This window comes from Channa argus, chromosome 17, assembly GCF_033026475.1.
Source record: "Channa argus isolate prfri chromosome 17, Channa argus male v1.0, whole genome shotgun sequence".
NCBI lineage: Eukaryota > Metazoa > Chordata > Actinopteri > Anabantiformes > Channidae > Channa > Channa argus.
Genome location: NC_090213.1, coordinates 16898440 through 16970528, shown reverse-complemented (window position 1 = coordinate 16970528; position 72089 = coordinate 16898440). Strand labels below are relative to the sequence as shown.

Genomic DNA, 72089 nt, shown 5'->3' with positions numbered 1-72089 from the left:
GGGTTGGTGTGATGAATATGAAATGAAATCCATATGGTTATGTCAATAACATATCTGCCAACACAGCTCCACCGACCATTATAAGTGGCTACACCTCAGGCGACGGACAAGCTAATGAATAGTGCAGGCAAGCAAAATGAAACATTACTTCACAGCTTCACCGTAAATGAATAAACATGAGTGAGAGAGTGTACAGGAATGAAATGTTTACTCATAAAAATCCTGTTTCACTTAAACACATTTTGGATGTTCACCCTGACACTTCAATTTAACTGGGTGGCTTTTATTTAAATCAAATCAGAGGGGAGGAGGAAAAATGGAAGGAAGAGAAGCTGTAGGAGAGAGTAAACACGCACACACACAAATCTATTTCTATACACTCTCACATGACCACACACACATTCAAGGACAGAAGGGAATTAACAGCAGGCAGAGGCAGGTCTCTTTCCCTGGATGCTTCAGGCTATTTCAGGAGGCTATTTCAGGTCTTCTGTCTTCCTCCTGCATCATCTCACTCCATGTATCTGTCTGACTGCAACTGAGGGACAGCATAGAAGTATTTTTAATGCTTAGCCTCCACAATACTTTTTTTCTCCCCCAGATGTACCTCTGTTTACAGTTTACCGCTTGTGTGAGGGCGAAAGAGGCTGTTAAACTTTTAACGTTTAGCTTTAAGAATAAAGCCAACAGTTGTCTGGCAACGACACGTACAGGCTTGGTTTTGTTATCTGTAAGGAAAATACACTAATGCAAAGGAGAAGTGTTTCAGAGACTCAAGATTTAATCTCTGTCCAAAAAACTAAAAAAAACTCTTTAAGCATCACAATATAATAAAACTATTTACAATCTGTCTTGACTAATCAAATGATGAGCTGTCAGCTTCAAATATACATGAAATTACACCCAAACGTAGTTATGATGAATCTTTTGAGCCGTATTTAATTTCTCCCCCACAAAATATTAAAGCTTTCTCAGTATGTATTAGGAACATTCAGATCACTGAACATTAAAAAATAAAGTTAACCCCCCCCCCCCCTATTTTAAACATTATAAAACCGCTCTTTGTGTCTTCCGAGTTGGTAATGTCGGTTCATTAATTCACTACTTTAAATCAGAAGATTTACAGGCGGGAAACTATTTATCTTTTGATAAATACCCTTGTACTTCATATTTGAATTATCCACCTGATTATGGAATGAGTGAATGTGGCTAACAATCTCAGTGAACTTTGTTTTTTGTTTCGCTTGAGCAGCAGGCAAGAAAGACACGTAAGGTTCTGTAGACAGGCCGCAGCCTTTATTCCAAAAATCTGACACTTATGACTTTTTCAGATGTTTCAACAATAATATTAACAGATTCTTTCCCTTCCTTATTTTTCCATTTGAATCTTAACTTGCCAGCTTCGGATTGCTCATGAAAAGAATGTACACACTGGTCTGAAGTGTGTGTGTGAGTTGTAAATACACTTAAACGTGTGGCCTTTGTAGCAATTTATTATTAAAACCAAGAGTATTTACTTCTTCTTTAAATCTATCTTTCCCAAAGGCCCAGATTCACAAGCTATTTGCTTATAATTCCTAATATTTGTGACCACCTACCTCCAACCAGCTCTGGGAGTCCCACACCTCCGGGCAGTGGGTAGAACAAACTCACTACATTGCTTCTGCTCCATGGAGCAGCAACCTTCACAACTTGCTCGTCTTTAGTCTTTTTGTAATTATTCTTTAAGGTATAAAAGGTATTTGGGACCAGTGTATGTCACATAATGAAAGGCAGTGTTGTAGTAAGACAGATTGGTCCTTACATCCAGCTCTGTTCCTGGGGCTTGGTTAAGACAGTATATAGTGATGTGATGCGAAAGAAGCTGCTTGTTGTTTTTCCAAACAGAGCTGGAGGCAGCTAGTTTTGCTTTAGCACAAATAGATTATTTTAATTAGGTAGGAGAACGATACCTGAATGATGTGGAGTCTTAGACTTTTGAATGTACATTATTGTTTGTTTGGGGGGGGCCTGGTGGCTCAATGGGTAGAGCATTGGGCTGGGATGCAGAAGACCGCAGGACCAAATTCCACCCCACCAGGTGGGGCCACCTTGGTGCCAGTCCCAAGCCTGGATAAAATGAGAAAGCAGCAGGAAGGGCGTCCAGCATAAAAAAAAACTCATGCTAAATTAAAAGCTCCTCATCAGTGTGTGAGTGAGTGTGTGATTGTCAATGAGAATGGGTGAATGAGAAGCAGTGTAAAGTGCTTTGAGTGCCAATAGGTAGAAAAGTGCTAAATAAGTGCAGACCATTTAGTGGGGGTGATGCAGGTGGAGACTGAATTTGTCTCTCTCTTGAATTTGTCTCTTGTCTCTGAGAAAACTCAGTGGTTTTCTTGACCTGCAGGCCACAATATGTTGCCTGAAGAACTGTGCCTCCGGCAATCTCCTGAGCAGCACAGGGGTCCCACAAGGTACCGTGTTGTCCCCTTTTCTCTTCACAATCTACACATCAGACTTCCAGTACAACGCAGACGCTTGCATTTTTCAGCAATTTTCTGATGATTCAGCAGTTGTCAGTTGTATCAGAGGAGGACGGGAGGACGACTTTGTGGACTGTTGCAACCATAATCACCTCCAGGTTAACATCTCCAAAACTAAGGAAATTGTGATCGATTTCCAGAGACGGAGGCCTATCCGACTCCAGTCACCATTCCAGGCACGAAGATGGAGGTTGTCTCCAGCTACAGGTACCTGGGAGAGCAGCTGGATGACAAGCTGGACTGGTCCAGCCACTTAGAGGCAATTTACAGGGAGGGTCAAAACAGTCTGTACTTTCTGAGAAGGCCAAAATCATTCAATATTTGCAGAACTCTGCTGTGCACCTTTCATCAGACTGTGGTGCCCAGTGCGCCGTTCTTTGGTGTGGTGTGCTGGGGGGGGGAAGGGTGCTCGCTCTATGGACAGACTGAACAAGCTGATAAAAAGAACGGGCTCCACTGCTGGGGCTGAGTTGGACTGAGTTCCTGAGTAATGAGTCTCACCCACTGCACGACTTGGAGGTGTTTCGCCAGAGCAATTTCCGGTACTTTTACCACCACAATGCAGGACTGAACGCAGCAGGAAGTGGCTGCTAGGCCACTCTACCAACTGAGCCACTGCCGCCCTCCCCCCCAACGTCTTAGGCTAAAAACAAATTATGCAGCAATCAGGCATGTACTGTATAGTGCTGAAGTGTGTCTCACAATGACATTTGACAAAAACAGTGTCATATTACATCATGTACTGAAACAAATGAAATCTCACACCTCTGGTACATTTTGTTTCTGTCGCTCGCTGTCAGATAATTAGATCAAATGACTCGGGTGGAAACATTTGAAGAATATTGTGTGCAGTACGATGATGAACAGCAGATTTGTGAATCCATAGTAAAGTACAAAAAACTTCAAACAGGTTTTTATCCCTACAGTCCTGCTCAGACACGTCTATCTGCAATATGACTGTGATTAGTTTACATCATTTTCATCTAACACCTAACATCCGGATACTTTTCAGGAGGTGTGACTGCATTTTTTTTTCCCCTTGATAAAAATGCAAACACTGCATAACTAAAAAGAATGCAAGCTTGACCGTACGGCAGGCAGTCACTGTGTAGTACCTTGCCTCGGGTACAGATTTCACAACCTTGTCCCAGTTGTTCGGCAGAGACAAATGAACTATATCCAAATGTGCATAACTTACGAGAAGCTAGTCCTTCAGTGTGGGATGGGACACTTTTATTTAGACTTTATCCTCACTTGTGTTTCTTGCCTAAAGAGCTGTTCACTGGATTTACAGTAAAATGGTCCTTCAACCATAGTCTGTGAAGATTCTCAGTCGCCCAGGTCACAGGTTTTCCCAACGGTGCTGTTCAGTGACAACTCTTAACTTCATCAGATGAAAGGTGAAGAATCTTCAAGTCCAGCTGACACTGAACAGCACCGTTTACATCCGACCATGCGTAATGTTGGACAAAAAGATCAGTAATGGGCACTTCTGAAAATCCTATGATGACAATCAGACACTATTTTTTACATGTTTTTTTGCCAACAACAGGATGGCTAAGATTGTGGAAAACATAAGGCTATGGCAAACAAGGTACAGTATGATTAACAAGAGACTAAAATTAGCCTATAAAAGATACGCTAAACGCCAGTCAACTAAGGGGTTTGTTCAGCGTGAAAAGAAATAAAGAAAGATCATACTCTACATAAGGTGAATATATTTTTGCAGATCACAGGGCTTACTCCTGCACTGACAATGGTCATAAATTGTGCATAAAGAATTCCCAGGGAGCTGTAGAAAAGCCTGAGGAACAAAATGACAAGAATGCAGGCATGAAAGACAAGAGTCTGTCTGAGTCTGTGATCAAGACTGTGTGTTCAGTCAGCTGAAAGAGGCTTGACTTTCGATTAAGTTAATGAAAAAATGCATTTACTAGTTGAAAATATTTTAACTTGACAGGAAAATAGATCTGGTGTCTAAGACATGTAACTTCATCTGTTGGTGCTACATGACCAGTGATGGGATCAATCATCCTCTGGTCACCTTGAATTTCATGACAATTCACCTGATAGTTGGTAGGACAGTTCAAGGAAAGTCAAAAATGTCCACCTGTGTTTAGAGTCATCAGAGTCAGTAGGATTTGTCCTCCGGGTACAAAAATCCTCTGATTTAAAGTAGTAAATTAATGAACTGACATTAGCAACTCTGGAGACACAAAGAGCGGTATAATAATGTTTAAAAGGGGGGGGGGGGCAGGGGGGTTCTCCTGTAAGTGGTGTTTTAACTTTATGTTTTAATGTTCAGTGATCTAAATGTTCTTAATACATACTGAGAGAGCTCTAGTAGTTTGTGTGGGAGAAATTAAATAAATACAGCTCAAAAGATTCCTCATAACTGTTTGGGTGTGATTTCATCATTTGATTAGTCAAGACAGATTCTGGTGCTTATGACAGTATGTTTTTCACCCCACGGTAGTCGCAGCAGTTTGCTTCTCCATAGCGTCCCTCAATGCTTTCGGCATCCTAAGTAACTGAGATCAGCTCACACCGAAGCAGATGTTGGATAGCAGCACCTGGCAGCTGATAGCAGGCCGCAGATACCTTGTGGAGCCCTGCCATTTATTCACATTTCCCCACAGGCTCCGTGACAAGCTGACCACAAAAGAGGAGAACAGAAAGTATTGATCAGTAGCTAAGAGTAGAACAGAGCCACTCAGAGTATCAAACCCAGAGGGGGAGGACAGAAGAATTGGCACTTCTCCCTTGTGAGTGTGAAGGACTCCAGTGGGGTCTTTTGTCTCCGGTCTGACAGGGCCCCTCGATGCCTCATTACAGTCTGTCCCTCAATTGATGTTTTTAGCTCAAGTTGTTCACCAGACTCTTATATACTGCTGGCTGTTTGAGAGAGCGATTTGGAGTGACTAAACGTTAACCAGTGAGCCACAACTCTCTGTCTCTCTCTCTCTCTCTCTCTCTGTCGCTTGCACATACACGTATGGACGGTTATCAGCAATTCTTCACTGATTGTAACTGCATTTCACTTTCAAAGCGGCGGCTCTACAGCACCTTGCTTCATAATTGTTACCCTCGGAGAGCTGCCAAGAGGTTTGATGGTGCGCCAGATTAGCCGTGTGTGGTTTGTCTCTCACTCGAGCCCACCTTGTACCCAGCCTCTCGCGCAGGCCCACGCTGGCACTGGCCCCTGCCATCTGTCCGAAACTTGGGCTTCGAACCACTCCCCACCCCCCATTCCCATATATAAAGACAAGTCATTCCAGCCCAGAGAAGAGGGAAAGTAACAAGTGGAGAGACCAGTAGGGTCTAACTTGGAACACTTTCTCCTTTTAGTAACTTTGAAAATCCCAAAGCTAAAGAGTCACTTTTTCGAAACAATTCCTCTTCCTCCACAGAACACGCTGTGAACAATTTTCACGGGAAGTGTTTCTTAAGCACTAACAAGTGCCGACTGGGAGGTTTCCTGGTGAGCCGCTACTCACCCCGAGCCAACTACCCAGTCAGTTGCGGCAGGGCATCTGGCTGGGTCCCATAGCTCTGCCTGCCCCCTTTTCCATATCTGTGGGAGTATCTTTAAAGATCACGTAAACAGCGCTCCACTGAGCGGTTGACTGTGGCTGACCCGTTTTACATGGATGAAAAGCTCAGGGACACGAAAGCCCCAGAAATAGCATCTAAATGCTTCCAAATGACTAGTTAATGCATTCAGCGCTGCAGGTGGCAACGGCGGGAGTAGGAGAGCAGACAGTCAGCGAGGGAGGACAAAAACAGCACAATCGATGCAGGACCACATGAATGTGAAAACACTAGTCATTGTTTCACATTTTAGCTCATTTGCTCTGTTCTGCTTGGCCAGAAAAAAAAAAGCTCAAAATACTTGTTTGTCAAGTTTAATGTCCCATCTTATATTAATACTGAAAGTATTTATTAGAAAGTAAGTGCAACATGAATGTACAATGCAGTGTATAAAAAACTTTAACTACAATAAATATGTGTCTCTCTATTTATAGACTATAATTCAGTTTCTGTTAATACTGCATCCTTGTATTGAGAATGTTTGTTATAGTGGAACATGTCAAATGAAACAATTTACAGCTATAAAATGATCACTATAAATAACAATATAGCATTCCACTAATATAGGAATTTTTTAATTATCATAACATATCATTTCACACAGGAGGGTGTTTATTGTGTTACACTTTATCATAGTTCATTTAAGTAATCAATCTGTTTACTACTTTATGTGTGTGAAGTCTGATATGGCCAGTATGTGTGCTAATAGGTTTTATAAGTAGATTTTTATTCTGAGGTAGTTTTGGTCTAATGAACCTGGACATTGTTTTGAAATCTCATCTTTCATTGCTTCCAGTACCACAAACAAAATTTAATTTGCTTTCATTAGACTGAAGAAATCTCAGAGATGGATATTTTAAAACTTGGACAAATGCAACCATAATAATTGTCAGAAATAAGCTATAAAAAATATACCAACCACCGCAACGTTAATATTACCTGGTCGTCTGTAATGTTGTGGTGGAAGGGGGTCAGGTCTGGATGCCCCCATGTGGATCTCTGTCCACCAAAATAATAAAACCTTATTAGTATTAGGTGATTGGTGTCCTATCGCTTTGTAATTGGATGAATGAGTCTTGGATGGATGTAAATTATGTTAAATTATGTTTTCAAATTGTGCTGAATGCCGAGCTGCAAAATGCCAGACAATTTCATGATTGTTCCACTAATGTTAGACAAAAGTAATAATGAAAGACTTGCTTTTGAAAAGAGTGATAGAAAGTCAATAGCTTGAAGCCTGTCATTTCTAATCACTCTCTGCGTGAGGGTCAAAACATGTGAACTCCACATATTACAGTTGGCGGACCGCAAACACGCTCGAGAAACAAGAGAGAGTCAGGAGCAAAAGCACTCAAGGGAAGGGCAAATGTTACAACAATATTCCATCACACACACACATCCATAGAAAGTCACTCCTCTGTACTCAACACTAAGATCCCATCTCCCATGTTACACAAAAAGCACCTTTCAGAGGAGCCACACCTGCTTGTCAAAGCCATGATTTGAAACCACCTGATCACTGGTGCAGATGGATGGCCCCGGACAACCGGCAAGCCTGGGCAGAGAGGGGGTGTGAAGGGACAGAGATGAGCAAAGGAGGGTGTCACGCTGATATACACGTTGCTGCTCTGCCCCTCAGAGGAACACGCAACACCCCACATTTCCCAGACGGGGACATCAAACGAGGTCTGGCCGATGCGTATGGGCTCCATTTCCTCGTTTCCACACACTCTTTCAGCCTCTGCAGCCCCTAATTATGCATATTCAAGAGCAGAGTATCATTCATAATTCATGCTCTTTTATTGTAGGATCTCAGAAGTATACAGCTTCTTCTGGTTCCTCTGTATGAGAGACAAGCATGGCCTCCTCCCTTCATACCCCTTAAAAAATAAGTTATTGTCTTCCTTGATAAGGTTGTCACAATACCAAAACTTTGATAGTCAATACCAATAGTAATCTCAGTAGCCTAGTAACACAGATCTAGATCTAGTTTGTCCTTGAGATGCTTTGTTAAGCCTGAATTATTTCCTAATATAGCGTCTAAAGTGAGTTGATAACTTGTCCCTGAGGATTCGACTCAAAGTCAAAATATCTCCGTTACTTGTCTTCTGCATTTTTTCCCGTCATTTTTTCCCGACACCAGCATTCCAAATTGTTACGCCGTTGCCTTGTCTTCTTCTCACTGTTTTTTTTTTTTGTTTTGTTTGTCACACTAGACTTTCAACTTTATTACGCTGACGGAATCATGTTCAGTGCCTCTTACAGCTACCATAGTACTTCCATCCAGCACCATCGGTACAGCCTGCTCTCATTCCAAACGCCACTTTGTCCAGTCCTTTGGTACTAAAGGTATCCATTTGCATTAGTATGAGACACACGGGACTGTCAGCCAAGTACAATGGAAAAAGAGGGGCATCAATATTTGATGCCTGAAGCAATTAAGTCCTCATAGAGAAGCCCGAGTGGTTGGATGGGACAGCAAGACACAGGACTTTCAAACAGGGGACCGCGGTTTGCCTCCAGTGTGGAACATTGCATGCTTTCATGATCCACAACTGCAACAGAGCAATGCCAGCGCAAGGGGTCTTATAAGCAGGCACCATCGGTGCCATGGCATCAAATAGTGACCCATCTGGGGCATCCAGTAGTGACACCAATTGGGAACCTGAAGCATCCATATGAAACACCACTGGACCAAATGAATGTCAATATTTGAAGACTTGTGGAGCATCATTATCTGACACTGTCGGATGAGAACGTATTGATCCAGTACCATTGCATTTTCAGACTTTTACTGTCAATAGCTACTATGAAGTATTGGTTCTACTGACATGTCTATTGTTTAATTGATTGCAGAAATATCAGCCCATAAATGTCCCTTTTTCTTGTTTATCTTTTTGCTTTGCTTTGTTCTTTTTAATAAGTAAAAGACTATTCAGCTCTGGGATAACACTGGTAGATAAAACAGAAGTGCAGACAGAAGGCAGCCAGTTGAACAAATAGAAAGTCAACTTCATAAGCAGAATAAAACAAAGTACACAGCTCACACCTCAACAAACACATCATCTATAGTGACAGAATATTCCAGCCAGAAGCTCTGCTCATCCAAGCTTCAAATGAACTCCTTGCTGGTCGTGGAATTTATGTAAGGGGGCGCGTAAAGGCTAGAGGCTGGGATCCTTCTGTTGGCTGAGAGCCTGCTAACGTTCATGGCTTTGTCTTTTTTTTTTTTTTTTTGTCCTAAAAGGTTTGATGATAAAACACATTTCTTCATGCTGCAAGAGTACTACAGCAAATGGAACCAAAGTCTGCATAAAAGGTAGCCTGAAATTTTACGAGCATATCTTCTAAGTAAACATCTAGTATATCTATCTGTCTAACAACCGTCCACTGTTTTGCAAAGACAAGAATTTATTCCTCCAGCTCCTATGCTTTTCTAGACTTGTTCAAAAGTTCTTCGAGATGTCTAATCTGTAAGATGGCACAAACTCTACATGGACATCTCCTACATTAGAATAACATTTATCAAAACACCAGTCATCGCCATATTTTTAGCAGCGAAATTAGCAGGAATTTCCATTCTCACAGAATTTGCTTAACTGCAGCCGTACTCAGTACTCAGTTAAGAAAAAAGTGGTAACTAGACTTTCATAAAATTTATAAAAAAAATGAACTTTAATTAGTTTCTGATGAAGGAACATTGTACTAGCTATGAATGCATTTTATGTTGATGTAAAAAAAAAATCAGTTTTACTCTTTTTGCCATTTCTAAATAAGGGGATAATAAGTGTTTTCACCAAATTGTATGTATCCGTTACTGTGGCTTGTGGGTGGGTTCCTCAGACATTTGAATATTTTATGGATATACTTTTAGGATATTATTTATGTTGTCTTTCTTGGTGTTTTGTAAAATATATACATATAAGCTAAAATGTTAATCTTTTTCTAGTGCTCACTAATAAACTGAGATGCAAGTTTGTGGAATACTAATCATATCACGGATAATGGATTGGTACCAGGCCGCAGACCCAGCATGTGCGTGTATATTTAAGGCTGTTTGACACTGGTATTGAAGTTGCCTATATAATGCCCTGGTCTGGTCGAAACAATACCTATAAATAATTTATGAAGGCTTAAGAGTGTCCATCTTCATTATTTTTTAATTGACCTCTTCCTGGGAGATATGGACGGTGGAAACAAACAAAGCAACAATTTGAACCGTTATTTTAAACAAAAAGGATTATTTGAATAGATTTATATGGTGAAGGGTGAACAATTAACCACATAACAGGAGGAAAAGGCTAAGTGAAAAGGATTTTACACTGAATGTGATAGATTTCTCGTGGAGGCACTGTAATTCTTGGTGGGTGTAAACCAACATCAACACACTTTGTATTTTACTGTGCATGGACAGTCTATTGACTCTTGCTTGTGTTCTTTGGCATTTGAAGGATATTGACGTTCTCTGTTTGTTCAAGGGGCTGAAAGCAAATACAGATCTGAGCCTTTCCTTCATTTTCTTCCATCGTATTGTGTACGTGTGTGTCTGTGCACTGACAGTGAGAAAGAGACAAAAGAGACACACTCTGCATACACACATGCAGTGTGGTATTTGTTTCTTCTCTTTTCACACTAACCTATAAAAGTTTACTGGGAGCCCTCCCTTCTGCTTTCATCAGCAGATCACTTTGGGCTCCTATTATGCAAATGAAATCACAGCTCTATAAACCATATGTAAATGGAAAACACAAGCATGTCCAGACTAAATTACGCTCGTAAATTTGATCAACAGTGCTCTAATAATCAGAACAGTAAGTGAAGCTTTTCCCGTTCTGTACTGTTTCATGAAATCCCTTCCATTCATCAGTGTGATGTGCCAGCCGAGACCTGTCAAATTGCCAGAGTTTGAGGGTTGATTGTCGGTAAATTTGCTTGCAGCTTCAATAATTACGTGCTGAATTTCCAAACATCTTTTTAGACCACTCAGAGTTCTCTTAAAAAAATACTCATGGTAGATAAAAAGGCACACAGCTCATCTCTCAAGTCAGTCAACCATGCATGATTGAATTCTTTAGCTATTCCATTTAATCTAATACATCCATGCAAACTCGTCCCAGATGTAACTATGATGTATTGATCAGCCGGATGCAAAATTTACCTTAAATCGCATATAAAATATTTATACTGTGAGAGTAAAAAGCCAACACATCACGAGTGAGATGCAGAGCCAGATTTAAAGGCTGTGTGGACCAAATGGATCTCATAAGCTTCTGATGCCCAACAACATTAATAATAAATATAACCACCAACAGCCATTAGTGTGGTCCAAGCCAGTGAAGTGAATGCTGTGAGAGTGAGAATATAAAACTGATTCATCATTCTGGATAAGTGCTGCATCTCTAAGATAGAAATCCAGCAAATGCAGCTGAAATGTGTCTTAACAAATTTCCAATAAGAAAAATTGCCAATTTTGGCAAAGCCACCGAATGCAACCACATGTGGTCGTAGAGGCTCTTGAGGCCTCTCACAACAATGAAGTTCGATTAGGCATCGGTGAATTTTTTTTCCTTTTTCAGCATTACAGGGATGTAATGCGGAGATGACACAATAAAGATGCAGCGGTTTCGTGAAATAAAATGCATTGCTGCTCAAATTTGTACTAATCGGTTACGCATTCCTCTGAGTTAGTGTGCAAACATTTGGAATTCTTAAGAATATCAGTATGTGGACTAAAAAAAATGTATTTATCTAATTCCATTACCGTGCAACAAGCCAAAACAATAATTTTACGTCATCTGAGAAATTTTTAATTGTTAGCAAACAGCAGCCTCCACCAAACACTTAGCATTTCCGTATCCATCTGGAGTCTAAGTCAAGTGTCCAGTCTCTTTTGCCTCTGGTTTTGTCTTCACCAACTCATATCTAGCTCGATAGCTGGTAAATGCTTAGCCAGGTGTGAACCGTGTCTTCTCATAATTTATCAAGAACTTAGTGTTTCCTGTAGAGTCACGGGCAGTAAAACAAAAACGTATTTCCATCTTACGACCACATTGAGAAGGTTCTAATTAAAAGGATCTGATTTAAGAAAACATTAACATCGTTATATCATTGAAGCCCTGATGATAAAGCACAGCTCTTGTCTGTCGTTGTCTTTGTGGCAGAAAATGATCAACTGGTGTCCAAGCACTCTGTTTGCCTCCTACTGTGTTAATGGACTCTGGTCTACGAATTTGAGTTTGACCTGCTCAGCATGATCCTGGTTACTTTAGCTTTCACACAGGCTGCGACCTTGTCCCCTTTACAGCAGCTTCACAACTGACTACTGTGTTTGTGTGACGCAAACAAGAGAGCTTTGTCTTTCTGTCTGTCCTCCGTAGTGACAGCTACAGAAGACTAATGTGTGCATCGAATAAACGACTCCTTTAAGGTTTCATTTAGTCAGTGTTATGTTAATGTGAATGAGTAACTAATCTTGATTTCTGAACTACCTACCCACTGGCAACTACCACAATAAAAGCACTTTAATATCACCATATATCATTAAGGCATTTTAAAAACTCTAATAATAAATTAATGGTTTTAAGATTTAATGGTATCCTTAATGAATTATCTGAATTCTCAACTGATTAACATTAAACCCTAATTTGCACCTTCAAAAGGTTTTTTTTTAGTGCTTTAAAGCTTCTGTTCTGTTTTCATGTTAAAAAAAACTTAACAATATTACATGGATTTGTTTGACCTAAGATTTGAAGTTAAATTGTAAATTTGAACGTTTGAAGTACAAACTGCAAATAATGTATACTTTTCCTTTCAATATATAAGTTACAAATGGTTTACAGGGTTCAGTTTTTACCTTTCTAAAACGATGGACAAATTAAAGTATGACTTCACCACTTTTCAACCTGCTTTCTTTGGCATTCGTTTAGGGTGTAAATGTACATAAATGCTTTTAAACTTCCTTCTGACTTCCTTTTCCTATTAAAACATTTCTCCGCTTCTTGCTGAAAAACTCCTCGAGTATGACATCATCCTGAGAAGTTTTTCATCATTTGGAGTTGAGATGACATCACCAGGGGGGCTCTGGAAAAGCAGGTTGACCATGATTACAACCTTCATAGTAAGAGCAACAAGATGACATAATCTGAACTGAAGGTTCCTTTTGAGTGACGTCCTCTGAAGGCATTTTTCTGATATTTGTACAGAGATTATCAGAAGTAGACAGAGAATTTCTTTACATGCACTACTCAAACTAAATCAAAACACAAAAATGACGGGTCTAGGAGAGTCTTTGGAGTCATTTAGGGGAATTTTGAGAACGTAAACCACAGTACATGTAGACAACCATTCAGCTATTGAATTGCTCCTGTCACCATGGTAGCACAGAGCTAAGAACAAAACATTAGTAGGGCTGAACTGATGGACCTAATGTTACCCTTAGTCCAATGGCCTGTTGCTTGTATAATGTGCAATGAGGTTCAGAATGCGATATGTTCATATAAAACTAATAATGGATCTATCAAAATCCTTTTTCTCTGAAGTGACAATCCCTCCTGTCTGTCTTGTGCTTTGTGAATTGGAGTGTTGGCTCGAGCACCAGTGGGCAGGTCTGAACCTTTGAACCTGACGTGTTTAATGGACTTGTGCCGGTAACACAGTCTCTGCCTCTTTTAGTGACTCACGGACTGTCACCTCCAAGTGCGTGGTCACACACTGAGGATGTCCACGCCCATTCGCTTTCAGGAATCACTCGGAACCTACATGAAGCACCTGCTGCAACCTGCTCCATCCAAAGAAAAAAAAAAAAAATGGACACATGTGGCTTCAACATACACAGATGACATTTTAAAGATGCACAACTGCCAACCAGCTGCCCCCCCACGCCCCCACCACAACCACACACACAATCTCTCTCTCTCCCTCCCTCCCTCCCTCTGTCTCTCACACACACGCACACACATCTCAGACCCTGTCTAGCCTGAGGGCTGATCGAAAGCACAGTATAAAAGCTGTCTTGGTTCCCAGAACATAGACATGCTTTCTCTCTCTTTCTCTCTCTCCCCTGAGGCTTCTGAACCATCTTGCCCCACCATCCTCCACATCTGAGGCAGCCCAGAGATGAAACCATAATTACTCACATATTGGGGTTACATGTCACATATCAAACAATATGGATTTGTCCAGTGTGGTGTGATCAGATATTGGCATTGTGATAAAGCCCTCCTGTCTGCATTGAATAAAGAAAGGGTCTCAGATACAATTCCCTTGTCACAGTGAAAAAGTTTTGGGAATCACATTTTATCAAACCATATTTTCTTTACATTTGATGCTTTGTATATTTTCCATAATCCTACAACACAGTACAGACTCCGTGCCCATTTTTTTTTTTTTTTTTTTTTTCATCACAGGGATTGTTGAGTTTCATCTCATCTTTTGCAAATGCACTCACTATTTGAAGAAACTACATTTTATCATACATCCAGTAATGGAACTAAAAGCACATCGGCCCCTGTCAAGGTTATTTGGCTGTCATCTCCATGCAATTTTGGTTACATCAAAGTCTGTATAGAGAGGACAATTTTGTCCTCTTCTGGAAGAAGGCATTGCAAAATTTCAACTCCTGCACATATCACACATAAAGTGAATGTAACTATATTGCTTTTGAGTTTAGCATAAAAAATGTCATTAGACATTAAATCTACTAAAGTACTATTACTATTTGCATTTTTTTCTAATCAATCAGAATATTTACATCTAATAAATGTCAATAACAGCTTTGCACAAAGTGCCTATAAATGGGAGTTTTCCCATTGTTTTCTTTTCAGAAAACAACTGAAGGCATTAAATCGCATTCAACGTAATTTGGGATTTTTTTGACAAGCATTTTATTTATTTTTTGTAATTTTTAAAGTACCTTTTATTTAACTGTCCCCAGCTAGGTTCAAATCCAGCTGGGGTGCTTTGCTCCATGTTGTATCGATACTGTCTCCTCTCCACTTTTACCACATAAAGGCAAAAAATGCACAAAACATATTTTTTGCACATATAATGTAACCACAAAATTAAAATAAACAAACTAAGTGAGTGAATTCAAACAGGCATCATGCTGCCGTCACTAAGCTTCACAGTGGGGACAGTGTGTTTTTGATGTGTTTTTGTTAAATATAGTATCTGGTTTGAAGTCCAAAAATATCAGTTTTGGTCTCATCAGACCATAAAACCCTACTTCCAGTTAACTTCAAAGTCTCCCATGCCTTCTGACAAACTCAAGATGAGAGTTAATGAGCCGTTTTGTCTTTGCAGACTTTCCCATAAAACTGTGACTGGTGAAGAACCCCAGCGATGCTTGTTGTCTGTACAGTCTCGCCTCTCTCAGCTGCTGAAGCGTGTAACTACTTCAGAGGACTCATAGGTGTTTTAGTGGCCTCCCTCATTAGTGTCCTTGTATTGTTCACTCCGTTTTTAAGGACAGCCTACTCTAGGCAGATTCAGACATGTGTCATATTCCTTCCACTGCTTACAGATGAATTTAAAAGCTATTATGCGAATATCTAACATTCTTGTATCCGTCCCCTGATTTCGGCTTTTCAATAATATTGTTGCAGAATTGTTTCAAGTTTTCTTTTGTCTTCGTAAGACTTTAACCAGGACACCGATTCACCAGTTACTTTACTTTCCAGACACCGGTGTAGTGTATTTATACTTATACTTTACATACATTCACTGCAGTCACCTTACCTTTCATGTCAAATTTGAAACCAACTGGCAGCAATATTGATGATTTAGGGGAGTTATATTAGTCACTCGACATGAATCTGTAAAAAATATTTTCACTTTTCCGTTAAATGTTTTTATTTCTTCAGTGTTGAAAAAAACAGAAGGGCAGGGGTCTCAGATACAATTCCCTTCCAACAGGGATCATTTATTTTTATAAGGTATTGTATATCTTTACTACATGACATCTGACTATTTCTACAGAAAGTTTTTTTATTCCAGTTTTTTCTACATTTCTAACACCTTTGATACCCTCTCATGTACAGTAATAACCAGGTAGGATGAAATGCTCTCATGTATATTCAATTGGAAGTCTGTAAGATTTATGCAGAGTTGGCAAATGTCTGTGCTTTTTACTGCTACTTAACACATTCATGACTTTGCTGATATTTAGAAACATATTGGTTTTATATTTAAATGTAACTCTAGAAAGCTTAACACAGGATTGTCAATAATTATAATCTTTGACATCAGACTTTTGACATGAAATATTGAGGCTAACTTCCACACCAATGGTCACCTGATTTGTTACTGCAATGCAGAATCATAGCAGCAGCTTGATGGGAGACACAGGTGTAGCTGCAGGGTCATGTGAGTTCTGATGTCATGGTGAAATGGCTGGTTTTTACTTCATCAGTTGATTTTAAAAAAGTGGATGCGTTTGAGATGACCTATAGTTTAATGTTTGAGTATTGCTACGGTTCTGTCATGAAGAAATGTTGTATTAGATTCAGGAAACACTTAAGTTCAGCAGCCAAATCAATTTCAATCAGCAGAGGCTTTGGAAAGTGATTCAATTTAAATGTATCTCAAGTGTGTGCGTTAGTGTGCACAACCGCAATGAAGATGAAGAAACATGAGAGTAGTCATTGGCAATTATGTGCCATCATTTTATGGTGAGGTCAGGAATATCCCTGGAGGGAGTCTAGACAATGGTGGTGGTGAAGAGATGAGTGATGGCCGAAAATCTGGGTGGATGTGATGTGGAGTAGGATTTTGATGAGATCAATTAAGGACTCAGGGATGCTGGATCTGATGAAAACTGCTGTGAATGGGTTGGAGGAGAGTGTCATCGATCTGACATCGAAGTGACAGCTGACAGCAGCAAAGACATCATGACATTTATTTGATTTAACTGAAAGGCTGAATGGCCTCAGCTGATTGAGCTGGAAGCAGTAATGCAGAGTCAGTGTGTATTTGTGTAAATAGCATATAGAGTATACATGAAGATTGTCTTGCTTTCAAAAAGCGCAAAATCGTACTATATGTAAATATTAACATAATTTAGGTCTAACATTTCCATAAACCAAAAGAAATGAAAAATATTTTGTTCACACAATGCACACAATACATACATGTGCATTATACAGTATATAGCTAGAAAGAAAATACTAGAATTACTGATTTGCTGCAGCCTTAGCCAACAAGTCAAGTTCCAGTTTACACCTCTGTCTGTACACAATCATATTCTAATCAGTTCACCCATGAATCCAAAGCTGTTTTCAAACTTGCATTTGAAATGAATGAACCCAGAGGAGCAACACATGAGAATGCAAGTGTCCAAATCTGCTAACCCAGACATTTGTTACCCTGTTAGCTCCGTGGTACAAACTCTCCGATTGAGCAATGTGATAATAGAGCTCATCATTGTCTGAGTAGACATGTTGACAGCTGTCAGTCAATCCACTCAGCACAACACCAGAGTGTATGGAGAACTTTGTCCTATACCTCAGTCACTGCAGGGAATAAGTTATATATACATAACTTATCATATCTAATAATGTGATTAGTGCTGCTTTGATGTGGTGTAAACAAACCACAGTGATTTCCAAAGTGTACTTTGAGTGTCATGTTGAGCCCTTTGAATGCTCTACCCAGGCACCACCCCTCACCTAAATCGTTCCTGGCATGAACAATTCCTGTTGTGTACCCCGTTTAGGGAAATAGCAAATGATTCTCCAGACCCCGTCTGGATTTCTTGTCACAAAATGTCTCAGTTGGACAGTGTAAGAAGTAAGTGGCAGTAGTGAAATTTCCATAAGGCCTTACTGATATATTGCATTCACAAGAATGGGAGAAATTGTGGTCAATTACTTTTAACTACCAAACCTGTGCTTTTGTATTTCACACAAGCATATTCATCATCCGTTAACACACACATCCCAAGGTGTACACAAACATGCCAGAGGTATGTTTAAAAAGGGTTCGATTTATGTCAGCAGGTAATTCTTGTGGACAGCGCACGGCCATGCCAATAAAATTCTCAAATCCTTGTACGCCTTGTATAATGTCCAGTAAAAATAACCTCAGGGAAAAGTAGCCTAATCAGAACCGACATCCTTGAAATTATTGGCCAAGTCCTATATGTTTGGCTTCTAACACTGAACCTTCTGTTCAACCTTCTGTTCAAATTGAACTTGAAAGCCACATTCAACCCCAGCCCGAATCAGACCAAACTTAATCCTACATATGGTTTCTTTTCACCTCCGCCACCTTCTGCTAATGTTGGAGCATGTTACTCCCAGGTTGTGGAATTTGTCTGTCATGCATTTAAACCCTTTTGTTTTGACGGTCGTATGCAAATGAAGATTTCTTATTATGCCGTTTTTCATGAACGCTGCTGTGTTAACATATACAGAATTAACATAATCAGAATCAAATTTGTAAATAATTTAAAACATTTACTGTGTGATGTACAGTAAGTTTTGAGAAATCTTTTGGTAGTTTTGAATTTACACCTCAAACCCACCTCAGACTCTCATCAACTGTATTTATTTATAACTGTATTTACTATAAGAATACAACAGCAGACCCATTTGCAAAAAGGAAACATAATCACTAATGTTAATGTATGTGCAACTTGCCAAATATATAAATTATATATTTATATATATGTACATACAATCTGGGCACATTCTTACCAATTTATTCATGAAGCCAACATCTCTCTTTACTTCCAGTCATGCTGTAATGTTTGAGTATATTAACACCAGCTGCAAAATTGTGAATCACGTGCTGGACATTTTTGGTGTGAATAAGATGAAGCAGACGCAGCTGTTATTTGGGGGAGTGACTGCAGAGTTCTTTCATCTTGTGCACTTTTGGTATTCACATTACAGCTGTCCTGTGTTAACAGACACTGCTTATGTACTGCAGCTATTCATAAATCATCAATTCATGACCAGATTTGCTCGTATATCTTTTATGGTCGCACACTGTACAGGATCGCGAGGATCCAGACATGTTTCTGTAGTTCTGAATTCGAATTTCATCCATATAGTTGATCATGTGAAGGTTAACACACTGCTTATTTAAAGGCTTAAAATACCAAGTGTAATATAGCAAGTAATTTGTCTTCAGGGAAAAGCGATAAGCTTTTGTTACATTGAGCATGTTGATATGTGTTTCACAAAAGGCTGTGATGTCACTGAGACAATCTAGAACAAAGCCAGAGTCCAGACACAATCTCACTAAGGCCGCAGTGTAATCATGAGATTGGAAGAGTAAAACAACAGCTCCTCTTTTGTCTCCTCCTGTGCCCTTGATTTTAGGTGCTTTGGCAAACAATGCACCTTAATGTCCCGTATTCACCTGCTGCATCTCATTACAGAAGCCACTTCTAGTAGTTTCTTTCAACAGTGTTAAGCATTATCTCGGTTAATGCTGATAACAATTTAATTTCACTTGTATTTAGAATCTTTGATGGGCCCTAGGACATGAATTGTTGCTAATTGTTTCCATGGAAATTCCCACCATTTCATTTGGATTCATCAAGAATCTCGGGTTTATGTGAACAAAAGCCGACTATTCTGAAGATTTAGCACCTTTTTTTGGTTTATTGTTATTTTTGAATAGGCTTGAATTGTATTTGTACAAGTGCCCCATTATTCTGAACAATAAGGCAGTAGTCTGAAGAATTCGGGAATAACACTTATTCGACCTTGATTTTGATGACAAAGTTGATGCTACTCCTCTCTCTGTCTTTGAAAACAAAGCTGGAGCCGAGACACCATTAACTTACTTTGTCTGTGAATTTGCAATGTTGCAGTTGTAACAATTAATGCAAATGTAACTAATCCTTTTGAATTCTGCACAACCTAATTTGTCCATTCAACTTTCCTGCAACTGTGGCCTACGCTCTGTACTGTCCCTGAACCCCTGAATGTAAAGCATCCCAGAGCTGCTCATGAAAGCCTGCTAACAATGCCTGAAGTTAATTTCCAAAAGCATAGCCCTCACACAAAGGCAAATGATAGGACCACTTACCTAAAAATATCCATTTTCAGGATTTTTATATATAATTTGCAGACATTAGGGAACTACTATTACTATACAGCACACTCCTTAAACATCTGGGACAGGTGGAATCTCTGCAAAAGAATGTGAAAGGCAATTCCCTGATGTTCAGCGCAAAAGCTGTTTTGCACTGCATCATAGTAACATTGTAATAGAATACAAACAAGTGTCACTGATTGACAGTGTTTAGCCACATTTTTCAGTTGTGAGATGCCATCCAACAGACATGGCCTTATATTATTTAGTCCAGCTGTCTGCCCATCCCACGTGTCAGTTTGCATGTCACTCATGCTAGACACACATAACCACAACCATTTACACGCATAACCACAGTGATCATTCATCAGGCTCTGAGCACTTCGAAAATGTAGGTCACCTACACGTTGACCAAAGTACGTCCTGTGCAGAAACACACACTGAGCCGTCGCTGTTTTACCGAAGCCAATAGAACACCGAAAAGAATTTCAATAAAATGTTACAAAAAGTTACGCAGAACTAACAGATTATAATCGCTTTTGAGACTGAGGAAATGTGAGCTGTTTAATTACATTTTTACATTTGACTTTTTTTCTCCATTGTAGCTGGACTTGACAGTAAGTGTGTTGTAAAAATAACACTTTCAGTTAAAATCTTAATGCAAACCTGACATCCACGTGTGTCCATTTTGCTGCTGTTTATATCAGCAGCAACAAACAGTCAACATCAGTGTATTACCAGACCAGCAAATTAAAACTTTGAACCACTTTGAAATTATGCATATAATTTTTTTGTCCTAGTGGTTTTCAGGCTACACTATATTATGTATCCTTATCACAAGTTCTTGGGATTTCTAAACTATAATATTCATGAACCAGCATTTCTCCTTTCAATACCACTGCCATTTGTTCTATAATGATTAAAAGAGGAAAAATTAAACCTCAGGATAGATTGATTGGTTTCTCTACATGAGCCTCCATCATTCCTCCTCCACTTCTTCAATTTGCTTTGTTCGACCAAAGTGCACCTTCATGCTTGACTTTGCAAATTGCAGTTTTTACTTAACACAATGCCTAATTGCAGGCACATGCTTGACTGGTCACAGTGCCCATCAGAGGCAAAATGAGTCACAACAGCGCAGCATAGATTATTCTGGAATCAGCAGCCGTGATGCCAGGCTCCCACTCTAAGCCCCCTGGTTGCAAACCAGAGCCGAGTCCATCTCTTGGGCACCAGCACCAGATGGCAGAGCCAGTAACAGAGCTGGGGAAAAAAAAATATGAGGAGGAATGAGGAACAGAGAGAACGTAGAAAAATAGAGAGAATAGAGAAAAGTCAGAGATTGGAAAAAAAAAAAAAAAGACAGGATGGAAAGCAGTTGGGTTTGGTCTGATCATTATAATTCTAAACTCAAACGGCTGTGGATGGATTTGCATAGCCTAAGGTTGGCAGTGGCCCACTTTCCCCTCACTGTCTTTCTGAACGACTGCCAGTGCATTCCATTATTTGTGTCATCGCAGGTTCTGTGATGAAGAAAATAACGGTGCTGGCACATAGTCAGAGTTTACGGTCTCTCCTCTCCTCTCCCATCCCGTCCCGTCCCGTCCCATCCCCTCCCGGTGTTCACTGGAACTGGCTGATTCCTGAATGAAACCCAGATATCGGGCGAGCAGGGAGAGCCGACACCAAACAGAGTCAGGAGGAAAATAAGAAATACAGACGGCGAAATAAAGTGTCAGGGAGATTAATAGAGAGAATGTATTAAAGAATGAAGGAGGAATGCAGCGGGACACACTTTCTGCAGGCAGAACTCAAGGCCTGCTGAAGCCAGACAGAGACCTGCTTCAATGGTTCAATGGTTCAAATGTTCAAATGGCGTGAAACATTTGTTTCCCTTCTAGCTCTAGTGCCAGCAGAAGAACAAGGACGCAAAGATGTGCTGGCAAGGCAAAAACGTTTATATAATTCCATACAATTAATGACTTAAACATCATGTCACTAAACACATCAACAGAGAATTTAAATATCTCCATGACATAAGCATTGACATACTGTATGTTTTAGTGAAATATGTGAGCATAAAGCATAGAGTCTGGTCATTGTTGATTGTAATACATGTGATTTATAGCCATCCTGTATCTAGAAGTCTACTTAGCAACCCATCACTGTATGTTGCATGTTCCTTGTATGGTCTATGCATAATGTTGTAATCAGTGAGTAAAATACTTGCATTGTAAAGTCACATTGAATATATTAAAAATGTTTATGACAGTAAACTATTACTGTTATGTGCTGTTGAGTATGATGAAGGAGTAGTGGGTAAAGAAAATGAAATAAATTAAATAACAGTTATAGCTTTTCTTTCAACTGCCTAAGCCTCTACACATAAATAGCCGCCTATATAGCACTTTTATTTAAAGCGCTTTACAATGTTGCTTCTCATTCACCCATTCAAATACTTATAGCAGTGTCTGGCAAGCAAGGTGCTCAGTGTCTTGCCCAAGGACACTTGGTTCATGGACGACATCCTTACCAACTGAGCCACAGACGACCATAGAAGTAAGCTTGTGCGTGTGCAACATCTATAGTTGCATTACTATAGTATTGTTAATTACATGTACAATAGGCATGTAAACTATATTTCTAGAAAAGTTGGAATCCCGTGCAAAATGTAAATCAATGTAAAATATATTCTTGTTTATTTAGGGTTGTTTCTTTGCACGGTAGAGTTTCAACTTGCATTTGTGGATACAGCAAATAACTGCGATCACTGACATTTTACTGCATTTTGCACTGAGAAACATTTTTCACTGAGTGCTTAACACTGATGTGATGACCCTCACCCTCAGCTCCTCTAAGATGCTGTTTTTATAGCCAATCATGATACGGACCCTCATTAGTTGTAAGAGGATCCACCAGATGTTCTTTGTTTAACAAAACGTTTCCAGGCTGTTGTTGTTCCTGCCCCGACATTTTAAACAGAAATTCAAAATGAGCAAATATCTTTGAAAAAACAATCCCATTTTTTAGTTTCAACATGTGATACTGGTCTTTTCTTTGTATTACTTACAGTTAAAAATAAGGTTTCAACTTACTTGCAAATCATTTCATTTATGTTTAATATTAGTGTAGTTTATACATAATTTTCAAGAGTGTCTTGAAGTCCTCCATAGTTTAATATTGTAAATAAAAACTTTCAAAAGGGGTTAATGTAGTTTAAATGCTCTGGGCCTCAGGTTTGCAATAAAACATAGAAATCTGACTGGTCTTGGTGCAATAAGTATTGTATGACTATTTATGTGTTTGGATCTTAATAGTGTGTCAAGAGCTCAGTTTTTCAGACAAAAAGACTTGTAATATTTTATGAACTTAGGATCAATGTGGGACAACATGTCTACATTTCAGAAGTTTGAGAAATTGTCAGAACCTCATCAGACACAATCTAGAAAATGATAGAAAATACAATTTTCCGTCCCTCTGGTTACACTTATTGTTCTACTTTAGTACTCAAGGGTTTAATTTCTTTGTACACATGTGTATGTATTTTCACCACTGGAATGTCAAGCGTTTGTTGTCATGCACATTTCAATATGTAGCTCTTCTTATTGACTGAAAATCAAAGCCCCGTCTCAGCAGCATCTCTGATAACACTGTGTATAACAGTGGTTGCGTTTCACACAGGAAGCTCCTGCAACGTGAGCCCATTGTTATTCATGGGCAAGGTGTTTTCACTGTCTCTGCATATTTTTAGGGATTTGAATAACTATCCCCTTGTGGCTAAGAATCTGCTGACCTAATGAGCCAACTCCACTGATTGACACAGGAGACCGTCAGAGCAGCCATTCATCATCTCCTGCAGTGAATAAACATTGGATATTTCATCTTCCCAATGTATTTCTGATAATAGATCATTTCAATCCCATTGGAGAAAAAAAAAACAAAAAGCACAAGAAAATCCTATACAAAGTTCAAACACGTGCCCAACACGTGCCTGATTACAGTCTTGTGTCTTAAATCCACATGAGAATCTTAAGAAAGTGGCGAGGAATTTTGAAAAATATGAAATGATGATTGCTTTTTAGGTTCATCTGATGGAGTGATGGAATGAAGCACATGAATGACAATACCATGAGTGAAATGCACCGGATGCTTTTTTTAAAAAATGTGTCACTTTTGTATTCAGGCTGTCACTTAACAAGACTCCTTGGAAATTATTGCTGTTCCAGCTTTGCCTCCAAAAGGTTGGATAGACCCAAACCTCCTAAATCTGGCATTATCCTGTCAAACTGAAGATTAGTGGATAATGTGCATAATCCCCGTCTGTTTTCTTTTAACCTCTTTGCCAATGGTAAATGCAAAACAAAGATAGAATGAATAATTGCAAAAGGAGGAAACACTGTAAATTTTACAACACTGAAGTCATTTTTCAACTCCAAGGTCAAGCAAACCTGTTTCAAGTACAAAAATGATTCCAGCGTAGGATTCCTTCCACCACAATTGCTGTAATTGTTCATACTTGAACAGAGATGAGACGCTTACATTGGCAAGAAGATGTGAGAGAGGCTGAGTTTGGATTTTCTCAAATGTTTATGTAGATTTGTGAAATTACGTTGGGGTAGTTGGTTGTTGTCATCTCCTCACAATCCGTTTCCCTCCTTATCATTAATACATGTCACTAACACTGCATGCTAATACTGGAGGTTTTTTTTTTTTAACCTCTATCAGCAGGAAAAACTGACTGATGCATGCTCTGTGGTCACTTTTAAGGGGTTTCATGTCACATTAATACACACTGTCAGTAGTCACCATCTAAATGCTGAGGGTCAGTTGAGCACAGTTACTTGAGGAACTTAGACTTGAAAACATACAGAACAGTAGGCTTGGCCTTTATATCTTTGGCAGTTCAATCCTAAAATCCCCTTGGGAGGCGCACACCCATTTAAAGGCTGTTAAATGATGATTGATGAGGGATCCGCACAATGACTCTGCACCCTTTCACTACTTTGGAAACAATCTGTTATCCCCAAAACACCAAAAGCCGGGCTACTTTGTTATATTAGGCCTCCTAATTTTCTTGCATGGGGGAATGGGGGGGGAGAATGGGAGCCATTAGCCATTAAAGTGACAGGAGAGAGCTTCGAAGGGCAGGCTGTCCAGAGAGGGAAGGTCCTCATTCTAAACTGAGGTCAGAGGGCTGCTAGTTGGTTGTACACTCTCAGGGGGGGGGGGGGGGGGAATCACACAGCACTCTCACATGCGTCCTGTTAACGACAGCTCATTACAACATATGGTCAGGAAGAAAATTCAGGGAAAAGATAACATCAGTTAGCGTAGCACACTCATGTTTACCGCTCAGTTCCCTGGATCTATTACAGAAAATGTGTGCAACAATATTACAGACTATTACTCAAGATGTCTTTTTTTTTGATCGTGCCTTTCGTTTTGGATCTTTGTAAATTGAGTTTGTAAAACATGTTTTACGAACACATTCCACATTTTCTGTCCCAAATGAATATTACTGTACATAATCTCGGTGCGATCTGCGTTGGGATTTAAACAGTATTGACTTAGTAATAAGTAAAAATAAAAAATCCTTTAGCATTTTTTTCTGCCTTATTGTGAAATTGTATTGAAATTTTAATGCCATGCAAAACCACTTACTCCCCACTTGTTGTCCATCGTGCTGTTTATACTACAATCAATGAGTATGTTTTTTTTTTTCTGACCACAATTTCCAAAGTAGATCATGTGCTGCATTTTTGTTACATAATTTAAACACACTAGATTTATCATACAAATATTGCAAACATGTGGATGGCACAGAAAGTGAATTAACTTATCATAATTCCTTCTATTCCCTGAAAAATATTGGTCGTAGCACAAAAGTTAAAACCAGCTTATTACTTGAATCATTTTTGCTAATTTAGCGCAGTCTAAGATAATTAAGATACTGTTTAAACTATTAAAATGATTGTCAAAACTGGTATTTAAACACTTAAATTAGCTTTATGCTAATGGTCCAAGAATTTAGTAGGCCTACTTAAAGGAGCTATATTACTAGTGATATAAAAATTATCCAGCTTAAGGCAGAACATTGAGTTGAAGTAATATTAACAAAGCAAAATTCTTTTTATACAAAAACACCATTTTATTATAATTGCGGGCAAATTATCAGACAATTATATAAAAACCAAACACTTACTTTGCATCAATTAGTTGCAATTTTGTTTTAATAGTGAAACAAACAGAGTGTAATTATTTTGTAATTAGCAGGCTGCAATTTACGTTATCTAAATATTTAACTGTGAAAACAACTAAAAGGGTAACTTTCAAATAAGCGAACTTTTTATTTTCATTTGAAATGTCTGCTCTTGCAAGAACTTTTTTGATAGTTGCTATAAAATGGAGGAATCGGTACAGTACCGTAAGTACTACTTTGGGTCCATATGTCTATCAAAATCAATGTGACCTTGAGATGGAAATTGCTTGGCTTAGATCTGACTGTGGTGAGATACTACTGTGTATGTGAGCGGTAGAAACGGCTTTTCAATCGGCCCCTAATGTTGTGAGGACACAGTGGAAATTTACTACAGTCTGCAGAATATTCTGTATATGTCACTGCATTTCACACACTTTCACAATTGAAATAATGGTGATGAACTAAATGAAACATGTGCAACAAAACCCGGTTTGACAGTTAAAAGGTTTATTTGCAGTTGTGTGGTCGATGGGTCTTTAAAGGTAAACAGAATGATGAGATAGAAAGACTGTAAATTATTGATTGAGAAAGGTGCAGATTTAAGAACATAAATGCATATAGCAGGTGAAATTATGGACAAACATAAATTGTGATTTGGTTTGCAGTCTTCAGACCATTTGATTGTCAGGTTGGTGTTTTCATTCCCCCTATGTCGTAATAAATGGTCCACTCTGGACTAGTATTGATGTTCCTCAGCAAAGGCACAGTGAGAATAAGGAAGAGAAATAACCAGAAGAAGACAGTGAGAGATAAAGGAAACATGGAGGGAAAACAATAGGAGAGAAACAAAAACATAGCAAAAAAAGAAATACATAAAGAGAAGAGAAACGGTCCCTGTACCCGGTTGAAAATCTGCATTGACTTCAGCAGAGTGAAAACTTAAACCCTTTAAAGGATTTTTTTTTTCATCAATGCAACTAACACAGGATGCCCTGACTGATCAGACAAGAGCCTGCAGAGCCCTCTGCCTTCACATATTTCCTACTGAGAGCAAATGGGAAACTCAATCCTTTGTTTCTCTTCTCTATGGGTGTACAAATCTTTTTTTCTGATCACTAGATGTATGTGGGTGCTCCAGCATTATCAGGATATTGTTTTCCCCTTTAGCAGAAATTGATTTTAACTGGGCCCTCATTCAAAAAAGAGAATATCTTTTCATTTCAAGACATGCACCTCAACTTAAGTTAATTAAATTCCAATTTGCTTATAATATATATATATATATATATATATATATATATATATATATATATATATAGAGAGAGAGAGAGAGAGAGAGAGAGAGAAAGAGAGAGAGAGAGAGAGAGAGAGAGAGAGATTGATATATAGGCACAATTTAAGTATTTTAAATCCTGGATGTTAGACAGCTAATCTTGAGGACCATGCGTAGATGGGCCAATGTCAAAATTTTAATCTTAAGTGTCCTGAAAATTCAATCAGCTTTTCTAATACTAGTAAGAAAATTGGTGGGTGGGTTGCATATCTTGATCCTAATAAAGCTTTCTGACATTCTAGTGTGATTGAATTGTCTCCGGGACTCGTGGCAGCCTGTTGCTCTAGAGCTCAGTAACGTGGTAATACACCCTGAAATTACAAATATAAAAACTACAAGTGGTTTTTAAATTTTCTTTTTCTTTCTTTTTTGGAAAGGGGGGTGCAATATAAAAGCTAGTTGTTCTTGACAACATTGTAAGTTCATGTGGTGAACAGCTGAGAAACTCCCTAAACACCTACGGGGAAATCTGCCCTTTAGCCCTTTAGCCACTAAATGTTCACCAACACAGCCTTTATAATATTTCCTGGGCTTGAAATCAAAACAATGCACTAAAAGACCCTAAAAGACTCAATGCAGTTGAAGGGAACAGTACAGTTTTGAGATCGCCACGTATTGTATCTACCCTACAGAAATTTTGGATGAAATCTGAGCACTTCTGCTCGGTGCTGGCTGGATAGTTAAAGACACCATTAAGCTCATGATGAATTTAGCAGCTATCCACTCCCAGCCATAAACATCACTGCTCTCTTTCTACCCCTTTCCTGCCTCTGATCACCATCCCCATCTTCAACACTCACCTTTTTTGCCCTCTCACATCCTGAAATAAAGGTCTCTCACCCTCCTCTTCATCCTGAAGTAGCTCACATGAAGCTACTCCTTGACCCTCAACTTCCACCAGGGACACACTGTCAGGGTGATTATGTCAGATTAGCAGCTTTTTTCAGTTTGACTCTCCAGCTCTCTGGGTTTGTCAGTGTCTTTGTGTCTCATGCTGTGTTTTTCCATCTATTTGCTTTGTTAAATGCATGCGAGAGAAGAAATCAAGGGGATAAGGCAAAAAGAAAATCAGCCCGTTGTAAAGGACTGACATGACGGCCATTATTGTTGCATGATGGCCAATTATAACCTCTTTTCCACAGTTTGTGTTAGTGCAGTAGACAGGATTTCAAAAGTCTAAGCAAAGTGTTGCCTCTTTAATGACAGTTTATAGTGAGTGTTTCTCTTCATCACAAAAGCTTCCAACACACAAAGCCAAAAGTGTCAATTTGGCACAGCAGATTTTAGCCCAAAGCAGTTGGCCACTACATGCTATAAATGACTTTCAAAGTCAGCGGAGAGATGCCTCAATGACAGTTAAAAGTAAAAGTGGCTGAACAAAGGGAGCGAAATTGGAGCAGTCATTTGACATCACTGCACCAGTGTGGTACTAGAAACCAGCCTCATCAACTACAGTTGTTATTTTTCAACTATTTGAGTTCAATTTAAGGTTAAAATCCCATTTAACACTGCACATTCTGAGAGCTGATCGCACCTACTGGGTGATTCACAGAGAACAGCAAAAAAAAAAAAAAAAAAAAAAAAAAACCCTTCTTCCTTCTATCTGGACTCAAGATGTGTCATTGCACCTTTACTATGTCAGGCCAAAATGTCCCAGAGCACGGTGACCCTGAATCATTCCACAGGGATGTCTTGACATTTAAATACAAAATGTAATCAGGGGACAAAATCCATGCAGCCTCCTAGTGGTAAACCATTTTTAGCTTTTTGGCACAGAATGTGCTCTGCTCTTCTGAGCTAAGATTCCGAGTGAGCTGCAGGCTGGTGAGGCTGGCACTCTGGATTTTCAATTCACATTCTGACACTAAGGGACTATACACAAATTACTGGAACAGGGGCAGGACCAGCTGGTATTGATTATATTTTTTGTTGGACCGCTGTTAAATTAGAAAAAATACTGCAATATTTCTATTTCTTTCAAATTTACATAATAATAGAAGAAAGAGCAGCCACGCTACCTGCTCCATCACTGTACTTATGCTTTAAAGTAAATGCTAAAGTCACCATGCTAACATGCCAGTTACAGTATGACGATGCCAATGGCCCATCAGCCTTTAATGTTTAGCATTCTCACAATTTTAGTTAAAGCACTAAACACAAAGTACATCTGCCATCCGTTTTGCAGCTATTTGCTCATAAATTAAAGTCCTGCTCACATTTTTATTTTGAATGCAGCCTCAAACTGGTTTTCAAGTTCAGGATTTTATTGGTCTCAGCTCATCTGGTGAGGTGGGTTTTCGTCCCCAAACCCCTGGGACAAATATTCCGCAGGCTATCCTATTAACCAACATGGCTGATACGTAAGAAATAGTAGTTTGAGCTTTTGTTACATGAATGGACGATGAGAACTGATACTAAATCACAACATGGTGCCAATTCATTCGTATGAAAGCTGCTCACTGGTGCATGGTCTGATAAAAATCCTCGTTCATTTAGAGTTAAGTCTTTAAAATGACCTGATCCTCACACTTCCATGTGTTCAGGCTCACAGAGCTTGTGCACTAGTGACCTCCTCCAGTGGAGCCTCTCAGCACCTCGCACACATGTTAACCCATAGCTCTTATCATATTACTGTAGATTGAATAGATCCAATTCTGAATATTAAAAGAGTCAGTTTGTGGGTTTTGTTATGTTTAGAAAAACATATTTTCTGTTTTATAGCTCCTTTATAGCAGCAATAATTCTCTGATGGAAAAATGATTACGTGCATGACATGATCAATGCAAACGCTGCATTACCGTCAGTGGCCACTATGACCAAATTGCATTGCTGCCAGGTGCTGATCCTCTCAGGCAAATTCAATGTCTATTATTATGACTATTATTTTTGATTGTTTGTTCCAGGTAAACAGTTATTAACACCAAAGAATAAGTGCTAATAAGCTGCCAAGATGGCAACTTGGATTAAAAAAAGATCACACACACACACATTGGTTTTTCGATCTAAATTTGATGAAGAACTGTTTTGTTGTTTTGCTTGTTGCTTTATTTTTTAATTGACCAAAAATAGAGATAAATGGAAAAACCGGCAGTCTGTTGTGTTAGTCTGGTATTTTGAAAATGCTAAACTGGAATCTGTGACAAAAGCTCCTAAAAATATACATACTGCATTAATGTCACAAACCAGACTTACATCATATCACGAGGACTCTAGTAATTGTGATTGTGAGTAGCATCATGTAAAGTCACAATTGCCTTTTCTGATTAATTTCCCTCCAGATGCGTACTGCATATAACCCAGCTCTTAACTCAAGGACAGCCATCTGGCGTCGGCAGTGTGCTGTGAAGAGAGCTGCCTGCTCATCACTGCTTGATCCAGCAAGCACCAGCAAACCGGTGTTTTATCAGGACGGCTAATTATAGGCAGACAAGGATGTGGAAACGGCATCCTGTCTCCAGAGGAACGCGGTGTGCCCACACATTCATTTGTACACACACGTGCTGAGTGGCATCTACGGGCTGACACGGGCGTCTGTGTGATTGAGGAGCGCGTGTGCATCCACAAATAAACATCACTATTTCCTCTGAGGTTCACCACCATCCATCCATCACAGAGCCAGGACAGCAAAATGACACGGCAAACAGCAGGGCCGTGGTTGGTCAGTGACAGAAACATTTCTCTGGCCCCAATTCGGGGCCCTTGAACTCTGTTGTCTTTGTTTGTATCCTCCCATAACCCCAAGATTCACTATTGTGAGGAGATTTGTCAAGGGTGAGTCTAGTTTACGGAGTAAACATCTCGCTTGGCTTTGGTGGAAGTTGCTCTTGTGTGCTGAGGTTATGGGAGTTCACCTGCAAGTTGACATGCTGGGTTTTTTTAAAAGCTGAAATAAGCCCTTTAGTTAAAACAATCCTAGAAATGGTTGTTTTCATATTATGTATAACCACAGAGTTTCAGAAATAAAAGTATTTCTGTGATTTCACAACATTTGACAGTAATATTTCACAATAAATGACATCATTGTCATGAGAAATGAGAAAACTTTTGCATAATTGCAGGAATCTGGCGGCAGAAACTCGCTGAGCATCAGTTCATCCAAACTGAAAATTATGCGTCGGCATTTAAACCGTCATTGTAGCCATCTTGTGAGGTTCCTCTTACACATTTACCAATCACAGGCTCATGATTAATATGGTCTGTATGAAGCTGAAATCTGCAAATAAATATGGGTGCGCCCGTGTGTGTGAGTGAGTGTGCACACAAACACACACACACACACACACACCTAAGTCAGCGGATGACACTCCAGCCTTAGATGCCAACTTCGGGCACAAATCATAAAACTGCTACTTCTGCAGTAAAGCTGCCTTCACCTGCTCTGAGTTCCTTTTTTGCATTTTCCCATGATTCCTCGATGCCAAATTTCCACCACGTTGCAGAACGGCCCCTTTACATGTAGTCACGTCATATGAATTATTATCAGTAATTTCATGGTCATGACAGAGCAGCATGAGGAGAGCTTGGCTCCTCTTTGCAGCTGAGCCCCTCCATAGGGCCCCGTAGTGAGCAGAAGATGGAAACATTGATGCGAACCATTCATCTTTGTGTCAGAGGTGTGTATGTCTGTGAATTTGTGTGTGCGCCTGTGTATATGTGAGATGTATTTTATTGATAGATGTTCTGACGGCGCAGTCGTCTTCCAACCTGTCTGAGGAAGAGGAAGCAGCCTGTTCTGATTTGTGAAGAGCTCAGAAGCTGCAGATGTCAAAAAGCAGAACAGTGAGAGGTTTGTGAATCTCCTCCTCTTCTCTTCTCCAGTTGATACACGAGCCTGCAGATGCAGATCAAAATGGAATATTGACATGGCGAATCTGTACCCAAAAAATAGCTACTTTAATTAATGAAAGCCAAGCGGAATCATTGAATGCGTTCATACGCTGAACCCCTAGAATATTAAATAAACTGCATGCACTTAGCTAATGCTATAAAGCAAAAAACAAAAAAAATGGACTAAATGTTTTAGGTGATCCCTGGAGTGACAAACAGCTGGATCGAATTAAAGCAGCTGGTTGGGGACTCACTAACGGGGATTTATATCCCAGCTGGAACCGTTTTTCATATGGTAAAAAAGACAAGTGATGGGTAAATAAAAACTAGAATTAATAAAAACAAAAACTGATTCAGAAATGCATTTCTACCTGCGGAAATGTTGCCCAGCCCTGACCCCTAGCGGGCCCATCATTCGTGACACATACATGACGACCGTGTGCCAATCACGGTTTATCACAGACTGAGATCAGACATAAAGGATGGAATATAATCTCAACCAGCAGATGTAAGGAGATTTGTTACATAGACCCTGTTTCGATCTCTGAAACGTTGCTCTTTTCCCCTAACAACATTCCCACTGCAGCTAAGTTGTTGCGACAGTGCAACCTGGAGTTTCAGGGTAGTAGATTCTGCTCCAACGAACATGGACTAAGCTACAAAAAAAAAAAACCTGGTTTTTATTCACTGTAATGTAAATATGCTTTCACCTGCCTCCAGCTGCAACTTCACCCACAACGCGGACCTGGCACCATCAGCTGCTGTTGAGGTTTCAGTTGAAGCAAATGGGCTGAAAGTACTTTGGCTGAAAGTACAGTTAATCTGGTGCAATGCACTCCGATGATGAAATCAGCGTGGGAGGAAAAACATAAACCATGTCGCATCAAAAATGATAAATTATGTTTTGAAAACGTGTTTTCTAAGTCCAAACTCTGATGATCTGATGATCTGATGAATCATGCACCTCACTGACTCCCATCCAAGTGTCATCATTCACAATACCAATCCAAATGCATTAGAATGAAAAGGATGAGCTGAGTCCTGTGGCTCTGTGTGCAGTGTTCATAATAAAATGTCATAGTTTTGACATTTAAATAAAGACTCAAAAAATACATTGAAGGTCACTTCATGGGGGACGTCACTATCACTTCCAGCTCCTCTTCTGTCAGTTCAACTTCTTATTTTGCAAATTCCAACACGACCATCTCAATCCTTCTCCTGACAACTACACACAACCTGAATAAAGGAAGTTATTCATGAGCTGAAAAAAAAAAAAGAAACTGGAAGTAAAAACCACCCAGTTTGCCTAAATACTACTGATGTATTGTTGATAAGTGTAAGAACTGTATTTTAAACCTGCAAGTCTTTAATTCCATTGGATTAAAACAGCTGATTTTTGATATTATCTAGCTCCCTTTTATATATAATTATATATTTATATAACCGCTGAGGCACTCTTGCATGCTGTTAAGTACATCCAGATCAATTTAATTGATCGGGATGTTTAATTACTTTGTTTTAGTAACAGTAATGGGGGTAGCTGAGAGGAGACGAGCGCTGCCATCTAGAATTAAACTGTGCACACGAACATAAAGACAAAGGTGAACAGACTTCAGCCTATCTTCACTAAACCTGTCAATAATTTCAGCTAACATCTCTGGAAGGTAGCCCCCCTTTCCACATACATCCATTAAGGGTCTGTCAGAACTATTCTGGATATCTCAGAGACCCATTCAGCGTAGATGAAAAGTATTTGAGTCTGACCTCCAAAAGGTATTTTGAGTCAAGTCATTTTTTATCTGGTTTTCTTTTTTTTTCAAGCACATGAACATGATTAAAATTCAGATTACACAGCAACATGTGCCAGTAGTCGTGAATTTCTCCCTCACAGTACATGGCTTTCTGTGCTAGCAGGGAAATATTGTTATACCGTTGCCCTTTTGCTCTGTTGATTCAGTTGTAATGAGCTGCCTTAATATGCCCATACAAACACAGAGGCCTTGAGTTAACTAGATGTTTTGATGTCTGGATTCAGAATGCAAACATGGGAAAATGAATTTCTGTGATGGCAGTTTCCTTCGAAGGGGAATTGATAAGAGCAGATAAACACCTTGGAGAGCAAGAGGCGGTGATTAGGATACACAGAGGATTGTTTTTTTTTTGTTTGTTTTTTTTCTGCTTAAATCCAGGCGTTAATGAATACAAACACACACGCGTGCTCGCACACGTACACTTGGAAAGGTGCGCTCGCGTGCCTCTTAAATAAGCTCCATATAAAATTACACACACATCTCTCGTATTAAGTTGTTTGTTTTTTTTTTCCTCTGCCTCATAGTTTGTGCTCTATTAACAATTCAAATGCATCTGCTGCAGCGCACATGCTATGAAGAGGTGTATAAACCCCTGTTACTGCTGTGTCCTTTTCTAGCCTTCTATTCTGTTCTGGCTACATTGCTTGCAAGATCCACACAATAGCAGCGTAAGCAATGAAAGCTATTTATCAGCACAGCTGGTGCCCAAATATCCCGTGAAATAGTATTTAATATTCTTTCCCCCTCTCTTGCTCAAAAGATGCCTCTTCACTTCTTTTGTGTTGCTATAATGCCCGTTCTTACCTTGAATGCTCTCACTGACTGTCACATCATACTCAAACATTTAGGGGCTCTTTTAATTTATATTCGATTACTTATTTTGGCAAAAAGCGTGTTGGAATGTTTTGAAATGTTCCCAAGCAGCAACTGTGCATCTGTATCAGCTAGTAAAAATCGGGTGGATGTGTCAACAGAGCAGAGGACTTTCCCTCAAGAGAAAACAACTTTCTGTTGCTCATTGTAACCAGTTACAGGACATGTGGTCATGTAAAACGGCGACATTTTAACTAAACCTTCCATCCACCCTTCCATTATGATATATTAACTATTTATAAAATAAATAAATTAATAAATTCTGAGATAGTTCAGTCCAGATGCCTTTAACATGACCCATAAAAGATCCATAAATCTGGGCTGGATACTATCCAATCACAACATCCAAAATTGTGTCTTCACAGTATCGTGTCTCCAGATTGGGACCACTTTGAAACTACTGAAACCTGGAGTTGAGATATTTTTCTGACATGACTCATGTCATATTTTTTAATGCCACACACGCCGCATTTCTGGTGTCTGATATACACCGACATGCCTGGAATCATATCTGTTCATATCTGGACAGTGTTACACGAGTGGTGTCTGGAGGAGGGTATGCAGGACATGTCTACTATTGTTATGACAGATAGGGTACATCCTGGACAGGTCGCCAGTCTCTCTCATGGCCAACACAGACAAGCATCCGTGCTCACCACACGGTGCACAGTTGTACTGTACAGGACAAAAGATAGTGTTACACGCGCTGCCATTTTGACACCACCGTCAGAGATGACGTTTGAAGTTTTTGTTCCTGGCGCCCAAAAAAGGTGCATTTGTACGAAAGCGCACTGTTTCAACAAACACAGGCAGACGAATGAGAGAGCAAGGACCTGTGTGGATGTTAAGGTCGGTAGATGTTAAGGTATTTAATCACCTGTTTCACGTATGAGTGGAATTATCTGGCTCTTGCCACTGCATAAGTATTTTTTATCGTTCTTTTAAATCGTTGTCATACTAAAACAGAATGATTTTTCAAATCCAACAATTGTGTTTGATTAGTATTATATCCAGCGGGCAAGAGGAGTGTAACTGTCTGACAAGTAACATCATCGCTCACTAAAGCTGCCATTCAGTGTGACTAACCTTGAGCAGAGGCAGCACAATAACTGCTGGGCATGTAAGTACTAAGATATTTGTGAAAATGTCACTCTGTGTGAGCTGAGGTAAGTTAAAGAAAAGCATGAAATTCATTGTCTGTCTGGCTAATGTGACTTTCATTAATATAGGAACATGGAGGGTCAAAACAAATGAGTTTTTTTTTTTCTTCAATATGATTTACCGTTTACCCCCTTGTCTATTTATTCACAGATGTAGCCATACAGAATGCAGCTGGTCCTGGTGATTCACCGCCTCTCACAACAATCCCATGTCGGTTTCCGTGTGTTTTGCAGAGCAGTTAACAACACTCCTAAAGTGTCAGTGAAAATCATGCGCGAGGCCATACAGACCAATAACTATCTGGAAGCAATGGGCCAGTGAGAGGGATGATTCCTGTCGACAGCAGATCTCATATCACCTGGGGTGTAAAAGGGACATCGCTGGAAGGGAACATGCCAAAATATGGAGGCCACCATTAAAAGCTAGGTGAATGCTCTGCTTAGCATGAAACACAGACGCGCAACACACAAAATATAGGCCCATTGCGCAGAACTTTATCTCTCATGCACACACACACACACACACCACTTCTACGATTTGCAGAGCTTGCACAAGACACCTGTATAAACTTTGCTCAAGGTTTAGAAATAATGGCTCCATGAAATCGTAATATCAGCACCCATTTCTCCATCATCTGAAAGATATTATATTGGAAATGATTTCATAAATATGTTGTTATCCAATCTGGGCAGTCAAATGAGTCGGCGTTTATTTAAGGACGAACGAATGTCTCCTAAAGCTGGCAAAGGTGAACACATCCGTGAACCTGGCACCACTTTTACACGCTATTTAGTGCAGTTGAATCCAATCGTAGGCTGTTTACCCTCTAGATTTTTTGGCTCCCATCAGGAGTGGAGAATGCTACAATCAAATCATATCTGCATAAAACAACAGCTCCCCAGCCAACATGACATAGTTGATTTCCTTTTATTTTCAAGTGACTCTTGTAGAGAGCAATTTAAGGTAAGAATCCAATTTTTTTTTTTTTTTTTTGAAGGCACTGTCTCTTACAAAGCCAGTCAAACTTTACTAACTCATTCTTCTTGGCTGCTGTAGCTTCCACCAGTCAAAATGCTTCCCATACCACCACTTCATAGTTTTACAAGTTTCAGTGTCTTCAAAATAGCTGACAAATAAAAAAAAAACTAAATTTGTATCTACCTGATTTAATTTTGAATATTTTTTGAAATTGTAATTGAAAACAAATGGTGCATGACCAGGCATAAAATACATAATCATCTCTTAATACAATAACTTATTTTGGACCTTCTCATATTTCCATGACATCATATGATAGCAGTAATCTTTTCCTAAGACAACAGATGCATCCCAGTGCTTGCGATTGTACCCTTTTGAGGAATCTATAATTTCTGACATCTCAAGATTAAGAATGTTTATTCCAGTAAACAGCTGACCCGAGAAATCACAGGAGTGATTACAAATGAGCTGCTTAAATCCCACTGACAGTTGTTAACGGGAAACTAAACCGAGCCAGTGAAAAACTGCAACTCAGTTTCCGATTTGGACTAATCCAAATAAACTAGGTGAGGAGAGGTGAAGCTGTAAATCCTGTGAGAGCGTATTTAATATCCATAGAAATGGAGAGTGATGCTGAGAAAACCTAAGCGTGAGGGCATCCAGGGATTTTCTGGACATGAAAAAACCTATTTTGGCTCATAACTAGTAGAACCGGTTAGAAGGAAGCCGATCTCCTTGTGCAGCTCAAGCAATTGTGTATCTGACAACATCATAGGTCTGAGAGTTAGTCCTGTGGTTTGTGGCCTCCAGTAAATTCTTCCTGTTGAAGTTAGTTTGCAGCTCTCTAGGGTGAAAGTATGAAAATAAATGGAGTGACAGATTATTGAATGTGCAGATATACATGATCCTGCTGGTTATTTATATAAATCAGGATTCAGACACAGATAATTCACCGCCAGCTCAGACAAGTAGCTGCCACTCAAAACTGCATCATGTAGAACTCTACTGACATCTACTGGTGATAGGAAGTAAATTAAGTAAGGGAACAATTCACAGGGTGACTATAAGGTAATGCTGTAATTGAGAGAGGTAATTTATGACTAACAGTCTCTAACAAAAGGTAGAAGCAAAATGATCGGAAATTATCAGGTTTCATTTAAAAATTTACAGTATGAAACACACAGATGTCACCGACAACCTGTAAGTTGTGGACTTGAGCCAGAATCTACAATGTCATGACTCTGAGACTGTGTTCAGTCAAATAAAAGGTGGAATATAACAATTGATGTTTGATTTGATGATTCCTCTAATCCACACTCATCTGAAGTTTTATCCTCCTGCTTCTGATTGGCTGAACACACCTGATCCAGGTACTCAGTGGGAATGGAAGAGATAGTTGGAAAAGAAGCTGAGCACTGAATATTCAGGATTCTGCAATTGCTATTTAAATTTATACTGTAAATGTGCAGGTGTTGTGAATTTCTACTTGGTGAAATAAGAAAGACAATTGCACAAAAGGGTCTATTGCGATTATATGTAATTTAACACAATTACTACTAATAATTGTGAAACCGTTTAGCCTAGTAAAGATAAAAACTGAAATAAATGTAGAAAAAAATCATTGTATTTGACAGGAACATTGTAATTAGGTTAATAAATAAATAAATAGAAAAATTACATTTGTTGTGATGTTCATACAATTGGACTCTAATAAGAATACGGGGCATTATTGTCGACACAAACCTCCAATTTTCAAACAAGTCCTGATAAAACAGCCGAGTATCGTTACTACGCAGTTTTTATTGTTGTGTGTTTTTTGTGTGGGAAAAGACCTAACGGTAGTTTAAATGAGGCTACTTACTAATTATTAATTATACTAATTACATTAAATGTGGGGTGTTGTGCACCAAAGTTTACAATAAAACAGCGTTATGTTAAATATTAAACGTAACCTTCTTTTGGTCTATTATCGTCCTCTAATCGATACGTTGAATTAATATATCTTATTTTATTATTCTAATTACTTGATTTAGTTCCCAGCACTTCCCGATGGAGCGTTACGTACGGGGGCGTGAACGGCACTTCCGGTGGTCGCGCGGAGCAGACGTCGTAGGTGCGGCATCCAGAGATACAAAGAAGAAGGCGACAATGGCCGATATATCACTGTATCTGACTAACGTGAATGTGTCGGTAGGACAGAACATGGCTGTGGAGCAGGTCGGTGAACGACTTTCCCTTTTTGTTTGTTTTGTGGCTAAAGGTGTTGCTCGAGCGCCTGTATCATGTAGTCACGTGTTTTATTGCAGGCTACTAGAAAGCAAAATCATGTATTTTTCATGATCATAATCAGACGATGCTGCAGTGTTTCTGTCTCTCGAGGCTTCAGTAACTGGCTTTATCCCTTATAAACCTGCATCATAATAACTCTCAGTCCCTCTGTGTTTGCTTGCATATTGTCACACTCAGAGTCCAGCCCCACTTAAGGACTTTGAGAGTGTGGAGCTGAGAGAGCTGGATAAGAGAGAGGAGCAGAAGGAGAAGGTTCCCCGCCGGATCATCCATTTTGCCAGCGGGGAGACAATGGAAGAGTACAGCACCGATGAGGAGGAAGGAGAGGACAAGGAGGCAGAGAGGAAAGACCTGCTGTCCTCCCCGGTCGATGCGGTGAGGGTGAGAAACTGTGGAGGGGCAGGGAAATGGGGTGGCTAAGGGGGTTAATGGAGGGGGAACAGTGTACGTGGGATTTTGAAGAACAAGGGATGTGTGATATCTGAGTAAATCAAAATATAAAAAAGTAAAAGCATTTTTTGGCATTACAGTCAAAAATGACCTGGGGTCCATACTTCTGGTTCCACATGTGGAGAGCTGCCACATCCACCATCTCAGGTTTGTTCATCAAGATCATTATTTTTTAAATGTGAGGAATCTATAGGGCCTATATCACAAATCAGGGTCTATTCTAGTTTTCCAGTTTTCAGCTATCATTAAATCATCTCATATATAACCAAGCTAAATCGCCACGGTAACCCAAGCAGCACATCTAATCTGCCTTGCAACAGGTTTAAAGTCAGACGATCGGAACACCTGTCAGCACCCAGACTCACCTGGTCGTTCCGATAGAATCCCAGTATGGAACAAAATAATGAATCTAAAAGAGGAAGACAGGGAATAAATGAGTACAATCACTTTGCTGACCCTGAGGATGATTTCAGAGACCGAAGAAACTGCTTTTACTCTAGTGAGCACACACACAGGATCTACACAGTTTCAAATGAAGTACTCGGGTTAGGAGGCATATGATTCTTATGACTGGCTTATAATGAGAACTCAACCTTGAAGTACTTTCTGTTGTAATGCAAAAAATGTATTTCTTTATCTGTTTTTATCTTAAATGTCACCATGACTTGGGCTAGTAACGTGGTCCAGTTAGCTCCAAAATAATCCCTCTAAACTGAACTTGCTTTGTGATGCAGGCCTCCATAGTTTGTAAAAAGGTATACACACATTTCTTAATATAAAGTGCCAAACCTCAAATGCATTTTTCGAAAATGTCACATAGACATTTTCAGTCGTGTGTTTAAATGATGTATTATGCCAGTGAAGCTGTAAACCTGTCGCTATTTTGAAAAATATGGGCAGTTTTTTGAAAAATAGAGACAAAAGCTGAATAATTGATGCTGCTGACATTAAACTAGATGACAAAGTGCAGTTTTAACTCAGCAGAAATGTGACCTCATCCTTAATGAAATTCAGTATAATTCTTGTCATTGATTAAACTTGGCAGGGTGCTGCATCATTAGCTGAGAATTCTTTTGCTCTGGTTTGTTTTCTTTCCAAATTGTCTTTGTTATTTTCCAGCCTGTGACTACCTGGGGGAGAGGATGTCCTCCCTCTTTGGGATAACATCAGCGAAATATCAGTATGCTATTGATGAATACTACAGAATGAAGAAAGAGGTATGTTGAAGAGAAGCTCTACAGCTCTGAAAGTTTTGCTTTTGTTTACTAGCTCATGCTAGTAATTCACTCTTGTGTCCCTGCATCAGCGGGAGGAGGAGAGTGAGGAAAACCGCTTATCAGAAGAAGCGGAACGATCGCTGCGATCTCAGGACGACGAGCACAAGCCGTTCACCACGGCTGAGCAGCCGGAGGTGACCCCCACTCATCCTGATGTCACCTATCAGATCGAGGATGAAAACCAGGCTCCTTCAAGTGCCATCAGTCTTATCGTCAAGGCAACCTAATCATTCCTCAAACAGCAAAAAACAGGACATTTATGCTTTAATGTTTGTTTTTTAAAGAAGGAACACTCTTGTTTCACCATCTGGTTGTCTGCAACCATAATCTTTACAGTACATGGGCACTCTTGCTGTATTCAGGTTGTGTGGGAATGAAAGTAGTAGTAGTAGTTGGATTATTCCTCTGACAGCTAAGTATCCCTTTGAAACAGAGTAGCAAATGATAACTAACAGCTGGATAATGGAGCAACGCGCATGGATCTTTTAGATACATTAGACTTTACACAAAGTTGGTCAAGAATCGCTCGCAACGTCAGGCAGAATATATTAAATATTAGCACCTTTAATGGCACGATTATGTCCACATTTTTCACCCAATTTACCTGGATGTTTGGTTTCTACTAGCCTTTTCATTGCCAGTTGCTGCAGCAGCCTCCCATGTTTGAACACTTGCTATAGAGTGAAAGTTAAATGTTGCTCCCCTGTGCCTCCAATGGACCAGACACTGTGCCTGAATCATCAACACAGCCAAGTCAGTGACAGATCTGGCCTAAGCCTGATTTTGAGAATGAATTTAACTCGATTGGTGCTTTTGAGTTTTACTCACCGTAGATGAATTGGCCTTATCCCGAGTTTGATTAGGTGTTTATTTCAATATGGATTTCATGTGCTTTCTCCAGATCTTGAAAGACTGTTCCGTCCTCGATTCTCCTGGCTGCACCAAAGAGCTGGCCATTTTAATACTTCCTCACCGGTTCAGTATTAATGTTTATTAAGCTTGTGTTGCACTTAATGTCTGTGGCTGATGAGATTTAGCCTTGGTTATCAAAAGAACCTGTGGACTACAAGATTCAAATTCACATTTTGTTAAGCTATGAAAATGGGTTTAGGTGTTCTATGTTGCTCATATCATCTGCCTCATGTAGTACAGATATAAAACAGAGTTGTTGATGTATTATGTACTGTAGACCTTTGATAATGGCAGGGAGCATTGTTAAACCATGTCTGTATGCAAACTTACATTTTTAACTATTTCAGTAAATTGTTTTTACATTTATAGGTTTATTTTACTGAACTAACTGCACTTAAACATTTTCTATTGTTTTAATAAGTAAATATTGTAATGGAGTGTCAAGAATATTAAAGGTAATGTACGACTATTATGCTTGTCTTTGTGGGAATCTCAAAAGGTACAAATGGGAAAAAATCTGTATTCTAGTGTTGGCAGTCTTGTTGCTTGATGTGCTTGCAGAAGAACTCACAGTGGTGTTTCAGTTTATGTGTTGTCAGGGACTGTCTGTCACTGGTAACAAAGAGCCTGTTGTTGTTCTTTATGCAGACTGCTCTGAGGTCAGAGGCCCCGTCTATATGCTGCACAATGTCACCATTCTCAGGTCAGAGTGGGTTTCTGTGGTCCAGAATGACCTCTGCATCAGTCACACCCCCACTGCTCCTGTCATACGCGGCATTCAAACACGCCATGCTGCCATACAAAACGATTTGTTGATTACATTATGTCCGCTGTGACGGCTCGGTTTAGCTGAGGGAAACATGCAAATAGACAACACAAAACAAGCAAATTAAGACAACAGCTTCACCAATCTGACAAGATGGATGCTACGTTTTGAGAAGCGCTCAACAAAATACAACAATAACCTGCAAGTCACAAACGTTTCCCAGTCATGTCCATGAGTTTTCAGTTCACCCCTGGAAATGTGTCAACGCAGACAATTGCAGTGTTTCCAGGGGATGGTGCCCAAAGCTAATGAAAAATGATCTAGCAAGTAACTTCTGTAATTGTTATTAACTTTCAAATGGAATATTTAGTTGTGCTTTCTGTCTTTGTTGTACGTTTGATTTTTGTCAATACTCCTGATACCATACCTTATTTATTTATTAGTGTGAAATGCTGTAAACATCCCTTGTTTTAAGATTCTGATGACAAAAGTGCTGCCCTGTTGGTGCATGATGCTCCGTGTTGTGACTGAATAGTATGTTGCAGCTCGTCATCATGGTGGTGCCATGATGAGACAGCTCACACACTGATGCCCCACAGTGCAGGGCTCACAGCATGCACTCTGACAGACAATACTACCCACTGGCAGCCTGCGCTGCCAAGTACACAGTCACGACTTAAATCCAGAGCGGATTTTTAAATGAGTTCTGAGCAGAGATACCATAGATAAATATTTTTGTTATGAGTGGAACTGAGATGTGAGCCTCAAGCCAAGGCCAAATTAGTCTTCTTTAGTTGAAAAGATTTGAATTCTTAAAAAGAACAGCTGCTGGCTGTTTTTAGCTCGATTATTTATTAATAATGCTTTTCAGTCAATCTTTCATGCCGACAGCATATATTGTGCATATTCTTCAACAGAATGATGTTTAAGGTGCCAGTTCCACATAAAAACCAGTTTGGCCTGGTCGAGTGGGGGGTAAGAGTAATAATTGTGTAATTGTATGAGACTTTACTGGATGCAGAAGACAAATTCATTTTCTGCTGGGCCAGTGAGATCTGTTTCAGTGGGGGCGTTTAAATGCTAATATCTATAATGTTAGCCCCAATTATATGGAAACATTCACATTGTATTTACAGATGAAAAACTGCATCAATATCCAATAGGTCTGTTCTAATTTCCAGGCTACTGGAAGCTCAGCTAATGTATGAACCATAGCTCATTATGCCAGTTTATTTGCCATTCTCATATTCTACATATACATATGCATAGCTGTTAAAGGTTTTTTTTTTTTTTTGGGTATTAAAATGTGTTATACTGCATGTAAACCAGTTTCCCTTTAAACCAGAAGTTGCTCTTTAGAGTCTTGTAACTGTTCAGTACAGAGGCTATTTGACAGTCATCTTGCAGTTCCTGCTGGTTCCACCAGAGAGTAGTAGAGTATTTAACAGGAGAGACTAACCAGGGTTACTGTGGGCCAGTAACGGTCATTAAAGTTCATGACATAGACAATGTACATTAACTGATTTTAGAGTAAGTGTGTTTATGCTTTTAGGAAAAGTTTAAAAAGGGCCTCGACAAAATAAGTAAAAAGTAAAACCATCACCATTGAAAATGCTAAAAAGTCAAAAGATGGTGGGTAGAAAACATTAAACTTTTTTATGACGTTGAGCTTTGTTTTCAGTGTGTCCATCGCTGTTCTGTTTAACTGGTTCTGCAGACTTCATCCTTTTGGCCTCCTTTTGGAAGATGTGAGACATACAGCAGTCATCAGGCAACCGGTGATTAAGAGGGAAAATCCAGAGATGAGAATTCACAGAGTGCCATTCCTCGTGACTTGCTTGTCTAGCATGTGCAAATCAGCACATGTGTGCACAGCCTTTGTTCAGGGGGTTTGTCCCATATTTGGCTTCACCTTGCAATCCCCCACCCGTGTGTCCACGCGCTGGCCTCAAGCTGTAAAGGCATACCTGACATTTTTGTGGGCTTTGAGTTGTGGAGGTGGGTGTTAACAGTTTTGGCAAGTGTTGTTCTGATTCTACTCGAGTCTTAACCACAGGTCCTAAAAGTGTAGTACAACGCACATGACTGCCATATTTGCTGATACATCCACTCTGGGAGTAATAAGGGTGCACATGCAGTTTAGTCACTTCCAAAGTAGATTTAAAAATAGTGTTTGTAGACGCAAAATGCTTTGCAGAACAATATGCAACCTGGCTGACTTGTGACACCAAAGCATCCAGGTATCTTAGTAGTACAGTTCCTAGAGATGAGGATGCGTTGTGTTTTTTTTTTTAAATGGAGACAGCTGCTCTTCAGTGGTAAAAGTGACAAGTATATAAATGGAAACAGAAAGAGAGGTAAGGAAGTGGAGACACAGAAGGCCAGTGAGACATATAGAAAAACAGAAGGAGGGAGGATGATGAGAACAGCAGCAGCCCCTTTGATGTGGGCCTCTGCAGGGCCCTGTGTGTCTAAAAGACAAGGCAGGCCTACTAAGGGAAGGGGATTTCCAAAACTGCTCGGCCTCCCGTCTAACCCCCTTTTGCTTTGCTTCTTCCGTGGGCTACAGTTTAAAAACACAGACAGACCGAGACAAAGCCTCTGCAGCTAATTAGATTTGCAATGACGCGGATTTCATTTTGCTGCACTTGCCGTGCGGCAAGGACTTCGTTTTCTTTAGATCTACATGCTACATGACAACACCGACATTTTCAGCTCTGTATTTAGTTTCAAAAATGCTGTAATATCTTTTTATGGAAACGGTAGCATTCTTTGTTGCATTCAAATTGTATTTTATCAGCTACAGTTTTGCAAGCCACACAATGCAAACTGTCATTTTACAGTTTACAACGTTATTCCTTTCTACATGCATAGAAAATATCCTTGATGCATAATTATTATCTCAGTTACTGCAATGGTGCCTTGTGTATGTTTTTCTCACACTTTAGTTCACACTACGCTCACTCACTCACTCACTCACTCATTCGCTCACTCACTCACTCACAGTTTGTCTGCAAACGATGGCCTTTAACGCACCCAAACAGGCATACACACACCCAAATGCAGGAACATACACTCGACTGTCAAAAACTGTACTTCACATATTGCGCACACACACACACACACACACATACGCATGCACATGGGGTTGTGGAAAGTCCCTGGCACAATCTGCCTCATATCTTAGCTGCAAGTTTGCTAGTACAGGTGGCTGTGACAACAGCGCTAAAACAATATGACCTATGCACCTCCATGCATCGACTGACCTGCTGTTTGTAGAAATAAAAGCTGAAAAGTTTAATTAAATCCACATGCAGAGGGTTTTTTTGGAGCTTAAAATCAACACTAGGCATCAGTGTGATGCTGCTGGCAGGCCTCAAGTTTATATCACTATACTTTGCTAAACACAAGATTTTCCAGTGTTTCATTATTCTGCTCAAAATCTGCAAAACAAAAGAAGGACAACTGTGGACGAAAACATTATTTTTAATGCACTAGTCATATTAAATGCAGTAGAACACTGTATTACCTCTCAGTCTTGGCCAAACATAACCTCGCTGAAGAATTTAAAACAGCTAATATCTCAGTGAAATTCTCCCTCCTTTGAGAATTGAAAGATTTGTGAGACCTTTTTATACATCGAACCTTAATGGAAAATGCTTTTGTTTTACGTGAATGTTCTTATTTTATTTTGTCTTTATTTTATTTAATAATTCTTTATTCTCAGTGAATAAGGCAGCAGGAAACCACCTGTTTGTAAAACTCAAAGCTTTAAGCTTGGGTTTGTTTTTTTCGCTAACATAATGATTTAAATGTTGATAAAATTCAAATCTCTCTGTGATGTAAGCACATCTTTGCACATCAACTGTATTGTATATAAGCATGTTTGTGACAGGCATAAGTGCATCCATCTGCCTATCTGCACATTTCCGTGCAGACAAACCTGTCTGCAAGGTAAATGGAATTCATGAGTCAGTTCCTTGATTAGAACAATCACCTGACAGCATTTTATCCTTATCAATGTTTTTCAGTGATTGTCAGAAACATTATGACTCAAGCTCCCTAAACCATTAACCAGTGGATGCAGTTTGTTCCGCTCACTATATATATATATATATATATATATATATATATATATATATATCTCACGATAAAATAAGATTAATCAGGGACTATGCAAAAGAGACAGTTTAAAGTCTTTATTTTTTGCTGACCACCTCTTGTGCCCACCAAAACTGGACTCAGTACTCAGTAGATAGTTGACTCTGGTAGTGTGGTGGATTCCTCAGAATGTCAAGCATCATTCAAAATGATGAGGCTAAAGTTGATATAAAAGAAATATCAAAAGATGCAAAGAGACATAGAGCAACTAAGACGAGACAGAATACCCACGAAGAGGAGCAAAATGATTACAGTGAAACATAAAATGACCATAAAGAGAAGGGAAATGACGACACAAACATAAAAAGTCAAATATGCCAAAAGACCAGAAATGGGCACTTATAAATAAATATGCTTCAAATAAAAAATAAAAATGACTACAAGGGCAAATAATTATGTGATGGTGCCCTGTTTTAAATCCTGGAGACGAAATGGTTGCTCTCACGTATGTATGCATGCAACAATTCAAGTGTCATTTCCACATGGAAGAAGCAGTGCGTCTGATTATCTTAGCCTTTTGACTTTGTTGGAGAAGCACTGACTGGTCAGTGGGTGTTTTGTTTCGGAGGGTGGAGGCCTGCTCCTCCTTTCAAAGTGGCTTATGTAACTGTTGGTCAGAGCAAAATGGTATTGAAACATTGTCTGCAGAATAGGGTCCCTGCATGGGTGGAGTGTGGTGCTGTAAAGGCCAGTGAGGTCCATATGTAAACTTAGGTACTTTCCAGCGTCTGTCACGTGAGTGTTCTGATCTCACATACATACAAAAGTGTGAACAGGTTTGATTATATGTGCACTGAGTCACTGGAAACTAGTTTGTAGGTATCTGATACTAGTTAAAAGTAAATTAAAAACATAATATTTGTTTTATTTTTATCATTCACAGGCAACAAAATTGTAAAAAAAAAAAAGTAGTTTTACTAATACACACTCTGAATGCTTGTACAATTAAATTAACTTGTTGTATATTATATAAACATTCAGTGGCCACTTTGTAACGTAGACCTTGCTAATGCCAGGCTGGAACCGCCTTTACCTCCAAATCTGTCTTGCTGTAGAATTGCCAGGTCCACAGCCACGATGCAAATCTCCTCGTCCAGCACTTCCCAAAGGTGCTGAGATGAGATTGAGTTCTGATGACTGTGAAGTAGCCATCAGACTAAGGTCATAGAGAGGTGGATATAGTCAGCAACAATTCCAAGGGAGGCTGTGGCACTTGAAGGATTTTCAATTGGTACTAAAGGGCCCAAGCAAACCACGTCATTCCACCACCTCTACTGCCCTGAACTGTTAAGACAAGGCTGGACGGATCTGTGCATCATGCTATTTACACCGAAATTCTGATCCTACTGTCCAAATGCATTCAGAAAGTAATGTGTGGTTATTCTATAAGCCGAAACCACTCGGGCCATGTTTACATGTCTAAATGCCATGTGATCGGCACATTAGGTATTTGTGTTAACAAGCAGATGAACGGGTGTGCCGGATAAATTATCTAATATGCAAATGCATACTTAAAGCCACATATGTCACGTTTTTTTACATTAGTACATCCAGTCTATAAGCTCTGTTCATTGGAGCAATGAGAACAAATCCTCTTCGACATTGCAGTTTATTAAACCCCCAGTGCAAATATGACAATATTACTTACTGTAGCCTTAATCACAACAATACCTGGACCAAGAATGAACCAATCGGCCAGAGAGATGATGTGAAACGTAAAGATTTTCACTTCTATAGTAAGACTTATGTTGAAAGTAGAACCTAAACCCTGGTATTTACAGTCTAGCTTCCTGTCTGATCATAAAGCACTGTCTCAGATCTCCTTGTGTTAGTGGACTAGAATCTGAGACGTCTGTGTAAAAATGGCCACTACCGTTTCCTTTACTGTACATCACACACCTGGGTGTGCCCCGTTCACCTTTAAGCTCCAAAAGCCATAACCGAGGCAGAGGTCAAGAGAATGTTGAGCGCAACCCAGAAATTCTGGTCTTATAACAAGCATGTCAAAGGGACTATGAGAAGACATCGCCTGCATAAACACAAAATGCACACAAACACAGAACATGACTCCTGAGAAAGGGGTAACGCAGCTTCAGCCTGGATGTGTTACTTAAAAAATGTTGATGCTTCACATCCGTCGCTGCATGTCAGTAGCGAGGAAAGGAATGAAAAGAATGCTGTGTCCCGCAGAAGGACAAGCAGTGAAGTACATTTAAGCATAAATCTTTGTCAATCTGAACATTTTGTCCTGAATCTTGACACGATAATGCGTATGAGGAAATCTCCCAACATCCTGGACGACAGGAAACTCCCAGCTTTTGTTTTGCTATGGGCAGCCCACGCAACAGCCAAACAATGGGTATTTTTAGCCCCCCCCCCCCCTCCACCACCCTTTTTTATTTAACTCACTTAGCAGCAGTGGCAAAATGAAATTGCTATTTACATCTGTTGGAGCCTTTTTAGGGCGAGTTGAAGCCTGTCTCCTGTCCGCTGCTTTGATAAAACATTTGTGGTTGAAAGCTTTGCATTTTTCCTTTGTCATGGTGAGCACATGTGCGGTGAGGTGCATTCAAAGCCCACGAACCAAACACAGCGTCATAGCCGAGTGCTTGTTTTGTCTGTGCCTCATACTCAGCGCTGTGTATTTACAGAAGGACTTGTCCTTTTTATCTTCCCTTTAAATTTCCTCAACACAAAGGGATCCCACGCCTTCTGGACTCGCTACCAGACCAGCCTGTTTGTCTGTCTGTGGGGAAAACGCTTGATGATACACACAGAGGGGGAATATAAGAGGAAGAAGAGAGGGAGTCAGTCAAGCAACTCATTGTCCCAAGTTGTAGATTCAGAAGGGCAAACTCTATGGGACATGGAATGAGAGAGGAATTCCCCCAGTGAGTTCAAACAATTGCAGATGTGCGCCTGGCCGACTGCTACTGCACACATCTGGGCCCGAATGCTTCCCCACATGCCTGCTCTTCCATCCTTCCAGCACTCCTTGTCTCATCTTTATAACACTGCCCTCTCCTCTACCCTGGAAAAGCAATTAGGTAGAACACACAGCCCAGGGTAAACCACTATTCACCCGGCACCAGCCAGTTCACCGGCTGCAGTGGGTCCACAGCAGAGCGCGGAGGCCTGAAAAGGCCATTATCCTGGCGGCAGGGAGGAGAGGTTTGGCCGAGGGAAAGTTTGGGGGATTTCAGGGAGAGCTGCAGCCTTTAAGTAACAGTGCTACTGAAGGTCAGCAGCAATCCACCACTTCGGCAAAACGGAAAAACTGTTGTGGTAACTCTTGATTTCATTTCTTCAAATGCAGTAGATTCACACCATATTTTCAAATGCATAAAGCGAGTTAAATGAAGTCAGGGTGGAATGTTTTGACATTTGTACAGCCCGTGTACAGAAATGCCTGTGCCTTGAATAGTGAACATTGGCAGCTATTACTAAATGAGCCATAATTGTTTTTCAAATTTGGAGTCACACACAGACAAAATACATTATTGACATTCCATACCTGGCACATCTATTGTAACTCCTTGAAAGAGAACATGCACCTGAGTAAGTCTGACTTGTATTTATGCAAACTCAGAGACAAAAGGTTCTCCACATACTCCGGAGACAAGCCGCACGCATGCGCAATCACTCACACACACACACTACTGGGAAATTCCCAGCAAAAATTCCACTGTAAGAGTCTTCTGCGAGCACATTCCTGTGTTTTTCATAACATCTTTCTGCCGAAGTGAAAGTCGAATTCACACTTGTGATAGAGTTTCGAAAGTTGAGCGTACCCATGAGCTACCAATAAATCTTTGAAGGCTGAGGATATTGCAATGTAAACTTATATCCTTTCTAGAGTCCCCTGGATGCTGTTCCCGTTGGGAATGTGAGGGAGCAAGAAAGACCAGGCAGAGTAGGTAGAATGAGGAGGAAGAAGGTTTAAGAGGGAAAAATAGAAGTTACAATTATATTAAAATAGCACTGTCTATTTTAATAAGATTACATAGACTCCCTGTTTTGCCTGAGCACAAAATAGCACAATGACTAACGCTAAATAGTCACATCAATTGTGTCATTTTTGGGAACAGTTTTCCATACCAAATTCCCCTACCCTCAGAGCTGAATGCATCCATTTATTTCAAATCCCGACTATCTAACATAACCAAATCACATTGATGAGAGCATGTTTTCCATTTGTGGACAATGTGGACTCTCAATTAATGAAAACACGAGTGTGTGAAATAGGGATTTTTTTTTTTTTTTTTTTTTTTTTTGTTGGTTTGCTAGGTTTACAGCGGTTTGTAAAAACAAAACAACTTGGATTATTCAACGTCTCCATTCAAGCACACACCGAGCACGTTCATCAAGCGCTGGAATTTGCTCAAGGATTGCTCAATATTTGCTCAGTATTATTGTTCTTGTTAGTTTTTGACGTGTCGGTTTGATGCATCCTTTTTAATCGTCATGTATGAAATTGCCCGAAGCACAGTTGGGTTTGGCTGCTGCTGCACTGTACAGTTGGCATGCGTACAATGCAACAGGGTGTTCCCTCTCTTCTTTAAGCCATCAGAAAAAATTACCGGCTTAACTTTTTCTTTTTTTTTATTACTGAAGCCACCACCATACAGGAACTACTGGCCTCCAAAACGGCCTCGCTAGATGGGGTTTTTCAGGTTTTTTATCAGGCAACTTACAGCGGTACTTTTGTTTCCTTACGTGCAACATTTATGTAGATGGATACGATAAATAGGTCATTTTAAATTAGACTTGCAGTAATATTTTTGAATCAGCACTAGAATAAAAATAAGCACACGCACAGTGAACGCGATGGCATAAATGCATTATTGCATGCATGTTATTTTGCCATATGACAAATCACAACATAAAAAAAAAAAATCATAAAAGATCTAATCAGCTAACAAGCAGTTAGGAACATGGGGCTCCATACTAGGCCAATATGCTTCTGGCAGTAAACCAGATATGTAGCATTAACATGTGTTCAGCTTGGTCCATTGCACCCAGGAGGCCAAATGCTCTAATCTTCTTATTATCTTCTTATGGCTGTACTGTAAACTAACAGAAAGTGATGAATCAACAAACCTTTGCAGCAAATAAATACGTTTCTTTTCACAGGAAAAACAACGGCCTTGCCTGCAGCATTATTGGAGTAGCTTGTTTTCTAGGTAGCGCTTAACAAAGTGAAAGCTACAGCTTCAAAGCCTAAGGGAAAAGGAGTAAGGTTGCACCCGCTGCTCGCTCTTAAGTAAAACCTTGCAGGTCTGGTTTGCAGACTGCTATCAAATGATGGGCATTAAAAAAAAAAAAAAAAACACATAATAAGATATCTCGGTGTGAGGCGTGTGATCATGTGGTGATCATGGTATGAGGCATGACTGACACAGCTTAGCAGTAGAAGCTGATAGTGAAAGCCTGTCTGAATACGCCTGCTGAATGTTCGGTACTGAGACACACTCTGCAAAGCTCTCAGCCTCCAAAGACTGAGAAATACCTCTAAAAAGAAGAAGAGGTTTTGGGTTTCCTGCTGCCCTGTGGCAGCAGCAGCACAGTGAGACGTGTTTACTTCCTCAAGCAGCTGACTTAGTAAAGAGAATGTGAAGTAAAGGTTGTTCTTCTTATTCGAAGTCCCCCCCCCCATTTAGATTTGTTCTCAGAGTGAATCGAATCAACGCGTGTTTGCACTCTGATCTAGGTCTAACACAGCAGCGTGCGCAGACTGTGACAAGCATCTTCTAGTTCATAGAATCTCTTCGAATCTATCTGACCATTCTACAGGACAGTGTTGTGGTTATATTCAGGGAAAAGAGGAAGAACGTGGGAGTAATAAGTGACAGCTATTGATCTCACCCACCACTTTACTTTTAGCCATGTGGGATTTTTTCATTATTGCTATTTTGATATTACATTACATACTATGAGTGCATCTCCTTAGAATTAATGCCTCAGAATATCATGTGTGCTGTGTTTGTCATGGGGATTTCATGCACAGACTATTTACGGCCTTCTTTTTATGAGACATTTATGGTGAGATATGTTGGGGTAAAACCACGGATATCCCCCTTACCATGCAGGCTCCATTGTTACTGCAGACACCTGCTTTTAAGTGGTTCAGTCAGAAAAAGCAGCTGATGTCCCAGTCAGAGCTTACTCACCATTGATGCACTCGGCTCACAGACTCAGTTTTTACAGGAATAATGAGAAATTACACAAAAGAAGAGCGAGAGTTGTTTAAAACAGGGGCTCAGACGTCACTGTCACTGCCCTTTTATATTTCTCTGAGATGTACTGTAAAGTTCTTCCCATCATCATATTCATGACATTATACCTGAGACTTTTTTTTTGTCCTTTCGGCTTATCCCGTGAGTTCAGGGTCGCCACAGCGGATCATTTGTCCGCATGTTGATTTGGCACAGTTTTTACATCGGATGTCCTTCCTGACGCAACAGTAACTCTTTCTACCGGGCTTTTGGGACCAGCACTGCGAGGCTGGGGATGGGGGCAGGCTGTTGGGGATTCCGTGTCTTGCCAAGAGACACTTTGACATGTGGTCGAGAGGCGCAGAGCATGAAGCTCCGACCCCTCTACCAACCTAGCCACTGCCTCCCCCATTTGAACAGCACTAATACTAATCGACAAATACAGGGACTTTACAGCTGAGACTATACAAAGGAAAACCTTTGATGGGTTTGGTCTTGAAGTAACATGTTAGACCCCATCGTTTAAAGGAATACCAGAGACAGAGAATGTGCGAGTTGCATAAGATAAAAGTTATAACTTCCTGTACAACTATACATTTGTCTCCGACAGAAAACAGAATATGCCAAAGCATAAATTCTTATTGTATAATCATAATGACTTCTCCTAGAAGTAGCAAACTGACTGCATTCAGCTCTTGCTCTGTGCTTTGGTTCAAGTGGACTGTCAAAGTGTAATGTAACGTTCCCAGGTAAAATTCCTCAAAATCTAATCTCTGCAGTGGTATTGATATTTCAGTAGACTATATCGGCGTTTTGATATGGTACTGTATAATCTAAACATTCCTAAAGGTGTTTGTCGTGTGAAAGAATCCCGAGCTCAGCCAAGTCAGGTGGATCATAACTCCTCTGTAAATGGTCTTTATCTATCTACAATACTGTTCCTTGGCAGCAGACTGGTTTATATCACATAGCACTTGGTGCCAGTGTGTCCACTGTAACTTATGTAAAATACATTATGTAAGATGGGAGAACAAGGAAGTTTAGTCTGAAAATAAATAAATTACTAAAAGTAACCTTGATAACAACATCAGGGTTTTTCCAACATGAGCTTGAAACTTTTAGGATAGTTTCACAAATTTTCAGCTGCTCATAAGAACACAATTTTTATTTGATTTTAAATACCTATAATATAACCCTGCATATGCTTCTTAATTTATTGGGCCAAAATTTATGAGAGCATAAATATATTAATAATATTATAATAAAAATATTCCATTATATTAATAGAAGGTCTCCACCCTATGTTCCAAAGTTGCATTGTTTTAGTACAAACCTACTTCTTTTTGCTACTTTATTCCCACTACATTTTAATGGGGATGCAGACGTCCATAAACTCAGACATATTATCATATTAGCTTCAGATACACGTTGCACGGTGACCTCTCGTCTTACTGGGCAGATTTGTTCTGCAGGACCTGGTCGTGCTATGCAGATGAGTTCCTATCATTTATAAGTGACTCCAATTCCAAATCCGGTTCTCCATCCCATTTTTTCCATGTTCACACAGAATACGCAGGTACAGTTTTCTTGCTGATGCCAGGTGTAAGTGAGACAACTTTTCCCACGGCAAACGTCGGTAAAGAAGCTTGTAATCATTTCTTACGAGTTTTATATTTCCTTCCTGAGAACTGTAACATCTAGTTCTGCCCGTGCATTTGCATATTTCATTAGTGAGTGACTCTGCAACAGTTACATAAGACTTGAGTTATGTTTTGCCTTCTAATTGAAGCAAATAAGTACTGTGGATTTCCCTAATACCTTTTACCTAAGCAGCACAGAAGGAAAAAACATGCCGAGAATAAGGCCAATAGCAAGTAATTTACTTTATTAAAAGTGTATCAAACTAATGTGGACCTAGCCAGTAGCTGAGCAGCTCATCTTAGACAAGATACAGAGGAGCTGAAGTAACAGACACGGTTAAAAAGCGTATAGGTCCTGTGTCAATAGTCTTGTTCAAGTGCAGAGAGGAGAGTTGACTCATGCGAAACAACATAGAGGCTGTATGTAACATTAGATCAGTTCCCTTCTTGTTTTACTGGTAGTACCAGAGCCAGGCATCTGTTCTGTGTTGCAGAGTAGAGGTGACCTACACTCGCTGTGTTAATACGTGTTAATCTGTTACCTTGTTATCATGCAGGTTACTTTTACCCCATAATGTCACTGGAACTTAAAATGTTTGCACTCTGCTGTCGCACTCTCACACAGAGTCCTGTCATTGACTAGCCCTGAATGACTAGGTTCTTTTTCTTTTTTTTTATTGGTTTTCCTTGTAATGCCTAACACCTTAAGCATTTCGAAATAAGTGCGGCAGCAGTGATTTCAACACACTGTCAAGCTGCTGTGCAACCACTGGAGGGTTTGCAACATGACGAACCACTAGATAATTTACACGGAAAACAAATTCTAATGAAGATGCCTGTAATAAAAGGAAGTAGACACACAGTCTTGTTATCACATACATATATCACATTTGCACCATTTGCACTTCAGTTGACTTTAGGTTGAATTTTCTAGGGAGCTACTTCCTGCATTCATCTTCTTAGAAAGTGGTTACTCAAGGATTGCTGGATTTGCTAGAGTAAAGAAGTAAAAAAAACATATCTGACATCTTAAACAAGTATGTGCCCTCAAGGCCCTCAAGATCTTTTATCTATGATCTTTTGGTTATTCCTCAACCAATAACTTATTTTAATTTGTTTATCAACATGTACAATAGATTAATTCAACTTTATATGTACATTATTTTTTTTGAAGCTTTTAAAATTACCATAATGCATTGTGCATTAGGTTTGTATAGAAACATGGCTTAAGAAAGTTTATTTGGGAAATTTTTAAATGCATCTTAAATGTCAGTCATTATGGAAAGAATATGTGTAAGATGTTTCACACAAAATTAGTCAAACATACAAATGTTTCATTTGACGTTAGACGGTTTTCAGAGAAAGCAGGCCTCAACACACTAATGTTTCCCTTATTGCCTAACATCTTAACTTCTGTGTTTGGAAAAGATTAACCAGACTGTGGCACTGCAATGTGAAAAAAGTATTTTAAGAGTTGATGGAGATCCCCCCTGCTCTCCAGAGTTCAGTCCCACGCCTCTTCTCAAAGGCTCTGGGGGTGGGGGTCTTTCTGGTTTCAAAAGTGAATACAGTGGGCAAATGCTGCGCTGACACAGAATGAACAAGTCATGCTTTTAAAAAAGTAAGAACAGAAGCAGAAGGAGAGAACAAGATAAAACAGAGGTGGGGATGGGGACAGGAAAGGGGGAGGAAAGTGAGAGGTATCAGGACGGATGGGACATTGGTGTGGGTTGGTGTGGGTGTGATACATAAAAGAGGTGCAGATGCTCTAGAAACCAACTAAAATGTATTTTAGGTTTTTTACCTTTTAGCCATTTTAAACCAAACAGCATCCTAATTAGCCATGTTAATTATGTTTTTACAACTGAAATGTAGGAGGTGTTCATTTTCTAAAGGACATTATCTTGAAGGGCAACTTCAGCAATTCTCAACTTGCTCCCCTGTGCTTAAGTTTAGAGTGTAAATATACAATAATGCTTTTAAACTTCTCTCTGACCTCCCTTTTTTCAAATATTTCTCTTCTTCTGGCTGAAAAATGCTTCCGGACGACAACACACGGAGGAGTTTTACATCTTTAGGAGTTCAGATGATGTCATCTTGGAAAACTCTGGAAAGGCTGGTTGACCACGATCACAGTGATCACCATCATAGTGTGAGCAACAAGATGACATAATCTGTTTATAAACGGTGTCATAATTGAAAAATCTGATCCAGAGGGTAAAAACAAATTGGTAATGCTATTATTCCAAAATCTAACAAAAAAATGCAATCAAGTACCAAAACACCACCACACACTGGCTCAACACCATAATTTTTAATGAGCAATTCTCTAAAACATTCTAATTTAATCCTTTTCAACAATCAAAGTAATTGACTTTTTGCCATAAAATCAAATGTGGAAATTTTATAATATAACCCTGTTGGCATCGCAGACCGAAGACTCAACTTCTGATTCTCTGATCATAATACCACACCAAGTAGCTGTATGAGTCATTATCTGAATATCTTAACTTTTGAAGATGAAGCAAACATCCTTCTGTTCAGCTGTATTAGTTACCTTAGGACAGAGGGAAAATCCCAGATGACACATTTGCGCAGTTTTTTCAGGAACAAGGAAATTGGAATTGAACCTTCACCAAGTGAGCTATCAGTAACTTTGTTTCACGAATTGAGAAAAAGAAACCATGCTCGTCTTTCATTTAAAAGATGGCATTATTTTCACATAGCTTGTTATATGAAGAGGAATATTAATCCTGTTGTGTCATAAGAGAATCTGGTTTCAGATTTGTCACAGTCCTATTCTGTTACAATTTCAGCTTCTTCATGCACGTTATGCTGAAAATAATTTCAGCATAGTATTAGTGTCTACGTGTAGCAGCTGGCTGGTATAAACAATAAAATAAATGTTAAATAATAAAATATATTATTTATAATAAATAAATGTTGCTAAATGTACCAGGAGTCAGAGCTGACATTAAGAACATTTTAGAGAGGCAGTGTGCTGAGGCAGTATGTGACGGTGGTTTTGTACTTGATTGCATTATTCTGTAAGTTGTTGGAATAATAGTATTAACAATTTACAGCAGAATAAAGTCCAGTGTGCCATTGACTCACCAGCTTCCTGTCACAGCTAAAAGACAAAAGTTAAATATTATATGAACCACAAAAAATATATACAGCTGACAATATGACTAGCAGGAAAAGGAAGGTGTAACTAAATGTTATCAGTAATGGCACATTTCCCCGTGAGTGTTCCAGTAAACTACCGAGCCAGTGAGCCAGCATACACATGGAGCCTTTTACACAGAAGACATTTGGCTTTTGGCATAAATAAACAAATAAAAATAAAAACAGATGTACACCATAAAGTAAATGAATGGATCCTAGGTATGTGCATACTAATGGGATAGATTACTCTTTCTTAGAAACACCTAACTATGTTTTTTCCTTTCTGCAGTTGAAAAGTTAACATATACAGACATACCTTGACTTAGATTCTTGCCTGTCTTGTACCTCACTTGTAAGTCGCTTTGGATAAAAGCATCTGCTAAATGACTAAATGTAAATGTAAACATACTACATAATGAATATGTACAATGTACTATAAATCCATAGGATTCCATGTTGTATTTGAACAAGCCGTTACATTTTTTTTTTTTAAGGAGAATAAAAACACTATGCAGATACACTAATCTGGGATCAGGAATAAATAGGTCTGAAATAAGGTCAAAAATAATAAAGACAGTGAAACCCCCAGAATTGGCTAATTAATATTTTCATCAATGCTTTTCCTGTTATGACAGGTCAACATATCTGCCTTGGAAAATATTACTTTACTGCACATAGCTGTAATAATAAAAACACTATACACAAAGTTTCCTGCCACTTTTACATGATCAAATGTTGGATTATTGGATTACTTACATCCTATAACGTGTTCATGTCTAAATTACATTATGCTCAATATGGGGAATGTGCAGCTTTATTTATTGTTACTAGTTAATATGGTAACCATTTATTCTGAATGTAAACCATTTCCCATGTAGTGGAAGAGAAATATACGTCAGTATAAAAAACGGAAATACTCATAAAGGTTATATCACTATGGAAACAAAGCAATCTCTCACACCGGATGAAATACGAATCTCTTCAGTTTGACTTCCGGGTGAAAATTGTTCATGAAATAAGATCTGATTGCAGGTTAATTAGGACGAACTTCTTTGCTGATTTTACCTTGTACAATGTCCCGAGGTTCAAGTGCAGGATTTGATCGACACATTACCATCTTCTCTCCTGAAGGAAGACTCTATCAAGTCGGTCAGTTGTATTTTGTTTCGCCAAAAGCCGGCACTTAGAGTCACTGCTAGCTAACGCTAGCTAAATGCTCTGTCATGGTTCGTTTGTTTGGGTACCTGCTAATAACTAAAAACCTCACCAAAGCGAAAGTGATATGTTTTATAGCCGATTAAATCTTAGTACTTGTTTCGGTGTTACTTTAGGTTTAGTCATCTGATAGCAGCATTAAACTCTTAAGAAGCGAATCAAAATAGCTGGTTGGCTACTAGGTTAGTTAGCATGGTTAGCATTGCAGTAAAGCAAGCGGATCCATTGCTCATTGTCAATACTCCGTCAAAGCGAAAGTAGTATTATATATGACCGCAAAACGATTAACACAGGTGTCAAATTAGTTCTTTTATGTTTGCATTTTTGAAATCACCGTTAAATTATGCTAATTGAATGATAATAGGTGTCTGCCTAGTAGGCTAGTTAGCATTGTTAGCATAGCTGTGAGCAAGCTGATTCATTAGTCAAAGTGTCAATATTAGGTTTTTACAACATTTGCTAAAGGCTGCTTTTGAATTAAGTTTCACTGTCACGTTGATCGTAGTGAGACCAATAAACATTATATATGTGTGTGTGTTGGGTATAAGTAAAAATGAACTTAAAACTTACATAACCTAAAATAAAAAAGAAGGAAAGATTTCTATCTGATTCTCTTGTGTGAATTTGATCAATCATCAACAGTGAAGACACTGAATTGTGCCAGAAAAAATAAACTAAGTGGACTAGAAGAAATGTCCTTTTTATGCAGTGATATTCGTTACGAGTATCAGTCATTTGAATGTATATTTACAGGGAAAATGTATGTGAGCCCATAGAATAAGAACTCAGTGTCGAGGACACCTGGCAACAGTCTGTGGCGAACAGCTGCCACTTCTGCACTGTCCAAAATCACTCTGTGCTGTGCATGTTTATGACAATCCCCTAATAGTAAGTCCCATTTGTTTGCAGAATATGCTTTCAAGGCCATAAACCAAGGTGGACTCACGTCGGTAGCAGTCAGAGGGAAGGACTGTGCGGTTGTTGTAACACAAAAAAAAGTACCGGTAAGTTGGTAATAGGTTGTTGTCATATGAGTGAGGATTGTAAACTCAACCTTGAGAATACAAGGAGCATCTTCCCACGCACTTAGTTGATTTATCCCATTTGTGGCATCAGTTCTGACAGTTAAATAAATCTATATTATAATTATTGTTAGAAATTGTTATACCTTATGCATTCTCATGGTAACTCAGTATTGTTTGTTTATTGGTCAGTGGTTAATTGTGCAAACATCCTGTGTCCATATTCAGTGTGGGATTTTGCACACAAAACCATTAGTACTTTTTTCTCTCCAATTTACTGTGTTTTTACAGAGATTATTTTGTAGTTGATATGCAACATTGTTATAACAGTAACAGACATGCATCAAGGTTTTATGTAGCATTTCTAATTTGTCATGTTAAATTAATGTTTAAAAGTAACTGATGATGTAAAGTAAATCACTTAAATGAAATATTCTTAAATTTCCAATTAAAATAAATAAAAAAACATATTTCATATGTTAATGTTTTGTGTATTTTTCAATCTTTCAAGGCAGTTTATTTAGTGCATGTATTATTTCCGGCATTTTAAACCATTCTGATAAGTTGAATACCCAAAGCATTTATTCATTTGAACAGTCAAGTAAATCACAGTATAAATTCTGCATTGGAAAGTTCCCCTATGTTGGATGATTAAAGATTTATTTATCTTTACCTTAGTATTAATGTAACATTATGGGCTCACTACTACCTTCTTTCTGAAAACAGGACAAGCTTCTGGATGCTTCCACAGTGACTCACCTTTTCAGAATAACAGATAATATAGGATGTGTAATGTCTGGGATGACAGGTAAGAAGGGGGTTCATTATTTGTAAGTTAAATATTCAGTAAATATATTTAAGTTTATTTTCGTATAACATTTCCAAAATCTTATTATAAAAAGTCTGTACTTAGTAGGAACATTTTGAGCAGCTTCCCCACATTTTCTGTTCTTTTCTCTCGCTCACTTTTGTACTTGTTGAGTCCAAAACATTTTCTGACAGATGCGCATTTATTGTAATCAGTCGTGGTTTGACGGTAACGGTTTAGGTGGAAATCACTTTTACGCAGCCACACTTTTTTTAATCCGGGGACTTTAAAGCTTAAGTGGTAAAATTGAAAGTTATGAGCCCAGGGGTAGCTTAACATCCCTAGGCTAACAGCTTAACAAGTCCCAGAATTTACTGTAGCTGATGGTTCCTCTTTCCAAACAGTAGTTAATTTGGTTTCTGAACAGACTTCTTGTTGGTGTGATTAACACACTGTGCTAGAAATTTGAAGTACGGATGTAACTGATTAACAATTCAATAGACACTTTCAACCAAATAGTCTACAACACACTCCTTCTCACACTGATGTCTTGCAGCTGACAGCAGGTCCCAAGTGCAGCGAGCTCGCTACGAGGCAGCCAACTGGCAGTACAAGTACGGTTATGAGATTCCAGTCGACATGCTGTGTAAGAGAATCGCTGACATCTCACAAGTGTACACGCAGAATGCCGAGATGCGACCACTAGGCTGTTGTAAGTATTGATTTGGGGCGGTGGTGGTGTTTGTTGTTGTTTGTTTGTTTTTTACACAGCATGCGAATTCAAAATTATTCACAATCAACAATCCATATTTACTCTGTGTGTATGTGAGTTACGTGTTTCTGTGTACACCCACATATACACACTGAAGCCACATGTGACTAGTCTCTGTTGCCTGGTAACCTGCAGGTATGATTGTGATCGGCGTAGACGAGGAGTATGGTCCCCAGGTGTACAAGTGTGACCCTGCAGGCTACTACTGTGGCTTCAAGGCCACAGCTGCTGGAGTGAAGCAGACAGAAGCCACCAGCTTTCTGGAGAAGAAAGTGAAAAAGAAACTGGACTGGACCTTTGAACAAACTATTGAGGCATGGAACATTTTCTTACGTTTATATAGCACAGGTTGATCAGAAAGTCACCTGACATGGTTTCTTGCTGTGTGGGTTTTCAGTTTCATATAAAGCAAAAAGCAACTGAATTATAGACAGTGTGAAATATAAATAATTGGATAAATATTTAAGAAACGTTATTGCCCTCCTTCTCTTAACCCTCTTCTCTCCCCTTTTTTTCACTTTAGACAGCCGTTTCTTGTCTGTCAACTGTTCTTTCCATTGACTTCAAGCCCTCCGAGCTCGAAGTGGGCGTTGTGACAACACAGGACCCCAAGTTCAGGTACAAAACTGATGGTTGATAACAAGTTTGTGGCAGTGACGCCAAGTGAGTCGAGAATGGGAGTAACACAAAAATTCTCTCCTTCAAAACCTTTCTGTTACATTAATTGCTATAAATTGTTTTTTGCTGCTTTTACATAAGTAGTATCCAATATTACTGAGTGACGCTGAAGCTTGTTTTTACTGTAGTATCTTTTAATTACAGCTAAAGATAATATAGATTACACTGATTATTTTCTGCATTCATTTGAGAAAAGACAGGAGGCAGAGCTGGAGGTAGCAAAGGTTAAGATGTTGCGGTTAGATTTGGGAGTGACGAGGATGGACAGGATCAGGAATGAGGACATCAGAGGGACAGCTCATGTTAGATGTTTAGGTGATAAAGTCAGAGAGGCCAGATTGAGGTGGTTTGGACACGTTCAGAGGAGAAACTGTGAACATGTCGGTAGAAGGATGCTGATGTTTGGAGCTGCCTGGCAGGAGGTCTAGAGGAAGAGCAAAAAGGAGATTTATGGATGTAGTGAGGGAGGACATGAAGTTAGTTGGTGTGAGAGAAGAGGATGCTCAGGTGTATTTATATAGCTTCTTTTATTCAACCAACCTTCCAAAAAATATATATTTATATTTGATAATGATCATCATATATGGCCAAAAAAAAAGCGTATGTAAAATCTCCCATTTAACCTCAAATTTCCCTCAGCTGATTTACTGTAGCTGTAGTTAAAGTGAGGTTTCCAGCTTCAAGAATCATCTTGCAGCTGTTTTTTTTTTTCTCTGCAGGATTTTGACAGAGACCGAAGTAGACTCCCACCTGGTATCCCTTGCAGAGCGGGACTGAGCGAGCAGAGACGAGTCACTTGTTGGATTTAAATTTGAGCTTGATGGGACTTATGGAGTTCCCAAATGGAGACCGGCGTTCTTTGTTTTGCTGTACATTTACCCCACTGTTTCATTCAACAAATAAAAAAAGTTTTTGGAGTAAAAATACCAATCGCCCCTGATGTATTTTAACCATTTACTGTTTTGGGTTTTTGTCACATACAGTATTTACAAAAACTTGTAAACCACTGGCCAAGTTGCGTCAGCTGTGCTTTCGTCTGTCAGTTGAATTTAGCAGCAGGGGAAAATGTTTATGGGAACATGAGCGGGTGCAGAGCTTTACCTCTGAGCTTCCTGTTGTGGCTGCTGAATGCACTAAAAAAAAAATCACCTGACACACTGAAGCGCAGAAATTAGGTTCTTTTACTACACAGTGAGTATTCACATCGGATCTGACCTGATTTTTGTAAACATTTTTGGCACATTTTTAGACACCTGTAGAATGTCACAATTAGATTACTTCAACTCACCGGATACATCGCACAACAAAAGTAGTTTCTGTTTGCAAAGGGAAAATTAGTTTCCCTTGATATTTCTAGAGTGGTTTTTGATGAAGCTCACATATGGGCTGTGTATGTGTGTGTTTGTACCTGGGTGGGAAACTGACTAAGCGTTACACTAAAAGATCCCGTCCATCTCATGAATACGTCATCATATGATGAGAAATGATGTTAACATGTCCTAAGCCAGTCATTCTCTGTTGTGATGAGACTGGAAATGATCTAAGGACATCAGTTGTTGCACCCTGTCAACTGTTTTGTTTTTTGTTTTGTTTTGAAATAATCAGGAAAAGATCCAGAGTTTAATGTCTGTCTTCTCATCATAAATGCCATTCTAACCTTTGGGACTTTTTGGTTTGGTTTGGTTTTATGTTGACACCCCTTATTGTATTCCCGCTGTCCAGAAGAAGTAACTTGCTCCTTGGAAAAACCCATTGTATTTCTAAGAAGGTTTACAGCCATAGGTCCTAATATAGGCTGAAAAATCTACCACTATTACGCCTAATCACTCTGGGACATTTTCTGAGTCAGTGCTGACTCCAGTTTTACTTCATTCAGGGAAACTGAGCCGATAGTGCTGGTTAGTTCCTTCTTTCTCGCATGAGTCAAGCTGACAGGGAAATGTAGTGACAGACTTCCTAAACTTTCCTGATCGATAGTATACAGCATGCCGGTTCTGTCTGGCACATTCTCTGCGTCTTTTTAAGATTTAGTTTTCAAAAAAGAAATTTCCTTGGTATGTGCTACCCAGTGTCAGTTGAACAATAGTTCCAGGGCAGGGCAGAATACTTAAGTACACCATGTTCCTCTTACGCTGCCCAGGGACTTTCAACTTGGTGACTCAGAGACCCGATGACCTCGCCCCAACAAGGAAATCCCAGACTGTTCCAAGTGACAGAGTGTGATCATTTTTGTCTGTGAAGTCTAGGTGATGACTCTCTTACTCGTCACATTGTGCAAGTGAGAAATGATGCTCGTTTAACAGTGTGGAAAAGCACCAAAAGACTCATCACATGGAAAAAAAAAAAAAAATGATTTGGGGAAATTCAGCTCTTTATATTCATAGGTATCTTTTTATTTTCAACATTTTTATAGTGTTTAAATCCACACAATATGTACAGGTACAAAAATAATCTCTGTATTTACAATTTTATACATTTTTGGTATATACACATCAATACATATACACTATACAGGACTATACGGAGGTCATGGTCTTGCTGTTATATGTCAGAGTTATGTTATCTTGACTAGACTTGACCAGACTGCACGCCATCTTCATACGTCTGTGATCCCAGGGCCAGCACAAGTTTACTTGGATCTGGGGGGGAGGAGAGACAGGTATTGATTCATCCCTCATTTGGGGCCATAGCTGGGCAACCCAGTAGCAGCTTCACTGTTGTTCACGCCAACACCACAGGAATGGCTCCGACTACTTTCCAAACTTTATGTCATCGTACAGCTGTAGGGGAAGCAAAAAATAAAAACATTAGAAACTCATTCTTCAAAGACATGATCAAATGAAATGTGTGAATGAGAGGTCTTGTAATTCTGTGGTTCTGAATTAGATACTGACCTCGTCTTCCGACAGGTACAGATCCTCCATGTCGCTGTCATCTGATTCACTGTCGGGCAGCTCCCTCAGCTCCAGTGCTGTCCTCTCGAACAGTTGGCAGCGAATCTCGTCATTCTGGCGCCCGTAAGTGAGGTGGTATGGTGTAAAGCCGCCGTAGTTCAAGCAGTTAACGTCAGCACCGAGGTCCAGGAGGCGGCCGACCAGTATCGGGTTCTGAAGATCCACAGCAAGATGGAGGGCTGTTCTTCCACTGCACTGTTCCTATGGAAATGAACATGAAAATGATAATGTTAATGTCCTGACTTGGCTTTTTTTTTTTTTTTTGATTTTGGCTTTATTTTGCAAAACAGCAACGCCTTCACCAGAAGTTAACGACACCTACCTGTGCATTGATATCTGCACCCAGCTGTACAAGGTTTTCCACCAGTGAAATGAAGCCGTTGATAGATGCCAAGTGGAGACAGTTTTGTCCTGGGACGAGCAAATTTAGGCAAAGTTAATAATCAAAATTAAGAAACAGGCCCTGCCAACATGAACTCAAACAAAATCTGCGCATGGGTTAAGAGTTCCTACAGCTCAATGCTTACCACTGTAGTTAGGGAAGGACATGATGGAGTTAAGGTGGCGCTGGCAGGTCTGGGTAATGAGGCTAAAGCAGGCGAGGGAGCCTTTCTTGCAGGCGATGTGGAGAGCTGTGTTCCCACTGTCATCGGCTAGTCGTGCGTCACAGCCGGCCTTCAGGAGCCTCTCCACCAAAAGGGGTTGCTCTGTGATCACTGCTAGGTGGAGTGCAGTCTGGGGGGAAAATTGAAAAAAAAAATATATATTTAATAAGTGTTCCTTTACTAATGCCACTTTGTGTGCGCTGAAGGTTTTCTATTTGGTTTTGCTTGTTACCTGTCTCTGGTGGTTCTGTACGTTCAGGAATGGGTGATTGTGAGAGAGCTTGATCATCTCCAGGGCCTGCTCGGTAGCTTCATGAATGATGGCCAAGTGCAGAAATCTATGGAGAGAGGAAGAGCAGTGTTATTTAAAATTGTGCAGGAGGAAAAAAAAAATACGCATGGAGGAAGTGGTTCCAGCCAAATAGAAAGATCAAAGCCTGAGCAGTGGAGCGTTTCGCAAGAGTGGAGTTTTGTCGGGTTATTTCCACCAGTTGTGGCTTGACACATCTGATGCTTTATCAGTTACTGGCAGAGGGCCAGGGACTTTCCTGAACGCGCAGCGCGGACTTTAGCGCCGCCCAGACTGCTCTCTCAGCCAAAGTACACACACACACACACACACACACACACACACACACACACAGAGTACACACTGTACTGCACGCACACACATACACACTTTTAAAGACCCCTTGTTTTCCTGCAGCTTGCGCGATTTACAAGCCCACTGCTGCGGCGTTTTATAGTTTTCCAATGCAGCAGGTTGACATTACGCGCACCGAGTGCAAAACTCCACATAAACCGCAAATAATTCGCGCAAAACAAAAAACAAAAAAGAAAAAAACCAAAGGCAACAACATTTGCAAAATGCGTGTTTGCATTCTTAAGAATTTATTCGTAATAATCCAAAAGTTGCACTTACGTATCACCGTCGTCAGTCACTGCAGTTTTCCAGGGCTCGTTTTCCTGACTGTGACACTTTATGTCGACAGTCAACTCTTGAAAATGGCTGGACAGCTCGTCCTCTTTCAGGGAATCCAGGCCGCTGTCAAAGCGGTCGTCCTGGCACGGTACCATTTTGTCATGCTTGGCCTCCATGCTGTCGAAGTTATAATCCATTTGAATGTGGTTAGAAACTCTGGGGACGTCAATGTTGACTTTGCGACTTTCTACAAGACACAGCTCCGTCTACTTCCAAAGGTCAGGGCAGAGTGATGCTGCTCGGGGAGGTACGCTGGGTTTTGTGCGCTCGGCTGGGCGGGGCCTCAGTGGGGATTTCCAATTGACTTATCTTCGAAAAAGCAAGGGAAATCACGCCGAACTGTGCTTTTGTGAGAAACCCCCCCCAAAGAGATTCAGAATGAAAACTTGTAGTTTCCTATTAGACACCTATTTTCACCTGTGATGTAGGTTAAGGGACATGCCATTATTTATTTCAATGAATGAGCCACGATGGGTGTGAATGAGACAGGCCCTGGCTGGCTCTGAAAGAATTCCCTTTTTACAGTGGGGAAATTATCTGTTTCAAGTGGCTAACCCAAGTTAGCAATGCAATTTTTTTTTCCACTTCATGCGTTTGTCCTAATTGGCCAAATTCAAACAAAGTTTTTAACACACATCCAAGTTTTTCAACATGAAGTGCACTTCCATATTGAGGACTGAACATATACTGAACCATAAGCCTCCACCTACAGTTTAACCCACATTGTATCTTAGAACTGCTATCGATTCTGTGCTTTTAACTATCAATAAATACAATAGATAAATAGAAATTTTATTTGCGAAACACATGTACATTTTCTTTTATCGCAACACTATGTTTTTACACATTTAAAATTTCACAATCACTCTATCTGAAATAGCGTGTTGATCCAATTTGATCTCTTTCTTTTGAATAAGTAGCATAAGTGAGATTGTTTGTATTCTTTATATGAGCAACTGAAAGTCAAAACACCGTTACAGTATGATGTTTTTGACTATGCATTAAACACATGATGTGCACTTTCTGTCACCAGCAAAAGAGCTGACTTAATATTTTCATTAGGATCAGACATATTGCATTTGTTCAATTTAAAGCATCACTTTGTTGGACAAAACCTTGTTCTCGGGACTTACAAAACAGTGCACTTGGTGTAAATATGGCAACCATGTACACGGCATATTCTGGAGAAAGCAAATGTACGCAGCACACCAAGTACAGAGGAAGGTTCTAAAGTTTCCTCATGGAGACTCCCTTATGAAACCAACACTGCACGTACCACAATAGGAAGTTCTGGACTTACCCGTCTAGCATTGCACATGTTTTGACACACCTCTAAAGGTGAAATCCTGCACAAAGTAACTTTGATTCTGGAAACCACTGTGTTAAATCCTGCAGATAATGTGTAACTTTACTGTGATTTTTTGGAAGGACTTTTTCTCTTTTGTTTTTTTAAACAACAAGTTATGTGACCTTCCTTGTGCTCTTTTTGCCTTTTTTCTGCTTTTATTTTTCCCATAATAGCCTTGGGTCTTAAATTGGAAATTCCTTTATCTTGTATAACATGGTAACAAAGTGCATGACACAGCTACCTGGGCTCTGGCATATTTGAGTTGAAATTCCCAGGATCACTTCTGTGTACATTTTGTGAAAGGTAGGCTTGGTGAAAACATAGCAACAGTATCCAGGAGCACGATCGCAATCACGCCTCTATGGGGCGATACTTAGTTGAGATTAAGCCGTACAAACTAAACACACGCACACACACACCCAGGGCTGTTTGATGTCATTATGCAGCAGCCTACTGTATGTCAATGTCTGTTACCATGCGTCACATCAGACAAATGTCTTTCATGCCGTGTTGAACACCGGGTCCTGTTTGTCTGAAATTCCACAAACTATCATAGTCAGGAATTCAGGGAAAAACTAATCTTGCAATCATGTGTTTTTTCTCCTGTTGCCAAGCGTTGCCATGTGTCTATATGGTCAGCTATTTACCCCCATACGGGAAATACTGGGACTTCCACTTGCAAAGCTGTGCAGTTGTTCTTTTTTCTACTTTTTTTTGTTTCCTTGGGGTTTCTATGGAGACCAGCCACTAAAGAAATACTAATATTATATAAGTGTCAAGTGCTGTACATTGCCCTCTGTCTGCGTGTTGGTGAAAAACCACTTATCTAAGCCAGTTAAGTGCCTGAGGGCATCACACCCTGTCGGATGATGTCATGAAACTCTTGACCACCTAACACTAATCTCACCCTGCACTACTGTGAAATTCTGGTCTGCAAACAAAAAAAAAAAAAAACAACTATTATAATATTTTACTACAACTCCTTTAAAATCAGGATGTATATATAAAGTTTTGTACTTTTGTATTTTGTATTTTTTTTATCTTTTGTTGGTCTTACTGAATTAAGTGATACTGTGAATGTATCACAAAACACACAAACACAACACTGTTTAAACATATTTAAGCACAGAATAATAGTCAAATCAAATTTGCATGTTAAACTTTACTGTCATAAGATACGCTGCTATTAAATAACTGTAATACGTTCTACTGATATTGAGGTGGGATTTCCTCCCCGGGCCTTTTTGCAGAATTTCCCAAAAGTCTGCTGTGCTGGTTCAGCAGTGTTCCCAAACGCTTTGGCCCAGCTTTTCCCACACCAGCTCAGTGAGATACAGGTCTGGTGATCGAGTTGGCGAAGCCGTCTCTGAGAGTGTTCAGTAGCTACTTTCTTCTCTAGGTAATTCGTACACAACCAGGAAAAATGCTTAGGGGCATTGTCTTACAAAAAAGTTAATTATTCTTAATCCCACAAATATTATTAAATAAAACCAAAATATACAAAAGTGTGTGGGTGTAGGTTCTTTCCAGTATAGTGTACCGGCAGCATAGGCATAATTGGGGTGGGAAAAACATTAATCCCACAATCATCTACCACAAACTATTGGTTCAGTGTTGTACAGTATTATCAATTATTATAGACTTCATGGAGGTAGGATTTGTTTCAGGGCTGCCGAGTGGCTTTAATTGGGCTTTTAGGTTGGATAGACTTGAAATACATAAATCATTAAAAACAGACACTTAATATTGTATCATTTTGTATTCAAACATTGTATCATATTTTTGGAGAAAAGGCTCTAATATTGTTATAAATGGGAAATGGTTGGCACTTATAAACACTTTTCCAAGTTTTTGGTATCCAAGGTGTTTTACAGTTTCGCCCGTTCACACACATGACAGCAGCTGCCGTGCAAGGTGCCGGCTTGACCCACCCGGCACAACTTTGGGCGCTTATATAAACAGGAGCCACTCCTTAACGCTGAAAATAAAAATAATATTTCATTAATAACTATAAAGATCAAAAAAATACTATTTTTCTACAACAAATTACACAGGGTCAGAAATGTAAACACTTTATTTCAGCCATTACTTGACAGTAATCGGCATCACACATTTCATATAAGAGTGGTGGAGCCGTAGTTTAGCAAGAGGCAAACTGCTGCTGAGGAAGTAGGGGGAAAAAAAGGGGGAAGGGGAAAAATCTAATAAATTAGCCTACTAATACTGAAATTATGTCATGGCTAATTTGTGAAACCGAAACCCTCGTAATTACTGGAGAACATCTACTGTTTACACTTAAAGGAAAAGTTAGCCATTTTGGGAAATGCACACTGCGTTTATGCTGAGAGTTAGATGAGTAGATCAACATCACTGGTGGGGCTGTACATTAACTATAGATAAGGGGAGAAGAGTACAAGCAGCCAGAAACAGCCAGTCCGGCTATCTCCATTGTTTATATGTTGTTTAAACTGTCTACAGGTGAAATGACAGTGATCTTTGTGTGTGGGATACTTTTGGACGGATCCAGATTCGCTGTTTCTACCTGCTTCCTGTCTTGAGCTAAGCTACGGGGAAGTAAAAACCGTCTAACTCTGGTTGAATTCCAGATAAAAATAATTAACAGTCCATTATCCACTTACGTAGAGTACGGTCGAGGTAGCAGCAGGTTGAGCAAGGTAGTCTACGCATTCTTGTCCCAGTCTAGATGAGATAAATGTGTAAGTATAAAGTGCTTTGTGTATTGATAAGGTAAAAAATGACTATGTAATACCCTTTGCAAAACCACCCAAAGGGCACAATCATGTGTTGCCTCCAAAATCCCAAAACACATGTAGACTGGACGGACAAACCGCCACGGCTCCTCAAATAGAACTGAAAAGGTACAGAAATGGCCCGTGGTTTTCAGAGTCTAGATATTTACTGGCTGTTGACTCGACCAAAGGCATAGACAGCATTTACGTACTTCCTCGCGCGGTTTGTCTATGCCTAGAGGATTTAAGAGTTAGCCCCAAAAGGGGGTCGACTCCGGCCTAATCGCCCCTGACTGACAATGGCATTGAGATCACAGCGGAGAAAAGAGCAACAACATTATTGGAGAGGCTCCAATTTTTTCCCCCAGGACTTTCGATGGTTATCATTGTGAATTGATGCTGCCCCACCGCCAATATAAGGATCCTGCATCCTGCATATGTGGAGCAATAATTTCTTACAACATTGAACAACCAATGCTTTAAATTAACACAGGTGCACACGTATAGTTAACCTCGGATTCTCCTTTTACGCATTAAAGACATTTTTTGTATGGAAATTATAATATATATATATAAAATGTAGTGCTGGTATGTGCAGTAAACCAGGACGTACAATGTTCTGTTTTTATAAGGAGTAATTTAAATTAATACAAAATACCAGTGACTGCTTTCTATGAACAGAATATGTTGGTTTGTACTGTATAGGTAAAGCATGACTCTGTGTCATCCCGTGTCAGTG

General features: G+C 39.6%; 3 protein-coding genes across 4 annotated transcripts; 2 read left to right on the top strand and 1 right to left on the bottom strand.

The window, feature by feature from the left end:
• The first annotated feature begins 39371 nt into the window (after positions 1 to 39371).
• zgc:153383 (uncharacterized protein LOC751751 homolog) lies at positions 39372 to 42736 on the top strand. Of its 2 annotated transcripts, none has more exons than XM_067482892.1 (5): positions 39372 to 39555; positions 39805 to 40002; positions 40158 to 40224; positions 41197 to 41294; positions 41384 to 42736. In XM_067482892.1, the coding sequence occupies exons 1-5, from the start codon at positions 39388 to 39390 to the stop codon at positions 41579 to 41581; spliced, it is 729 nt and encodes a 242-aa protein (XP_067338993.1). In that variant the 5' UTR covers positions 39372 to 39387; the 3' UTR covers positions 41582 to 42736. The 2 variants fall into 2 exon arrangements, with proteins under 2 accessions (XP_067338993.1, XP_067338992.1); XM_067482891.1 differs by having other exon boundaries at positions 39805 to 40008.
• A 16454-nt stretch (positions 42737 to 59190) lies between these two features.
• LOC137102629 (proteasome subunit alpha type-6) lies at positions 59191 to 63637 on the top strand. Its single transcript, XM_067482322.1, has 7 exons — positions 59191 to 59365; positions 60341 to 60435; positions 61180 to 61261; positions 61818 to 61973; positions 62169 to 62347; positions 62557 to 62651; positions 63431 to 63637. The coding sequence occupies exons 1-7, from the start codon at positions 59290 to 59292 to the stop codon at positions 63486 to 63488; spliced, it is 741 nt and encodes a 246-aa protein (XP_067338423.1). The 5' UTR covers positions 59191 to 59289; the 3' UTR covers positions 63489 to 63637.
• Positions 63638 to 65082: 1445 nt separating this feature from the next.
• LOC137102628 (NF-kappa-B inhibitor alpha-like) lies at positions 65083 to 67491 on the bottom strand. The gene is made up of 6 exons (XM_067482320.1): positions 67193 to 67491; positions 66503 to 66608; positions 66193 to 66400; positions 65988 to 66076; positions 65606 to 65866; positions 65083 to 65491 (listed from the first exon to the last, which is right to left on the bottom strand). The coding sequence occupies exons 1-6, from the start codon at positions 67387 to 67389 to the stop codon at positions 65462 to 65464; spliced, it is 891 nt and encodes a 296-aa protein (XP_067338421.1). The 5' UTR covers positions 67390 to 67491; the 3' UTR covers positions 65083 to 65461.
• Between the last annotated feature and the right edge of the window lie 4598 nt (positions 67492 to 72089).

Excerpts from the sequence above, each read along its gene's own strand:
- LOC137102629 (XM_067482322.1), top strand. The coding sequence starts at position 59,290 with ATGTCCCGAGGTTCAAGTGCAGGATTTGATCGACACATTACCATCTTC. Across the intron at positions 59,366-60,340 it reads AGGAAGACTCTATCAAGTCG|AATATGCTTTCAAGGCCATA; the intron begins GTCAGTTGTATT and ends ATTTGTTTGCAG. Across the intron at positions 61,262-61,817 it reads TGTAATGTCTGGGATGACAG|CTGACAGCAGGTCCCAAGTG; the intron begins GTAAGAAGGGGG and ends GATGTCTTGCAG.
- zgc:153383 (XM_067482891.1), top strand. The coding sequence starts at position 39,388 with ATGGAGCGTTACGTACGGGGGCGTGAACGGCACTTCCGGTGGTCGCGC. Across the intron at positions 39,556-39,804 it reads AGAACATGGCTGTGGAGCAG|AGTCCAGCCCCACTTAAGGA; the intron begins GTCGGTGAACGA and ends TGTCACACTCAG. Across the intron at positions 41,295-41,383 it reads ACTACAGAATGAAGAAAGAG|CGGGAGGAGGAGAGTGAGGA; the intron begins GTATGTTGAAGA and ends TCCCTGCATCAG.
- LOC137102628 (XM_067482320.1), bottom strand. The coding sequence starts at position 67,389 with ATGGATTATAACTTCGACAGCATGGAGGCCAAGCATGACAAAATGGTA. Across the intron at positions 66,401-66,502 it reads TACAGAACCACCAGAGACAG|ACTGCACTCCACCTAGCAGT; the intron begins GTAACAAGCAAA and ends TTTTCCCCCCAG. Across the intron at positions 65,867-65,987 it reads GTGCAGATATCAATGCACAG|GAACAGTGCAGTGGAAGAAC; the intron begins GTAGGTGTCGTT and ends TCATTTCCATAG.